This window comes from Ictidomys tridecemlineatus, unplaced genomic scaffold (genome assembly GCF_052094955.1).
Source record: "Ictidomys tridecemlineatus isolate mIctTri1 unplaced genomic scaffold, mIctTri1.hap1 Scaffold_36, whole genome shotgun sequence".
In the NCBI taxonomy this organism is placed as follows: domain Eukaryota; kingdom Metazoa; phylum Chordata; class Mammalia; order Rodentia; family Sciuridae; genus Ictidomys; species Ictidomys tridecemlineatus.
In genome coordinates this window covers 948,288-1,020,376 of record NW_027522439.1, presented here as the reverse complement: position 1 = coordinate 1,020,376, position 72,089 = coordinate 948,288, and the positions used below count along the sequence as shown (strand labels likewise).

At 39.8% G+C, this 72,089-nt stretch overlaps 1 pseudogene; it reads left to right on the top strand.

The window, feature by feature from the left end:
• Nucleotides 1-32,407: 32,407 nt before the first annotated feature.
• LOC144373342 (sorting nexin-5 pseudogene) lies at nt 32,408-33,296 on the top strand (annotated as a pseudogene).
• The last annotated feature ends 38,793 nt before the right edge of the window (nt 33,297-72,089 follow it).

Below are 72,089 nucleotides of genomic sequence, written 5' to 3'. Positions count from 1 at the left end.
AGATGTTCATCAAGGCTGCATTGTCCATCTCCTTTGCAGTTCTTCCACTCTTACCATTGAAACTTGAACTTCAGTGTTTCCTCCAATAGAGGGAGACTACAGTCTTTTTAACATTTCCAAGGAAGCCTTCTAACTCCACAGTATTCACTGAATTGATGACTGACAAATGTAAGATTTTAATTCTATTCCTTTAGCACATTGACAAAGTTTAACAACAGCTAATTCACCCCACAATTACTACTTGCATTTGTAGATCATGATTTCATCTATACAGAAAAGACATTGATATTTTGCATTTATCCCTATGTACAATCAGTAACTACAAATTAAGATGTAAAAAGGCATTACATTAACATTAGTACTGAAAAGAACCAATAAAATATTTAGAAATAAATGTAAGAAAAAGATAACAATAATTATTAATAAAAGGGATCAAAAGAAGAAGACATGAAACATAGTAAGATATAGTATATTCTTAAGAATGAAATAATATAAAAAGTTAAATCTTTCAAAATTCACACATAAATTTAATGTAAAGCCAATATCATACTTGAATGTATTAAAATTAAATTTCAATTTTATTTGGAAGGTTAAAAGACTGACAGTATCCAATAAAAGAATTTTAAAGGAAACAGTAAGCCATTGTCTTATCAAATATTAAATTACAAAGGAAGAGTATTTGTAATATTAGAGTAGAAATAAAGAGATGAATAGGGAATTTTTTCCCAAGATAGATAAATTTGATATATTTTAAAATTGATATAATCATTGAAATTTGAATTATTTGATCATTTGTGCTAGCAAAATTGACCATCTAGCTGGAAGAAAATTAAATGGGAATACTAGTTCCTTCTATATGCAACAATAAATTCCATTTGATTAAAGAGTTAAATGTACAAAAAATGAACAATATAAGTATTTGGAAATGAATCAGGGCATTGAATATACAACTTAAGTTCTGGATTTCTTTTGATCAAGGAGGAAAGAACAATTTATAAAGGAAAAGATAAATCTATTTAAATATATTTTAAATACTTTTAATGATTTCAGGAGGCAAAATTAACACAAAAATCAAAAGACAAATGGTATTTAGGGAATAATATTTGCAGGTAGACAAATCATGTTGAACCATCATGGTCTATAGCATGCAAATAACTTATCAATTAAGAAGAAAATGTAAATATCACAATAGAAAAATAGGCAAGAAATAGAATAGGCAATTCACAAAATTAAAGTACAAGCACAAAAAAACTTAAAAAGATCTGTAGCTCTCAGGGAAGTACAATTTAAGAACAACAATAATGAACAATATGAAAAAAATGGCTAAAGTTTAAAAATGAAAAGAATAATAACATCTACTGTGGACCTGGAGTGGGCAAAGTTAGGAAGATGACTGTTAGTATGCTTGGAAAAAATCTAATTTTAATGGACCTTTAGAAGAACACATAATATCTGCTTTGAAAAAGAATGTAAATACTCTGAGCCCAAAAACCTCCTACCTTCTATTGGAAAGTGTACCTAGAACAAACATATGTAAATACATAGGACATGTGTTGTGATGTGGTTTGTAGGATAGTGAATATATTTTTTAAACACTGTGAAAGCCTCTAAAAAAAGAAAGGGTTAACAAATAAGACATTTGTAGGGATTTGTATGATTGTTTGTGTTTATTTTATTGCACATACAAAGATTCTGAGTCAGAAAACTGGCTTTTATTTGCTCCCTCTCTTTTTCTTTCTGTTGGGGCTCAACCCTGGGCCTTGTACATGCAAGGCAAAGCACTCTACTGCTGAGCTATACCCTCAGTGTCTATATTTCTCTAATTACCTCACCACAAATAAATTTGCCTCCTTTTCCCTAAGTGCTAGATTTCCTCACCCCAGATCTCAGACCAACCCCTAGAGTGGCTCAATGAAAACCAGGTGGAAATTTTTCCTACATGAGCATCAAGGCCCTACATAGGCCAGAAATGAGGGAAGAGTTTTCCCTGCTTATAAAGGGGAAGGAGGCAGCACACTTGAAAGAGTCTCTTCTTTAATCCAACTTTTTGGCAATAAAATCTCTGAAGGTGAAGAGCGCACCTTTGATTTAGAGATGTCTCCAAGTTCCAAAGCTCATTCATCCTTAAAATACAAATACCTGGGAAGATTGCAAACACCTAAGGAGATTGCAACTCCACTCTCCCAGGTACCCTAGGTCTTAACCTAATCTAGGTCATAACCTTTTAGTCCTCTGGGGGAAAGCTAAAGAGAAATTTTATTAACATTTAAATCAGAGCAATTAACTAGACAAATGGCTACAGAACTAATTCTTATGGGTGTAAAGTCTCAGGAGGTCATGGCTTTTTATAGAATTGATAAAAATAAATCCAAAAGTTTTATTTCCCCACATATCCACCTCATTGAACGTTACTCAGTCATAAAAACAAATGAGCCTTAGCTACTTATCAGATGGATTTGCAGGATTCACAGAGGTACAAAATGCATGGTAGTGCAAAGTGTGACCTTAGTTTTACAACATAAACAATAAACGTACTAATACACATTATATAAAAGTGTTTAAGCATGACAAAAGATATGCACATCAGATTTTTAGCTGATTAAAGAGGTGTGGAATATACACTAGTGAGAGGGGAAGAAAACATTCACATATAAAATTTCATTTGGAAAGAACGCCAGTATAAAAATTCTCTGTGAGGTAATACCATTTTCATTAACAATGATATATCCATGTGGAAGCATAAATATGTATAGATATGTCATATTTGAGTTTATGAATGTAGTTGTAGAATATCTATATTTGAGTGTGAGTATGGATATGGAGATGTTCAGTGGGAGGAACCAATATGTTATTGATGGGTTTTTTGGAGTAGTGACATTTCAAAAACTTACCATTTCTTTCTTATATCTTTATATATTCATAATTTTTTAACATGCAATTAGTATTTACTCTAGTGTTAAGTATGCTATTTATACTGTGCATATGTGCTTTTTGTTTTTCTTTTCTTTTTTTTTTTTCAGTTCCTTGGCCAAACCCAGGGTCTATGTTTGTCAGGGAACCACCCTACCATTGAGCTACATTCCCAGCCCATACACCTACTTTTAATTCTTGAAAATATACCTTTAACTTGAGTAACTTGAGATTATGTGCAGATGCTGCCATTTGCAGTTGACCTACCATATCCACAGCCTCCCACAGTTACATGAGCAATCTACCTTGAAATATTTGAATTTATTTCCTGCTATTTTTATCTATGTGGTATCCATATTACCATCATGAATTTCTAACTGGCAAGGCCAGTGTGGTTCCAGTTCATATCTGGAGTTCCAGATCCAGGCTCTCTTTCCCAGCCAGCCTCCTTGCCTTAAGAATCACAAGTTCCCCCACACTTCCAGCATGCATGAAGTTATTCTGACCCAAGTTCTCTTCCCAATGCTTCTAGCCCACTAAGTTATTTTCCCATACATGGCCCAGTAACTACCTGCTCCAACCTAGTGCTAGTATCAGGCACTGGAGATGCACAGCTCCACATCTCAGGAACTTAAGTCCTCACAGGAAAATTTGTTAAGGAAATCAACAATTGGACATCAAATTTCATGGAGGTGGGACTTCGTCTCTCAAAGTTTACAAAGTTTGCTTTCTCCCCTGGGTAATTTAAAATATATACATAAATGTATATTTATGTATAAATATATATGTATATATTTATACATATATTCATATTTTCCACTACAGACCTACCTAAAAATGTAGTCCTATCTGAATTTCACTCAACTGCATTTTTTCCTCTTCTCTCAATAAAGAAGGAGGAAGTCAGAAATGGGCCTCATCAAGGCCACTCCTCAGGGACCACATGTCAGTTCATAGCCTGAGGTATATTCTACCTCTTCATAAGCAGGTAAACAATTCCTTAATTCTCTTGTGATCACACATGGTTGGACTTATTTCCAATGAAATCCCATAAGTCCCTAGGGTAGCTGCCCTGTAAGTCTAGATTTCTCTGAAAGCACTTTCTTTGTGGAGAGAAACCAATAATCCCTGCAGGTGTCCAAGTGGTAAGCTGATACACACCACAGGTGCCCCACTGAAAAGAGGCCAGCAGACAAGTCAGCTGAGCTTTGTGACTCATTCTTTCCCCATGGACCACCCAAGCCTGTAATAGCATTAAGTAAGATCTGCAGAGTACACATTCCCATTACCATTGCCAAACGTTACATCTAGAACCACATCCATGGGACCTAAGGGAAACTATTTCACTGCACAAGAGTTTCTGAGCTGGTCTCCCCATGGTCATTTCTATCCCTTACAAAGGACTCTCCAACAGCAGGCCATGTTCTCTGTCTGGTGGAAATCAGAACCCTGATTTTAGGCAAGGACCTAAAGCTTTCTAAGTGCTCTGTTCGATTTAGAATGAAGGCCAAACTCTTACCCAGTCCCAAAGCATACTTGGGTGCTCCCTTCCTGCCATTCTGGTCTCACCCTCGACCACCAACCCCTCAAGACCACTTAGGCTTGAGCCTCTTGTGGTTCTTAGAGCAGGTCAAGTCCCAGGTTTTAGAACTTGCGGCTCCCTCTGCCTGGAAATCCCCTGCCAAGGCCTAAATTCCACCTTCCATTTGCCTCAGAGAAAGTTTCCATGACTTACTGATGACCAACCACTGGTTCCCATCACTAGCTCTCCTTATTTTTCTTGTAACATAACACTTGCTGAACTCTTGTTAATTGTCACCTATCTCTCACATCAGATGGGAAACTTCTCTCCACAACATTGACACTTAGGTAGTGCCCAGCACACGTGCTCAGTCACTGTTGGATAATGGGTGTGGATGGGTAGATGAACAAAGGAAGACACCCATCTACCTTTGGCTTTCAGCGAGAAGACTCAAGAGTCACCTATTTTTGAACTACATGAATAAATGACTATACCCTATTTCACTCCACAGTACACACATAGTCACTTGCTGTTTTCAAATGTTGACGCCTACATGTGAGTGGCAGTCTGGTCTCCTTTCATCATTTCCCCTCTTGTTCCCTGTCCCTCCCATTGGCTAGTCCAGTTAGAAGTCCTGGGGCATTTGTATATGGACAGCAGAATCAATACAGTGATTGAATGTTTTTTGGTGACTCATAATAAACACATCTTATTGTTTAAGTTCTAGGTGTGTGGGCCTCAATAATTGATGAATATTAGTAATTTCCCTTTCCAGTAAAACAATATACTATTTCTTCCATTTTGCCCTTCTTCCCCAGAGAAACAGAAACTTGGAGTAAACTGAGGTCAAAACATAGTGCTTATAATTTAAAATCTTATTACTTAGAGCAAGAATCTTTTGGATACACTTGATTCAAAATAGTTTAAAATACACACACACACACACACATACACACACATGCATGTGTAATATATATATATATAAACTTTGTAGGCTTTCACTATAATTTAACATAAAAAATATTGAAGTACAGTTTACTTAGACAATTGTATGTTGCTAATATAATTTTCTTTAAAATAAATGCTTCAAAAACTGAAGAATCCAGTAGATCAACTAGATCTAATTTTGTATATTTGAAGTAGGCATCAAGTTTCCCAAATCAGCTTTGCAGTTGAGATATCTCTTTCTACTGTAGATTGAACCATAAAGAAGCTAAAAAGTTTTGAGCTTCAACTGTTTGGATTCAAATCCTGCACTAGTCTCTGACTCCAGATGAGTTATTGATGCTCTCTGGACCTTAGATCTCTTACCTATAAAATAGGAAAATGATAGTACCTGTTGGACAGGACTTTGGTAAAGATTTTAAATTATAATAAAATAAGTAAAGCAGTTAGGAATTGGGCTCAATATCTATTAGCTTTTAATGAGTTTTAGGGAATAATCATTTGGCTTATTTCATTTGGGATCTGCAAATTTCTTGCTTGGTAATTAACATAAACAAAATGAACTTGTAGAGCCCCACAAATCAAATTTAAAATTTTAAATGCAGTTTAAACTGCATGTATAACAACAACAAAAACATATAAAACAACACTAGGAAAGATGTAACTATACCTTAATAAAATAGCAACAACAGTTTAGCAAATGTGTAAGATTACCATGCAGTGTGTCTCTAAGGGTATTTTATAGTAAGAGATTTATATAAGACACCCAGGTAATTAAGTTAAATAAGAAAAATCAGATAAAATGCCTAGTTTGAAATTTTCAATAAGTGGGAAAATGAAATAAAGAAAGACATTAAGTGTTTCACTGCATCTTTAGCCATTGGCTTTCATTCTTCCAAGTATATCATGCACATCACAAACCAGGGATAGCAAACAGGTTTTATCTTCTACCCAATTCTTATCAATTGGAATGACTCTATGATGGATGGATTCTGTGGACACATCAGGGTTCATTGGGAAAAAGTCCCTAATCATTTATTGATGTACCCTACAAGTGCAGAAGGAAAAATGATGCAGCACATGCCACATAATTAGTACTGCTAATAATCTCAAACTTGTAAATCAAAGTGGTTTGCCAGTACCAGGAAAAATCAGCCTTAGGTCAGAGGAGTTTGGAACCCAGGCCAGGCTGTGCTTTCAGAAGTCTGGTGGAGCTCACAACCAGGGTTTCCATCTGTTCCTTCGTTCACCTCCTCCTTTCATTGTTCAGCACTGCAGTTGTGTAGCCTGATCTCTGGCACACCTTAAGCAGGTCCTATATCTAAGGAAGAAAGGGACAGGATTAATGCAAGAACTGCTCAGCAGGCCCTCCTGTGCTGGTGGCTTGTTGGGGCTTCGGAACTCATGAGCTACCCTGGAGGAAGAGCTTCAAGAGAACAGAGAGGAGAGTCGACAAGCAGAAAGCAAAGGTCTAGGTCTTGAGAACCCCCACCTGGAGTCTGGTGAGTACTGGCTGAACCTCCTCCTAGTGAACGACCAGAATAGCTTTCCTCCGAGAGGAAATACAGAAGAGAAAAATATTTTGTCTATAAAAGAGGAAAAAAAAATTCTACCTCTTATACAACATTTCCCAAGGCCTCTTTCCATTGTTCTGTGGTGGAATTATTAGATTCATAACTAAGTCTTTCTTCAAGGGTTAAGTTAAGTGCTTTCTGAGCAAATCACTGCCAGGCCCTTGCCCTCCCTGTAGAAGAGAGACACGCTGGCCTACCCTCATGGAGGAAGCTGGCCTCCCCATTAAAATGTGTCTGCTTTAAGATTAGGCCAGGATCTCTTCAGTGGAGTTCACACAACAAGGGTATCAGGGTTCTCTAGCCAACTTTCACTGCCTGTTCATACAAATCCTACTGAAAAGAACAGGAGCACAGACAGACAGCAGATTAAGGAGCCCAGGTAAGCAGTGTGCAGAGTATGCTCACCCAGGACCTCCTGGAGATCATTCTACAGAGACTGGTAACCAAGGGCTGATCCTCCTTCCTTTCCTCTAGCTAGAGAGAGGGTTCCTTCCTCTTCACCTACATCCTCAGAAGGAACCTGGACCACAGAGCCACAGACACCTTGATCTGACAGTCTGGCTTCACAGGTCTCACAGAGCTCTTACCCAGTGGTCAGCAGGCAGTGCTAGAGCTAGGAATCCAGTCATCATGCTACTCCAAGGCCACAGGAGGCAGAAGGAGGCTCTTTGGGAACTCTCAAGGTCTCAGATGCACAAGGCTCAGAGGGTGCCTGAAATACCTTTCACACCAGTGACAGATTAACATGGAACTAAAAGCCCCTAGAGGCACTTAGGCATGGACCTGGTTGATGGAGACAGTATCTTTGTCACCTCACAGTATCAACTCCGTGGAATATCCTGAGACCTCCTAGCACTCTCTAGGCTCCCCTGAAATGGGAACCTCAAAGCTGAGACCCATCCCTCAGGTAAATTTGTGAGGTGTATGAAGGGCCCAGGCCCCAGGGACCTCCTGGAGATTATTCCACCAAGGCCACTCACAGTGTTGACTTCTGTGCCCATCACCCTGCCTTGGAGCACAGCAAAAGTCCACAAGGACACAGTGAGCATATGGAATGTGGACCAAGTACATCCCTGATCCAGTGGGGCACATCCACATCCCCAGGCAGTGACCTAGACCAGGCTGCTGCAGAAAGCACTCTTGTTCCCTAAGAGAGTACTGTCTCACTCAGGCCTCCACGTCTCAGGTGTGACAGAGGCTGGGTCCAGGGGGCCTGAAACTCCCAGGCAGCCCAGGGTGAAACCCTCTCCTTCCCAGTGCAAAAGAGCTTTCCATGTGCCAATTTCATCTTCCCACAGGGAAGTCTGCAGACCAGAGCTGCATCTGCAGTCATGATCATGTGTAGCCCTCTGGGGCTGGGCAGGAAGCAAGCTGTAACTCAAGAAGTCAAAGATGCCTTCCCATCTGATGGGTGGAAAGCTCCAAGTCACTTAACAATGACAGAAACCAGGTGCCCACTCTGCACTGGCATCAGACCAGCCCCAGAAGGACCACGTTACACAGATAGGGTTCCTGGAATTGAAAAGCAGAAACTAGTTTATTTATAAATTTCTGTGGCCAAGTTTACTAAGTATCACTGTTTTCCTATGTTATTGAAATTATGTTTACTAAACTTAATGTGTTTAGATGCACATTTAAGAATTTATATTTTAGGTACACACAATTTATGTTTTTACTCAGTCTAAGAACTTTGAACCATTTATGGCAAGAAGATAGATCCTTTCTGCCAGTTCACAGATTAAAAGTTTGTTTTTTGTTATTTTTCCCTTAAGCCAAAAATAACAGATTAAGGAACTTCCAGGTCTGATTTTAAAAACAGGCATATATACACAATGGACTATTATTCTGCACTAAAAGAAAATAAAATCATGGCATTTGCAGGTAAATGTATGGAGTTGGAGAATATCATGCTAAGTGAAGTAAGCCAATCCCCCCCAAAACAAATGCTAAATGTTTTCTCTGATATAAGGAGGCTGATTCATCATAAGGTGGGAGGGGGCATGGGATGATTAGAGGAACTCTAGACAGGGCAAAGGGGTGGGAGAGGAAGGGAGGGGACACGGGGGTAGGAAAGATGGTGGAATGAGATGGATATCATTACTCTAATACATGTATGAAGACATGAATGGTGTGACTGTGCTTTGTGTATAACCAGAGATATGAAAAACTGTGCTCTATGTGTGCAATATGAATTGTAATGCATTCTGCTGTCATACAAAACAAATTAGAATAAATAAAAAATAGTGATTATATATATATCTTACAAGATATTCTTTCATAATAAAATTTCATATATATGAAATTTTATATATATATATATATATATATGGCAAGACGAGACTGTTTGAAAAACCCTCCAAAGACAAACACTAAGAAATTTTAAATACATACAAAAAACATTCTTTGAGATGTGGAGTTGAGTGTACAGGGATAAAAGGAAACTCCCATGTGCCCAGAAAAAAAGACTCCAACATCCAGGCACAGCATAGCTGGGGTGGCTGCCCCACTGGATGGGGCTGGTGTTTAATGCTCAGAAGATGAGGAGCTTGTGATGAGCAGAGTGTGACGAACAGTCTAATACAAATGTGAATTCCAGAAAGGGCTCTAGAGAAAACTGCCCGCCCCCCCCACCATAGGAGAAAAGTAAAAATGCTCAACTGTGTCATTCTGTGCTCAGAATATGTGAGCCTGAGTCTGTGCAACAGATTCAAATCATTAAGCTCACTAGCTAGACCCAGCAACCCCCAAGACAATCAATTAACACAGAAACAAATCAGAAATTAGAAGGATCCCTGAGCCACCTGGTCTAGTAGAGACAAGCCCTGAGCCAGGCCATACAGCATTCTGACATGTGGCCTCACAGAAAATGAACTCGCCATCCAAAATCAAGCCCACTCAAAAGTAGAAAGGAAAACCGCATATTGAGGCTTTCTAAACCTTCAGGCAATTGGAGCACAGATAGATAGCCATCAATGTTTTAAAATGTACATTAGACATAACCAAAAAAAAAAAAAACAAGTGCATGTAAGAGTAGATACAGCTATGGATTTTTTTTTTTTAGTAGAAACTGAACTTGGGGGCACTGACCTACTGAATCACAGAACCACAACCCCAGTTCTATTTTGTATTTTATTCAGAGACAGGCTCTCACTCAGTTACTTAGTGCCCTGTTGCTGAGGCTGGCTTTGAACTTGTGATCCTCCTGCCTCAGCCTCCTGAGCCACTGGGATTACAGGCACACACCTGTGCAGGCACACACATGCCTGGCTCAGAAATCTTTTTAAAAAGCTAGGTAAAATACTTTTCTAAAAATACATATTCTTTAAAGCATTGCTGAGCTGGCAAAACTGTAAAGGAAACCCAGAGAAATGACAAGGAAGTAAAAGTTCCTAGGGAATAGGAGGGTTCTCATTCAGACAGCCAGAGGGACTGGGGGCCAGGAACCAAACCCCAAGAGCCCAGAACATGCAGAGCTTGCTAAGGGACCAAATCCAGTGAAAAACCTAACTTGGGAAAAGGGTGGCACACAATCCCCCACTGTGTTGGTGTTGACTTTGTAAAGAGGGAGGAACATTCTACTGAAAAATTTGAAACTATAAGCTGCCTCTCCCGTGCATAGGTAGCTCACATCACACAGTACTCTGACAGTAAATGGGACTTTGTTTTTCCTCATATCTTTTCCTTTAGATTGGCAGGGAGAGTATGAAGAATACTTGGGAACCTTCTCCCAGATTCGCTTCTAGATATTTCTTCATGTTCTCCACTTCTGTTCTCCCTTCCCTTCTCATATTTATGTGCATCTGTGTGTATTTGTACAAGTAAGCAAACATGAATGCACACTATTTTACTGAACCATCTAAAGGGATGTTGGGGGCACTGTGGCACTGCAGCTCTGTATACTTGAGCTGATACCTCTGAGGGTCAGGCTATTTTTCTCTCTCATCCTAACACTAAACATACAGTTTATGTCCTATTTCCCCCAATACATTCTAAAACTTTTTTTTCCCATTTTAGATTCCAGTTAAGTTTTTTGAATTGCATTTATGTAGCTCACTTTATTTTTTTCTAACTTATAACTGTCTCCTCTGCCCAAGCCCTTTTGTCTTCTTTTATTGTATGTTGCTACATGATATTGATTCTTTTGAAGAAGCAAATCAGGGTTACTTCCCCTAGCAAATAGAGGTTATATGCTTACCTGGCTTATTACTCTTCAGTCAAAATTTGAAGACTCACTGCATAATCTGTGATTGTAGAAATCCAAGGGGATTTCTGTCATTCACTCTGTCATGGTGGAGTCTGTTGATAGTCATTGTCTAATGAGGAACCCCAAGAGGAGTGTAAGTAACTTCCCCAAGCTCTACAGCTACTCAGATCAAACGTAGTCTATTCACCCTCTTCCAGCATGCTTCAAAGCCAGTCAACCGATATTCTGATTCCATTCTGGCTTCTTTGTGTTAAAACCTGACCAGAGCCCTTTGCCATGGGCTCTTCATATCTCTGCTGGTCATTGGGGCCGCAGACAGGTAGGCTCTGAAGTGCCAACCCAAGGGAGACAATTTCCCAGATCTGTTTTCCTTCCCCATGTTCATCTCCATTGGAGATGCATTTGCATCTTTATCATTATTACACCCTGAAATAAAGCTTTTCAAAATGCTCCAGGCTTCCATGGTTTTGACTTTTCCTACATAAATAAATATTAAAAGCAATAATAATCTCCTATCACACACCTCTCCTGACTCTCTCCAAAGAAAAAAATTAAGGAGTGACTGTTCTAAGTATTGGAAATGACAAAAGTATACCTTTCTTTTAAGCACTGTCGAGTCCACATACTAAAATGTCCCTGGAGGAAATCAAAGATCTCCACCTGGAGGAAAAATACCTACAACCAGAAACCACAGAAATCAATGGGATTCTCATGACCAAGCTGATAAGTGATAACTGGGACAAAATCTGGAATTTCCAAGCCAAATCTGATGATCTCCTCATTGCAACCTACTCGAAGGCAGGTGGGTGTGCAGAAATAGCAGCAGGTGGCATCAGCCTTAGCAAAGCAGTGATATTGAAAGTGGGACTCCTGATTTTAAAGAATACAGTGTTTCTCCAGGACTGGTTCCTGGAAAAAGTGAAACCAAGACTTATTCATGAATGCAAATGCAAGATCCTCCCACTTATTTAGGTCCTTGGTAAAGAAAGAGGTGGCCAGAATTGCAAAGGAATGAAAATAAATTACAAAATAACGTAAGAGCACAGAATCTAAAAAATAGTGTGGAAGTTCTTTCAGTTAATCTTGGCTGTCCAGGAGCTCCTTCTTCTCTGTTAAGCTCTCCTGAAACGAACAATAGCCCCTATTTCTGAGATGTTCCTCCTAGGGAGAAATTGACAAGAAAATGAATGCTTTCAGCCCAGTCGATACTGGGCTAAAATAACTGTGTCTAAAACCTACGTGAGTATGGTGGAATGCATCTGGGAAAGTGGAGATGATGTCTACCAGCCTCTAATAAAATGAAGTGGATTATGTGGGGGGAAAAAAGGCAAAGGATATCTCAGGGTTGTGCAGAGTAGACAAATAGGAAACACGGCCACCAGGAAAGACTGTGATGAAGTGACGGATGATCTCCTGCATTTTCTATATTTCTAATTCCACACAGTGTGACCAAGTGAAGCAAAGAACTATAAGCTGTAACCAGTTTGGAAAAAAGTTTCTCAGGGACCACTTGACTCAATAAGAAAAATATTAGATATTCATAACCAGAAAGATTGCAAGAAAGTGTGCATTCACTGAAGATATTTGGAAGATGCTTCTTTCCTCATAGGTTTTGAAGCACCCCACCTCACCAGATCTTATTTAGTAAACTAGGTTAGGGGCTTTCAGTTTCTCAAGACTCTGCTTTCCTGACTAATTTGCTTTGGACACTTCTCTTGCCTAGTTCTGAACTTCATCCTGTATTGTTCCTCAGGAAGAAATTTTGTTTCAACTCACTTTGGAAATTATGCATTCAACCATATTGTCCTCTATATCATGGTCCTCTATATCAGTCAACCATATTGTCCTGTATATCATGGTCCTGACACTCTTTCTCTCTATTCCCGACTTCTCAATACCTCTCAACCTCCTGTGAGCCTTTCTTACACTTCCCAGCTTGGAGAATATGCCCACCTCTCTCTTAGCTCTTGAAGTTTCCTCTACTGGTTTGCCCTGCCTCCTTAATGGAGATGCACACTCCATTCCTGCTTTGAGTCTTCATTACAGGCCTTGTACCTTTCTCCTCAATTAGACCTACTGACCCCCACTGCAGTAAGTCAGCCTCCCTCCCATAGTTTACCTTTTGCCTACCCATATGTCCATTAATATCCCTCTTCTCTATCATTTAGAATTCAGGTTGACTACAAGTATCAGAAAACTCAAAATAACACAAAAGAAAAGTTGTCCTTATATTGGTAGTCCAATACTGAAACAGTGGCTGCACCCATCATCAGCAAACCTGACTCCTTCTAACTTCCTACTCCACCACCTTAAGATGTGGCTTTTGCTTCTATGGTCCTTTATAAATTGCTGGAGGTCCAATCATCATTCCAAAATACCATCAAAGAGGTCAGAAATAAGGAGTTAGTTTCTGTACCTTCCTTTAAAAACTGCTTCCCAGAATTTAGTGCCCTGGCCACATGTAATTGCAAGAAAGATTGAAAATGCAGCTTTTTACATAAATAGTTATAAGTCCAGCTAATATTTGAGGATCTCTTAATTTGAAAGAAAAAAAATGAATAGTAGCTAGATAATAAGTAGTCTCTGCCATATCTCCTCCAAAAAAAAAAAAAACATAATAAGCTTGTTAAAGGAGGGACATTAGTTAATTCATCTTTACATCTCATTACATTTGATTCAATATTTATACAACCAATCTAGGTCTATTACCTGCCAATTTCTATGCTAAATACTAAGGATACAGAGAACAGGTGTTGCAACGAAGCACATCTATGAGCAGGTCGTGACCATGAGAATGGAGGGGCACCAGTGCTCAGTGGAGGACCCCACCCACTTTGGTTGGCACAGAGAGAAGATGACACATGAGATGATCCTGTTCCATGTTCAGAAAAAGCAAATTTAACTGAATAATCAAGGAAAAATGGATCAAACTGTGCCATGGTGAATGGAATTGAGAATAATCGATGCTTTTAGGTACAACCTGGACACAGGAGATTGTAGACATGATCCAAAATGATGGAGATGTGCAAAAGTGCCAGAGGGCCAACACCTTTGACCGGCACCCTTTCCTAGAGTGGTCTTTACCTCCACCTCTCAAGTCAGGTAAGTGTGCCCAGCTGGGACCTGAGAGGTGGTCACCAACAGACAGGGTCAGTCTTCACCTAAGGAAAGCATTTTCCCATAGGCCTCTTGGAAAGTATTTCCACATGAAACTGAGAAGGAATCTGAAGATAATGTAAGTCAGACAACTAGGGAAAAAGACTTTCAAATGGCAGCATCAGGTCCACATTCCTTCCTTAGGCTGGAGCGTCTTAGTGTAGAGGAGGCAGATGGATCTTAGATAGTTTGGATCCTAAATGTCTCCCCAGTTCCACACAGTGAAGGCTTAACCCCCATGTGGAGCTGACAGAGGTACAGTCCCTTGGGTAGGCAGGACATGAGCGGGAGGGGTCTAGAGCACTGGGTGTGCCCTGGAAAGAGAGGGGCCTGGGCCCTTGCTCTCTGTCTTGCCCTTCCTGTCCATGAGGTGAGTTGTTTTGTTGTACCCAACACTGTCACCATGAGGTGCTGCCCCACCATAGGCCCAAAGCAAAAGGGCCAAATGGTCCTGGACTGGAACCTCTAGAACTGTGAATGGAAACAGATCTTTCCTCTTTATAAGTTGATTATCTGAAGTCTCTGTTTTTGTGATGGAAAGCTAACGTAGCAGGATTGAGGAGCCATAGCACCCTTAGAGCCGTATTTTTTTGGTATATAGATTCTGAAATATTATTCAGCCATAAAGGAGTGAAATTCTGTCATTTGTCCCAGTGTGAATGTGACTAAAGAACATTATGTTCAGAGAGATAAGCCAGACACAGAAAGAAAAATACTGCATGTTCTTGCTCATCTGTGGGACTTAACAGTTAATTTTATAGAAATTGTAGACTACAAGTCACTAGAGGTTAGGAAGGGGGACCAGACAGAAATTGAATGAGCATCAAAATACAGTTAAAAGGGAGGAAAGAGTTCCAGCCTTCCATACAGCACAGTAGGTCATCTATAGTTCACAATAATTTCATTATGTATCTCATAATGAACTAGAAGAGTCCAAAGTTTCCTAGCACAAAGAAATGATAAACGTTCAAAAAGATGAAGATGCTAATTACTTTGACTTGATGATTACACGTTGTATACATGTTACATTGTCACAGTGCCCCGTAAGAATATATAATTTTGTGTTGATCATGTGTCAGTTGTTTTTAACATGTTTGAAAACCCATGTTCCTGTGTCATTCTGCTGCCAGCTCATGAAGGGAATGTCTTCAAATGTATTTTATCTAAAACCTGTCTACCAAAGAATTAAGTCAAATTTATATAGTAACAATATCAAAAAAGATCATGCATCAGACCAAATATAGTAAGAAATGTAAGACACAACACTCTTGAAGAGTCTGTAATCAAGTTGAGAATAAAGAACATGTTTTTATAAAGTATATAGTAATAAATGGGAGCTTTGGCAACAGAAGATAACCCAATAGTGAGAAGGCATAGACTTGGGAATCCAACAATTCTGCTAGAAATAATGGTTGGGATTCTTGAACATGAACAAGTTATTTGGCATCTCAAAGTCTAATGTTTTTTATTTGTAAAATAATAATACCTATAATAAATACATATTATTATTTATATATTATTACTTATATAAATATAAATAATAATACCTAATAATACCAGATATTTGTTATAACATTTTCTTAATTTAATAGGTTCTTTAGCACTATAAAGCTCCTCCTTCTTCATTTCATATGAGAATTGAATCCTGCTTTATCTAATAGCATCACAATCCCTTTTTATTTTTAATTTGCATGTTTTATCTCTTTTCATTCCTTTATTTTGGCCTTTATTAGTGTGTTTGTAAAAGGTCTATTCTGCATATAGTTAGATTTCCTTTTATGAGTCAATTTGAAAAACCTCAAAACTTCTAAATTTAAGAGCACTGACTGTTATTGATATGACTAATAGGTTTGGTTCTAATTGTGTCAGATTCAAAAATTTCAAAATTTTGGTTCTAATTCAAAAATTCAAAATTCAAAAATTTTGGTTCTAATTATGTCAGATTTAAAAATTTCATTTGAAATTACTGTGTATAATAATGTTTACTATGTTTATATGATTTTTTTCTTTTCTTTTATTAAAGTGTATGTAGGACTTTTTGTTTGGGTTTTTATTGTTTTGTTTGTTGTAGTATTTTTTTATGATTAGAAAAATTTCTACCTTTTCGCCAGTGTTTATCTATCTATAAACTACTACCTCTAAAAATGTTGATTTTTTTTTTCTCTTACCTAATCTTTTACGATCTGATATGCTGGTTTCAAAAGAATCTTCTGACTCCCTCATTACTTATACAAGAGCTGGTAAATTACTCAAATTTTGAGTTGCATTATTTCTACTTCATTGTATTCTGTGAGATTTACACATTATTTTACCCAGGACTTCACTTGCATTATTTTAGATCTAGTACTACATAATGTGAAATATTGCTCTTAAGTACTTTTAACAAAGTGTTCTGGGTCGTTTCTTGGTTCAATGAAACTTATTCTCGTAGATAGTGAAGGAAGGGCTCCTGTGTGCTGCATTTAGTGACTTCTTGCAAACTTAATCATTCATTCTACAACTCTTTGGTATTTAAAGTGCAGCTGCACTGTAACCAGTTAATAAAAGATGCTGGTTACAGTTCTTTCCTAAAGCCTCTTTAAAATGCTACTCCACCTTTTCCTTGTTTGTTTGTTTTTTTATGCTATTTCTAAGAAGTCCAACGCTAGTTGTATTTTCTCAACTTCATGAATCATTTCATCTGTTTTCTAGAGGTCCTTATCTTCAGATGTGATAACTTCAGTATGTTTCAGAATTGATCATTATAAATCCACTTCCCATGGCTCAGATGTGAATTGAAGGCCTTGTTCCAGAAAGTTTGTTAAACTTATGGACTTAAAAATTAGTTCCATCCCACTATTTTTTTTTCTTACTTCTCAGGAACTTCGATGCATGCCAGGTTTGGAACTTCCTCACCTGTCTTCTGCTTTGGACACTTTCTTTTCACTTCTTTCATTTTGTCACTGTAATTTTCTTGCTTTCCTTCACTGTCTCCTATTAAATTTGCATTTGAAGCTTTTCTCCATTGTCTACATCATAATTTAATCTGTTTCTTGTATTCTTTTGGTTTTTTCATATATCTTTCTTGTCTTTCTTGATTTCTACAGATCTTTTTGTACTTGTCTATCTTTTTTTTTATTTCTACTCTTATTTTTTGTAGTTCTGATTATATATATAATATATATAATTCCCAAATTTCTGTTTCAGAATATTGAATTTAGTCTGACAGGTTGTGGCACCATGTTTTCAGGTTTGTAGTTAATTTGGGAAAGTGTTTGGTTTTCTTTTTCTGACTTTTACAGTAATTTGGTATTAATACACTCGGTCCTTTTCCACTCATGTTCATTTTATAGACAGGCCTTAGTTTGAAAGCACCCTCTTGCATCTGTAGTGCCTCTTCTGTGTGCTTTTCTTTGTGGATAGTGGCGGAGATGGGAAGAGGAAGAAGAAGAGTCAAGTTTTGCTTTTCTTTTAATTTTCACGAGGTCTTTACTTTTTCTTCCTTCCCTCCCTTCTTTCCTTTCTCCACCATATTTCCATCTAATACCTCCCTTTCTCCATAGATCTGCTTTTTTGTCAGAAGGTTTGTTCTCCAGGGCTGGCACTTTTGCTTTACTTGCAAGCCTTCTCCTGAAGTTTACGTCGTGTTTCACCAATCCCAGCTGCACTCAGTGTCTTAGCACTTAGCATTGGACTTTCTCTTTCTAGGAATGATTTCGTCCAGGTCTTACTCAGTCTTGCTGGCCTTGCTCATCTCCTGTTTCTCACAGAGCTCCACCTCTGTGCCCTCGACACCACCGACTGATGACTTCCCATCATGGCTCCCACATTTAACGATATGGAAAAATGACTTGATCACTAGAAAGCTCCACATTTCAGTTAAAAATATCTTGCTGCACAGTGCTCAGTGCTGGCCCATGACAGGAACTTGCTTATAGAAGTAAAAGCTGAAAGAAAGGCTGAAACTCTAGACAGAGCTTCTAAGGCCATCGAGGTACCCCAGTAACCTCCCTCCCCTCAGAGGAATCGGCAGCTTTTTCCATGCAATAACAGAGACGCACAAAGAACCAAATACCCTGAGTCTTATTCTCCCTAAACTTAAACCTCCAAAGCCTCTTTGTCTGCCCACCCAGGCGCACATCAGTGCTCAACAGGAGAGGGAAGCGCTGTTGCCTCCGTGTTTTGCTGTGCCTCATTAGTGTTGTGCTCTACCAGAATGGACAGGTAGACTGTGTGGTCAAGGGCAGCAACACGGTCTACGACATCATTCTCTAAGGCACAGAGCCAGTCATGGGGTCAATATGGTTCCCAACATTTGACAAAACACTATTGGATCCATGTAGCTGATGAGAAATGTCAACTTATTTCCCAGGTCTGGACCTGGCCAATAAGATGCCTTCTCCTAGAACCCTGAAGACTCATCTACCTGTTCAGATGCTACCACCGTCCTTCTGGAGAGAGAATTCAAAAGTAAGGTTTGCTACTCTAAGTAGAAACAAGCAAAGACAGCCAAAGGAAACTGATCAGAGAACTACCTAAAACATGGTGGCTGTAGACCATGATACCATACCCTCCACTCTGGATCCACCTGTCTTTTGTAATACTATTTCTAGAAATATACTGGAAAATTGTTCTGATTGACAACTAAGCCACCTTCCAAGGCAGTGGTCAATGAAACAAAGTAGGTGTTTCCTGAGGAAGGTTGGTATCTTAGTTTGGGTCCTCCAACAAGCACAGGGTACAGGGGGAGCTAGATATGCAAATATCTATTTGGGGGAAAACCTGCGGGGAGAAAGTGGAGACAAAGGAGCATGCAGAGCCATCAGATCGCGATGCAGGCCTGATCCGGTGGGGCAAGTAAGGAGATCTGGGGACATTCGCAATGAAGCCCTGAGCAAAATGCAGCCACAGCAATGCAGATTCCCCAACCAAAGCCAACCATCAGAGAGCCCTGATTGCCTAGATAGCCCTGTCATGCTCTCTCTTTAGCTAAGAGCAGCCTTTTAGAAATGTGGCCTTTCAAGGAATATGGTGGCAAATTCAGAGTGATGCAGCTGAGTCTGTCAATTATATTCTCCACTGTCAAAATCTGAAGTCCATACTCATGTTCATTATCTGGCGGTTCCAATTAGATAATGTCCACTTTGGTGTTCAAAAACTATTTCTCTTCCTTTCAGGATGAGAAATCTGATTTTGTTAGCATCTAAAAACTTGGCCCACACTTAAAAAGAACATATCTCATGAAGCAAGCTTCCAGATGGTATTATGCCTCTATGTCTTCCTTTACAAATATTTTTGACACTTCCTAATTCAAATTCTACAAATGCAGTGTACATTGACTACATTAGTGTTTTCTTTTGATATGTGCTCCACCAGTGAAACTTGAAATCAATGTAATATGGAATATAAAACAAATATCAAATTAAAATTTCCAATAGAAAGTACAATCACGTGGCAGAATCAGATGCTCATATTAACTGGACTAGAATATCTCCTTATGGGCAAGATCCTAGGGAAACCCAATTACCTAAGAGTTGCAAACAAAGTGAGTTGATGTTAGGTTTCTCACTGCCAAGATAACCACAAGCTTTTGCACTTTCTATATGAACTCAATTAGAAACCCTAAGAGTTATGTCTGTTTAGCTATAGCACTGTCCTTGGTGCCGTGTCCATATACAACATGCAATTTTGTTTTCTGGGTTTCTAGGACTCACCAATTTTTTATCTTGACCATCTCCTCTCTCCCTAAAGTACAATACTACTGAACAGCTGTTCATATTCAGAAATGCTCTCCCATTCCTGTGAGGGGGAAAGGGGGGGGCAAGACAAAATAGTATAGACAGCCATAAGACTATGCTCAGGAATTCTATCCCATTCCTGAGATTACACCCAAGATACTTTGACTTGTGAAAATTTTTTGTTTTGTTGCCACAGATACTTCCATTCATGACATGCTAATTTTGCTGCTCAAAAACCAGAATAATTACCAGATATTGTAGGCTTAGTGTCAGAAGATACACTAGTCCTTGGTTAGTCACCATACTAATACCTTCTTTTTGTAAACTCAGGGCTTATAAATAATATAGAAATATCAATGGCATTATCTCTTTTTTATCCACTAAGATTTGTGGATTAGTTGAGTAGGAAATGACTTTAGAGAACTTAGTACAAGGTTTTCATTTTAGGATGATATAATAGGGTGAAGACTGATTGCACAAAGATATCTGCATCTATTAAACAGTACCTGGGAATGTTATTATTGCAAAATGGACCTTGTAGGTGTGATAAAATTAAGGATCTTAAGACGGTATAATTATCCTGGATTATCTAGGCTCTAGATATCACCATGAAGAACTTTATAATACAGGAGAAAGCTGATCAAAGGAGGAAATAGGAAATGTGACAAATAAAGAAGTTAAGAGTGACCCAGGAGGGCTTCAGGAGGCAAAAAATGCAGTCACACTCCAGAAGTCAAACATAAGGAAATGAATTTTTCCCTAGAGCTAACAAAAGGAACCAGCTTTGCTTACACCTTGACTTTATCCCAGTGAAATCTTACCTCCATATCTATAAAAGAATAAATCTGCATTGTTTTAAGGCACTGAATTTGTGGTGAGTTGTTTCAGCAGCAATTCAAAACTAATACAGGTCAACAAACTCTTGGAAATTGATTTAACATTGGACTACACATCCGTATCTAGCCCAAGACTCATACTGTTAGTTACTCAGGCCTTGAAAGCAAGAGCCAACATAAAAATTAAGAAATAGCTAAGAAAATATATTGATACATGGCTTTGTAGTTACCTCAATTTTTTTGGTTTCTTAATTATGTTCATAAATATTGGATGGAAATCCAACAGCAAAAAATGGGCCAGAAAAATATTTATGACAGGACTAAGAGAATAATACATGAAATGCCGTTGGGAATGTAAGAGAGAGAGAGAGAGAGAGAGAGAGAGAGAGAGAGAGAGAGAGAAATTCACCAAGAGGAAACTATAACTGAGTATTAGTTGTGTTGGACACAAATTCTGTTGATAAAGTGATATGCTGGGCAAAAGTGCTTAAGAAAATACTGAGCTTGTATCAGTTAGCTTTGAAGTACTGTAATGAAATACCTGACACAGTTACTTGTGAAGTAAAAGGAGGACTATTTTGGCTTGAAGGTCAAATACAAGACCAGGCAGCCCACTTAGTTAGACCTCCAGTGAGGGCAATTTATGGCAAAAGTGCATATCAGAGTGAGTTTTCACATCGAGAGAGAGAGAGAGAGAGAGAGAGAGAGAGAAGACACAGGGTCCTGGTCCTACAATCCCCTGTGAGAATACACCTCCAATGACCTAAGACCTTCCTCTCACAAGGCTCAGTCTCTTGAAAGTCCATAGCACTTCCAGTAATTCTGCCCTAAATCCTGACTCTTTACATATGGACCTTTGTGGGGACACTGCCCAACCTCACAGTGCTCTTCCTCCCCAACCCCACTGACAGCAGCAGAGGCTGGAACAGGAGCCAAGGTGGCTAGGGCAGGAGGGGGACAGCAAGACAAGAAGCCAAGAGGTCACTTTTTCCTTTCCAGGACATACCATTGCCTTTTCTTTGAGAATCAGCATCACAGACATCACTAAAGGAAGAGTTGGCACTGTCCTTAGAGGGCCTCAATCTTATCCAGGAATAAAAACGTAGCAATGATAATTTATCTATAAGCCTGGGATTCGTCTTGTAGGAATGGGATGATAAGCTCATTGCTTTAGCTCCTTCCACTTTATAATTTAGATTTCTTGTTTATCAAGATCCAAGGAGAACCTCTCCTTCACATGTTATGACCCTCAAGTTCAAATACTGAAATTCTAACCCTCAAAGTAATGGTTTTAAGAATGGGGGTGCTTTCGTAGATGATTAGGTCCTTAGGTCCTAAGATTAGGACTCTTATAAAACATGGTCATCTGTGAGGAAGCAAGACCTGACCAGGCAATCTAACCTCTAGAATTGTGAGAAATAACTTTCTAGTTGTTATATGACACCCAGTCTGTGGTATTTCGTTAGAGCATCCTGAATGGATGAATCCAAGTTAAGTTTGGATGAGTGCAGTATTTATGTGCAAACCAGGATAATTCTAGAACTTTTTTTTTTTAAAAAAGAGGTACTCAGTAGTAATATAAAGACTACCAGCCACAAATCAGAACGATTTCGAGGCAGACTGGAAGAGATGATCACTTTGTAGAAAACATATGTACGTTCTATTTCTCCAATAGGATAATCCAAGATTCTCAAAACAGCTTTCTAAAAACAACAACCTCAGCACTAAATGGTGATGATTTTCTATCTTGCTTACTCTCTGCCTCTCTCTCCCTTTTCTGGATGATTCCAGATTATCTATGTAGCCAGAAATGCCAAGGACTGTCTGGTGTCCTACTATCATTTCTCAAGAATGAATTCAATGGTGCCTGACCCTGGTACATGGGAGGAATACATCGAAACATTCAAAGATGGGAAAGGTAAGTGGAAGGAAACTGTGGGATCCTATTTTCTCACTCACTCAGCTTTTGACATCAGAAAAGAAGAGTCTTCGCTGAATTGATTCTGTCAAGGTCCTGCAAGGAAGTAGATGTCAAGAATGAGGTCTCCCAGGAGATGTCAGCAAATAGACTATTCACAGTGCTGTGGGCAGAGTTGGGGAAATCAGCAAGAACCAGTGAAGAATTCCTGAAGCAGCCACAGTTCCCTGCAGATAGGAGAGGTGCCCTTCCCAGGAGCTGAGGCCTTCAGTGGAGGGAGCAATCAACAAAGTGAGTAAACTAGGAGGCATCCGTGAAATAAATGTATTGTTCTTTCTTTTCTCCTGCTTGCCAAAGCCTCCCAACGCTTCTTGAGGTAAAGTCCACCTGTAATTCTGGTGACAGCTTGGGCAGGCCAACTTGCAAAGTGCTTGGCAATGTAGACAAAGACGCAAGGTAAAGGAGGGTTCACCCAGCAATCTTCTCTCCCTCCCATTCACCATCACTGAACACAAAGATGCCCAAAGAGCAGGTCATTAGAGACGCTTTAAAATAAAAGCCTTTTTTTTTTTTCAAAATCAGCATGCTGGAAACGATATTTATTGATCTAGACAACTGGTGGTGATGCAAGGAAAGGATTTTTATTCCCCGGCCATAGACAATGTTTTATGGAAAACTAAGTTCAACTAAGTTTCCCGGGAAATATAACCTGGGGAATTCAGAATATTTTTCACAATCTTCCAAAATACTTTCAAAGGACAAGTTTTCTGTTTTGTGCAATAAGAATCCTTCTGCTCAGTATTGTTGTATTTTGGTTGTATTTAGTAACTGTCCTCTTTTATTTGATAAGTCAGGCTCATTTGGTGAGTTTCATATTGACATTCTCTCTCCTCCTCAGTGCTGTGGGGCTCCTGGTATGACCACGTCAAGTGATGGTGGGATGTGAAGGACCAGCACCGCATCCTCTACCTCTTCTATGAGGACATGAAGGAGGTGAGGGGCATATGATCCCATCATGTCCTCCCAGTTCCTGGGATGTGGGGGCACTGGAATGTGGACTTACCAACAGAAGAACCTCTCCATGGCACTCTTTCAAGCTAGGTTTTCTCCTAAGCTCTAAACATATTTTTTGTCTTCAGAATTACCTTGACTTTTGTTCACACTTCCCAGAAGATCCTTCTTCCTCTGGAAATAGCCTGTGCCTTCTCGCCAGATCACCTTGTTGAGTCCTGATCATAGGAGCCATGTTTCTTTACCTACAAAATCATACCATCTCTATCTCATGAGATCATTGTGAAGATTTGTGCAATCTTAATGATCAAGTGTGCATAGTTCTGTTCAAGATATCGACTTCCTTCTCTCTCCTACGCCCTCATCACTACTTGAGGCCTAGTCTGTAGGATTAGTGTCACACATGAGGACAGTGAACTGATAACTGTGGATGAGTGGATAGCAGATTCAACCCTTGTGAGTCTGGATTAATGTCCTTGAATTACAAAACTACCACCTATGACCATGCTAAGATGTTCTCTAAAATTGAATCTAAAGCTATAACTCCTTTTTTGCAACTTTTTTAATCAGAAAAAAGCAAGGTATAAACATGTTCATTTCTTGGTAAATTGGATATTCCTTCTACTCATCCTTTTATTAATCTTCTATTAAACTCATAGACAATTTGCTGCCAATTCTTATATCCCAGAGACTAGAGTTGATTATCATACTGACCAACACTATCTGTTGCTCACTATACCTTCCCTGATCTCCTCCAGAAGATGACATTTCTCCTTCTCTTGAGGTCTCCTGGTGCTCTCTCTGGGTGCAAGAAGCACATTCCTTCTTCACCAGAACCTCAATTGGTCATTTTATACCCAATTTCCTTCTTGCAGGGTAATTTCCTTGATGATAGAAATAGTCCCAATCTTCTGTTGCTGCACATCTGGGGTAGTACAGTGCCTTTCACTAGTAACACTGGAGAATATTTGTTGAATATGTTTGAATGAATCCCTTAACACATCTCTTTAGAAATGCAGTTAATCTAAACAGAATATCATCCCTATGGAAGACCCCAAAATATTTGTTTTGTGTAATTGTTCTACATACAGTACCCAAAGAGAGAAACTGAGAAGATACTGAAGTTCCTAGAGAAAGATGTAACGGAGGAAGTTCTGAATAAAATCATCTATCATACCTCATTTGATGTCATGAAGCAAAACCCAATGGCCAACTATACTACTCCACCCAGCAGCATCAGGGACCACTCCATCTCCCCTTTTATGAGGAAAGGTAGTTGAGACATATGTCCTAAGATGCCAAGTGAAACCCTGTAATTCTCATGTCTACTTGATTTTTCCATTAGTGTTTGCTGCTGCATTGCTTATTCTTGCCAGCAGCACCACTGTACAACTTGGGTGGACACTCAATTCTCCCTGGACTCCTGCAGCAGTCACTGAGATTTTGCCTTGTTTCAGGGATGCCTGGTGACTGGAAGAACTATTTCACTGTGGCCCAAAATGAAGAATTTGACAAGGACTACCAGAAGAAGATGGCAGGGAGCACTCTGACTTTTCGCACAGAGATCTGAGAGCTGCTGGTGGGGGAGGTGGGGTGCTTCCCCAGACGTTATTAATAGATTGTACCCATTTAAGCCCCATGATACTTAAAAGCATTCTTCCTCCCATCCTAAGTCATTCCACGCTATCTGTAGATCCTGTACTACTATAATCATACTTCATTAAAACACAGTCAAATCCTGGGTAGAAAGTTTTAAATTAGTTACATGGTCATTGGTGCGGACTCCTGCCTCATGAAAATATACTCTGTACTAAGGCAAAATAAATACAACTTCACTCCATCACTTGTCTACAGCTATCTGGTTTCTCAAAGACAAAACAAAAGAGATAAACAAATAAGAACAGAATTTCCGCTCAAGAGGAATTTAAAAATAAAGCAAAGGGAATGAGAAGTACCAGGGAGAATGTGAAGAACTATTTTTAAATTCTAAACATTTGTCTTGGTCCACTTTGTGATGCCATAACTGACATGGATGATTTATAAAGAACAGAGATTTGTTTCTGAAAATTGTGAAGCGTAGGGATTTCAAAGTTGAAAGGTTCACATCTGGCAAGGACTTTCTTGATGCATCATTCCATGGTGGAAAGTGTGATGGTAAGAAAAGATCAGGGGTGGGGGCTTATCCTTTCATTAGGAACTCACTCCCCCCCCCAATTCACTCCTCTGGTGATGCCCTTAATGACCTCATCACCTCTTATGAGGATCTTCCTCTCGACAGTGTTGCGATGGAGACTGAGTATCTAACACAAGGTTGAGGGACATATTAAAAACAGTGATGGTCAAAAATAAGAAAAATGATGACACAACTCTAATATTAGACCATGAGATACAGAGGATAACATGAAGAGTGAAATCCAGTGAGGTGATGTTGAAACGGTCTAAAAACCAAAGAGAAAGGCCACTGCTTGGCATTGGAGCAAATGCTGAAAAACTGAGGATAATCAAGAACCTGAGCCAACCTCTGTGACCAAAGTAAGACTGGAAAGCAGAAAGAGATTTGATATTTCAGATGAACTTCTTAGAAAAAAAAGAACTATAAATTCACCTAGGAAAAATAAAATGAAATATCCAGTCCCTTGTACATCTTCAGAAAGATTTGAATCTTATATCTCTGGGGGAAAATATCACTTTTCATACTTCTTGAATAGAAGGCTTCTAGCAAAATTGTCCTTACAGTCAAGTTAATCATAAAATCATGTTCATTTTTCTCCTTTTCATTAAAACCTATGTCTGCCATCATTTGCACAAGGTATTCAAACATCTGCATTATTTTTATAGAATGTTAGCAAAATGCATTTTGTGTGAGTGGTGATTTCCTATACCACTAAACAAATGATAAAGAAAATTTTCTCCATCCAAGAACAAATGAAGCCTTATCTGTGTTCTTTCCTCTTTCCACTTTCTAAGGAAAGCAGATCATTAACCACATGACAAAAAATCCAGTGCTGTGGTCCTTATGCAGTGTGGACCAGCGTGAACGCCTTTAGTTCACATACCAGGAACTTCCTGAAACTTCCCACAGAAAGCACATAATCCTTCCCTTCTCAATGTCATGTGGGCTGGTCATATAAGAGGTATTAAAATATAAGCAATATGTCTGAAGTTTTCAAAACTAGGCAAAACCTACCTTACTTTTTTGAAAATTGTAAAAATTTTTTACTTTTATTTTTGTAAAAATGAATTCCACTCTCCTAGTTCTCAAAAATTTCAATTAAAGTATTTCTGAACTTCTTTCTTTAAAGCTCTGTTATGCCCTTCTTATAATAGTCTAGGTACTACAGAGAATATTATCTGGCTTCCATGTTGCACTCCTGTAATCCCAGTGATTCGGGAGCCTGAGGCATGAGGATTGAGAGTTCAAGGTCAGCTTCAGTATCTTAATGAGATTCTCAGCAATTTAGTAAAACCCTGTATAAAAATACAAAAAAAGGGACTGGGTATGTAACTAAGTGGCCAAGCGTATCTTGGTTAATCTCTAGTACCAACAGAAAAGAATAATTAGTAGTTTAATTTAATTTTTAAATATCTGTGGTCCCAACCCTATAGAATAACGATGATAGAGGCAAAGAACATCCACATAGCCTTGCTAACCTAACATGCTCAACGTTCATGGGTACTTTCAAAAACACCTTTATTCTAATGAGACACACACACACACACACACACACACACACACCTAAATGAATCAGTCATGGAAGATCAAATTGTAAATAGTTATGGAAAAATTACTTTGTAACTATTCACTTACAATAAGTTTGATCAAAAAATTAGAAATAGAATTAGGAGAGCCAGAAATATTTCACTATTCAACAATCTCACTTTTTGGATGAGAAAACAAAGAGAGAGAGAGAGAGAGAGAGACACTATGTTGGATGCAGTGGAATAAGGATTCCCCCAGTCTCTAGCTAGTGTTCCATTCCCTCCTCACTATAAAACCATAGATTTGGGCTGGGGATGTGGCTTAAGCAGTAATGTGCTTGCCTGGCATGCGCCGGTTGCTGGGTTTGATCCTCAGCACCACATAAAAATAAAATAAAGATGTTGTGTTCACTGAAAACTAAAAAATAAATATTAAAAAATTTTCTCTCTCTCTCTCTCTCTCTCTCTCTCAAAAAAAAAAAAAAAAAAACCACACACACCATAGATTAAAAATGCCTTAAGCTTAGAAGGCTGAAGCAGAAAGATTGCAAGTTCAAAGACAGCGTCATCAACTTAGCAAGGCCCGGAACAACTTATTAAGACCCTGTCTCAAAATAAAAATAAAATAAAAATGGTTGGAGATTTTTCTCAGTGGTTAAGTACCCCTGGATTTAATCCCTAGTACCAAAAAAAAGTACCTTCTCTTCAGACAACATTTTTTAGTTCTTTGATTCTACTTAGCACTTAGAAGAGCACTACCACAATTTAACTGCTCTTTGGATCCTTTCTTATCATGTAACAAATCCTGAAACCTAGCAAGCTGGCTTTATTCCATGATTAATCCTTGAATTTAGCTGACTCCCAAACCCACCTTGGCTTCCATTTAATTAACTATAAAGTCTCTTCATTAAAATCATCAACCATTTCATATTTCATCTTCATCATAACCAAAGCAAAAAGAAGGGTCCTTGTTTTTTCTGAGTATCTTGGTATCCCTCTTGGAAACCTCTTCTTCCTGGGAAATCTACCTGTGCACTGGGCTGCATCTGGCCTTGTACCGGCATTGCCTCATGTTAGCCAACATTCTTGTTTTTTTCTTTATTTAAACAGCCATTTTATAAATTAATATGTATATAATGTAATTTCGTATGTATACATTACAATGCATGTTTTTAACAGGTATATACTCTATTTTTTTGTTGTTGTTAGATATACATGATAGTAGAGCATATTTTGACATATTATACATACATGGAGTACAACTCATTCCAACTAGGATCTCATTCTTGTGGTTATACATATTGTGACATGACAGTGGTAGTGTATTTGTTGAACTCATGGAAGTGTGTCTATACCAACCACCCACACACCCTGAAAAGCAGAAGGCTTGGATTGCATAAATGTCCATCTGCCTGGAGTGAACATCACTGATTTGCCTCATCTGAGCCTTACATAAAGAGACAAAATGATAAAAATATATTCAGAACATGGTTCCTTCTCCTCTGCCACAGAGAGGCAGTGTGGCTCAAGCTGCATTTCTGGTGCCATCTAACTGGGACTTCTCCTGAGAGGTGAACAGACGTTCTCCAGATCCATATTTATGAAGGTAGAAGTCCTGGTTTAGGATCACCTGGAAGTCCCCAAATCTAGATGCTCTAAGAACTTTTCAATCTCTTTCCCAAAGAGCACTGAGGAGACCTCCTTCAAATAGGAGACTTTCACCAGAGAGGGGGTTGCATCTGTGTGAGGCTGATGAGGGGGAAACACCCAACTGTCCAGGAAAGATGAGGGTTACCGGATCTCCTGAGCTCCTGAGGCGGGAGCTCCTCATCCACTCAGCTCCCCAGGGGACAACCCCTTGGGAAATGGTCTACATTACATAGGAGTAGGGAGGTGGACACAGAAGGGACCCATGGTCAATGTGGGTCATGCTGGCAAGAACTCTAGAGTAAAGACAAGGTGATGTTTTCAAGTCATTAGCAGGAACATGGCCTCCATCCAGAAGAGGAAGGGAATCAAGAAGAGTTTGGAGTACTTAGCTCTCCATGCATCAGGTCATCCCCAGTGAACCACTGAATTGTGAAATGTCGTGGGGAACAAGTTTCCAAGGAGAAGTCACGGATGGCACCCCCCAGAGTGATCAGGCCCATATCCAGAGTTTCAGAGAAAAAACTGAACTGACTAACTAGCGCTTGGCCTGCCAAGGCTGAAAATTCCAGAGTCCATCATGTCTTTAACCAGGGGCCACTGTCTGCCTCACTCAACTCTGAGGTGATGAAGAACATCCCCAACCACCAGGTGTGAGCAACAAGAAATAATGAATAGAGCAGGTGAGGGGACAGCAGGCCAGTTCACCTCCCTCCAGAGGGTTTGTGAACAGTGGGCTGTCCCTGCAGGAAGCCACCATGAGATGCATGAGGACCTTCAGAGCATACAAGCCATCAAGGGGGACCAACTGGGGACTTACAGTGGCAATCCTTGCTATCAAGATCGTCCTTTGCAAGTGGACTCCCCCTCCATCTGCCAAAAGGTCCCCAAGCATCACCAGAGATGGCATGACCCTTTAGGAACTGAGCAACCTGCCTGCCCCTACCTTTATCCTGTTTTGGTGAAGAATTTTCTATCAAAAATCTCTGATATTTTCTGATATAAATAAATCAAGCGTGGGCTCCCTTCTTTGTTAGAAGATAAACCCGTGTGGTCAGCTTGGCCCATGGCTGCCCTCACTCTGAAACTACTTTTCTGTGACTGGTGGTCATCTCATAGGAGTACTACTTAGCTTTGATTCCTCAGCCAGCCCATGCTTCTGGAGGGAACTATTCCCTATTCCTGCGCCCTGGCAGGATGTGGGCGAAACGTTCTGATGCCCTTCCCAGCAGCCCACACATTTATGAGCCCAGGACTCCTCTCCAGGCCTCAGGGAGGAGGAAGGTGGAATTGTTGGGACATCAGGTCACAGTCTGCTTGTAATCCTGGAGGAAACTGCAATCGGCCACAGGCTCTTTATGAGGCGCTTTCTCACAGCTTCAGAAAGCCACGGCAAACTCTGGAGCTGGGCTCCCAGAAGCAGACCTGGCAGTGAGAGTTGGGTGCAAGTTCTTCCAGGAGAGAATCATCAGGGAGTAGGGAGACCAAATGGAAGCCAAGCAGGATGTGGGCTCCATATGTGAGACTGACCTGCCAGCCCAGAGTCGTGAATTCCTCCCTGCCTTTTGCCATCCAAGCTGGGAGAACCAGAGGTGATTTCCACTTGCTATTCAGGATAGCAGTTTCCTTGAGTGCTCTTGTTGTGGAGGTCCAATATTTTAAATACTATGGCATAAAGTTTAAAATTATTAAATACTATGGCACAAAGGCAAAGTGTCTCATGTTAATAAATGGGAAGGAAGAGTATGAACACAATATATATAGAGTGGAGAGTACACAAACATACACAATGACAGTCCTCAATTGTGTTAACTGATCATGTATCTCAGGGGAATTGGATCTAGGATTCCTCCATGAATACCTGAGTCCATGGATGTTCAATTATCTTACATCAAATGCTGCAGTATTTGCCTATAAACTACATACTCCTGTATGCTTTAAGTCAACTCTAGTGACAGTGCACTGTAAATGATTGGCAAACTGTATGGTCTATGGAATAATGACAAAAAATAGTCAGTACATATTCAGTATAGACACAATTTTCAGTCTACATTTGTTTAATCTGAAGATGCAGAAACTGTGGACATGGAGGGCCAACTGTATCTACTTTCACTACCCATTTCATATTCTTTTTTTGTCTCCATCAAAAGCTCAGCAGATCTTTACCTGTTGTGTGGAAAGGGACCTAAACATTCATCCCAAAGAGTCTTAAGTCTGAATTGAAGTGTTATAATTCCCATTGGTGTCCACAGGTCATGCGAGAATTCCATTCTAATTCATGTTTGCAGAGTATAATGATACTAAGAGAAAATCTAGGAGATCTCCTGTGTCCTAGACTTGCTCTTCCTTGCCTCCATCGTAGTCTGTGGGGCCATGGGCATTTAGGGCAATACATCATGTACGGTACTTGCAGCATCAGGGCCTGCCCAATCCAATCTCATATGTACCTCTTCCACTCAATGTCGGTGCTGCACTCCACATGCCACCTAATAACTTGGGGGGCCAGATTATAGCAGGTTGTGAGGGCAGCTGAGGTCACATGGTAACCTGGTGGCCCATAGTTAAATGTTCAGTCTCTATGAAAGTCTGGTAGCAGGCTAAGACGTATCTCTAAAATGGAGATAGTTTTCTGAGGGTGATTACAGTGATTTGCTCAAAAATCCTGAAGGCCTGAGTGATGATTCACCTAGAGCCCTGCCTGAGGCTCTTCACAGCATCAATATCACAAGCACCATCAAAGCACCATGGTATCTGGTGGATCGTGTGGCAAGGCAGACTACACATACCGTTCTGGGCCTCACTCAACACAGAAGCTTTGTGGTCAACAATATAGGGACTGTGCTCTGTCAACGTGCACCTCACTGTAAGAGCATCAGTGCTGCTCTCCATGTCGCAGTCCTCTGGTCAATGGTCCCTGTGGTGCTAAGTAAGGCCAGGCATCATCTGCTCTAGAGCTGCATTGCCAAGACCATGGTTCCCGAGTGGCTGCAACAGCAGGAGGTCCGTGCAACCTGAGATCTGTGTCTGTGCACCTGAGTGTTGATCCCTCACTTCAGATTGACACACCTGATGCACTCAGTGACAGAGATAAGGTTGAGTAGGCAGTCACACCAAGACTCCACAGCCCACATTTCAGAGCCCAGAGTTTTCTCCCACCAGGTGATATCGAAACTTTGAGTGGCTACATGTTACTCTATTGAAGCCACAGACAAGGCTTATTATTCCTCCTGCTCCTATAAAACCAAATTTTAATTGTCCTCAAAAAAAGATGCAGAAACCGGCCGAGGGTGAAGGGCCTATGACCAAAGAGGAATTTGCAAAGATGAAGCAATAACTGGAAGCTGAGTATCTTGCTTTCTTTAAGAAGACTATGTCCTCTCATGAAGTATTTCTTCAGTAGCTTTCTTCTCATTCTGTTCTCAGTAAATCACAACTTTCATGTTTTCCTAGAATATGATCAGGATCTAAGTGTTCGGTGAAAAAAAAGAGATGTTTGGTGGCTTTTTAAAAAGTGTAGTGAAAAGTGCTGATGAAGTTCTTTTTCCTGCAGTTAAGGAGGTGGATGACTTCTTGGAGCAAGAGAACTTTCTTATTTACTATTCCCACAGGATCAAGGATTCCTGTACTAAAGCAGACAGAATGACCAGATCTCATACAAATATTGCTGATGAGTATATTCACACTGCAGCCAGCTTGCATAGCCTGGCTTTAGGTAAACCCACGATCGTCAAAAAATACCTATTGAAGTTGCTGAACAATTTGAAAACCTTAGGAAAGTGGAGGATAGAGTCTTATCAGATGAAGATTTAAAGTTGACAGAGCTTCTCCAATATTAAATGCTCATAGAGGCTGCAAAGGGTCTCTTATACAGAGGCACCAAAGGCTTCATCAACTAGAGAACTCAAACAAAGCTCTGGATAAGGCCCAATTAAAAAGCAAAGATGTCAAGTTGGCTGAGGAACACCAGCAGAAATGCTATGAGAAATTAGAACAGCTTTCTAAATCTGCAAAAGAAGAGCTTATAAATTTCAAACAGAAGACAGTGGCAGAATTTAGAAAGAACTTAATTGAGGTGTCTGAACTGAAAATAAAGCATGCTGGAAACTCTGTCTCCTCTTGCAAAACTGCATTGAGTTGAGTTGTTCAAAAACAACTAATCTACCTTTTCTCTGAAGGAAACAAATGTGAAAACTGCATCACTTAAATCATTACTGTAAAGTATGATTAGCTATGACTTTAAAATTATGTGAATAAATATTCTGATTTCTAAAAATCTTAACACTTAACCATGTTGGTTTAAAAATATATATATTTTTTAATTTTTTAAAATGTTTATTCTTAAGTTTTGGGTGGACACATTATCTTTATTTTACATTTATGTGGTGCTGAGAATCGAACCCTGTGCCCTGTTCATGCTAGGCAAGCACTCTACCACTGAGCCACAACCCCAGCCTTTAATTTTTTTTATATTTATTTTTGATTTGCAGTTGGACACAATATCTTTATTTTATTTATTTATTCTTATGTGGTGCTGAGGAGAGATCCCAGGGCTGGGCGAGCACATGCTGGGCGAGCCCTCTACCACTGAGCCACAATCCCAGCCCCTAAAGACATTTTTTTGCATGTTACTTGGACATAAGTAATCTTTTCCTTATGCATTCAATACCTCAAAATGGGCAGAATCTAAATACTAGATTCTCATGTAGTTTGTCTTCGGTCACTTAAGAAAAGGTGTAGAAGACACGTGCCTTCTGGCAATGAGTAGGCACAAGCACCAGGCCCATGTCCGTTTCCCTAGTTCATGTGCCCATGTCCCCACACACTGATTATGTCAGAGGTTCCCGTTCAACAAATAAGAACAGGTACTTGTTACAGTTAGAAGATATTCCATTCCTTCATTAGATGTTTCTTTTTTATTTTCTCCTTGTTACTCTCATGGTTCTTGAGTCACCTCAAGTTTTGTATAATAACAAAGGCTAGAAATATACAATAAAATAATACAGCATACTTCAAAAAAATATATGGACTGGTATAACTCACCAAAATAAATAATATGATGCCTTGAAAATCTCAAGAGCTCTACTCAGCATTTTTCCTCTATTGTTTTGCCTGTAAGAGAGCAGCAAATGACCCTTTACCTTAGAAGGGATACCTCAACAGGCCTCATATCACCAGACACTTAGCACTGTCCTGAATTTTTTAGCAGGAAGATCTGGATTTTGATCAGAATTTTTTCCTACCTTCTCACATGGAACTATCTTAAAATGTATGAAGTAGTATCTTTTCACTAGGTCCAACCAACAAAATGGACCAGCATAACATCATGTGGAAGGGAAAGGGGATCAAGATTTCTGCAGACTAGTGAAAACTAAGGACTAGAGAGTTGATATACCCTTGTGGAAGGACAAAGAATGTGAATTAATGGCCTTGCCAGAAAACAGCAAACTCTTTCTGATGGACCTAATTGACAGGAAATGGATAAAAATAAAATTCTCAAATCAATAACTGCATACCATGTGCCAAGGATGTGTTAAGCAATGAAACCAAATCTGGTATAGTAGCTGCAATTGAAGATAATACCTAGTTAAACTTAGAATAATTCATTGTAATTTTCTAAGATGCATCTGTTTTTTCCTATTTATTTATTTATTTATATATATCAGCAAAATTCATTACAATTCTTATTACACTTATAGAGCACAATTTTTCATATCTCTGGCTGTATATAAAGGATCCATCTGCTTTGTGCACAGGGTAAACAGGAAAGTTGAATGAGGATGTGGAAATAGCCATCCTTACATTTCCCAAGTCCTTGATGGTGGCACTACTCTCCAGTCCCTTCAGAAATGTGGTACTGTTTTTGGCTTGTGACTTTTTTCTAGGAAGGGACAGTTATACTGTATGACACTTACCATTTTGCATCATAATAGCCCTAAATCCATAGGAAAGGAAATCACTGTTGATGATTATGACTGTGCCAGTTATACATGCCTGATCCAGGAAAACAGCCACAGAATGAGTTTGTGAAAACCACTAGGAGAGAGAACCGAGGTAAAACTCCACTGATCACTCGACCTCCGCATGCCTAACAGGTAGACCTCACTGATGTTTAGTCTCCTAGGATTAATTTTAGTTCAGAGTCCATGTGTTCAGTAGTCTCCAAAATTTCTGATTATTTCCTTTTTCTCATTGCATTTAACCTGATAAAAGACCATAGGTTCCTTTGAGGAAGACTGGGAGAAACACTAACAATATTGATGTTGGCAGTGTACAGGGCCCTTTCCCTTCCATTAAAAATATTGTGAATCTGTGAACAAACTCAAGCCTAGGAAGTGATTGGGGGACAACAGATTTATAATCCTATGATTCAGGTTAGACATTTGCTCACTTGACCTAGAACTTTCCTGCTTACACAGAACATGAATTTAGCAGTCCTGTCTATTTAATTTCTGGGAACACCTTGATCAAGTAACCAACACCATAGTCCTGCATGAGGCAGACTCTTCTGATTGTTGCTTTGACTCATTACCTTACAGTCAGTGTCTGCCACTTGGCTCCTGCAATCCTGGTATCCAGTCACTCTCACTGAATTCAGAATTCCCGATTCAGTGGCCACAGTTCCCACTATACTGACTCGTGTACAGAGAAGAGCAACCACCAAGTCCTCAAGAAGGCCAGGGCTCTCCTCATTTATTTGTTTCTCACAGTTGTCAGGAAAAGTATGTCTCCAAAATGGGTGACAAGATCTTAAGTGACAGATCCACTCTGACATTGAAATCTCCTAAGTCTTACAATCCGTATGTCTACACTAAATCAAGACTGGTCTGACACTTCTAGCTCATTCACTGTGAGCCATTTCTCAAGCCATGTTTCAGCCAACCATATAAACTTTGAAAGCCTTTTCTAAGTCCCCAGGCTCTAATATTAACTGCACTTAGTAAACTCATATCAATAAACTCAGCCAGATCCAACTGTGTGTTCCCCTCCTTGTTATCCCATCTCTTTAATATTTGCTTCACATGTAAACTCCAATTATCTTGTATAAACTGGAAAACTCAAATTGTTCTTATGGGGTATGGTTCACCTCTTCATGGGTCACATGCTGCACTTAACCTGGGGCCTTCTGGTTTCAGACTCTAATTATAGGATTAGAACCATGAGGAATGATAGGGTAGGTCCTGAGTAGAGGATCACTCCTTTGCCATACAACTGGCTGGTGTGGGGATGGAGCTATTATTTTTCCTTAGGTAATGCAAGGTTAACTCCTCAGATGATTTTGAAGAAGTTGCTTCTACTGGAAAAGACTATCATTGGAATTTAGGGATTCATTTTCTCTAAGTTCTTCAGTCTTTACTTATCTTCCCAATTCAACTGATTTCTTCCAAATGAATGTCCTTACATTAAGAGTAGACATCCTGTGAAGATGGTGATTCAGTGTGAGTTGTATTTTTTTTAAAGACAGAGTGAGAGAGATAGAGGGAGAGAGAGAGAGAGAAATTTTTTTATATTTATTTTTTAGTTATCGGCAGACACAACATCTTTGTATGTGGTGCTGAGGATCAAACCCGGGTTGCACGCATGCCAGGCAAGCGTGCTACAGCTTGAGCCACATCCCCAGCCCATGAGTTGTAATTAAATCACCTAAAGGATAAGATTCTGGGTTTCATTTTTAATGAAAATAAACTCTGCAGCTATGGGAGATAAAAATCTCTCTCAGGACAGAAAAGCTTTCAGATAGATTTGTGTGGCCCTCAGCCCTTGGCCCAACATTTTCTTTCCCCACTTTGTTCTGCAACATTAGGAGCAATGTTATTATATGTATTAATTTAGACCAGAATATTTGCAAGTACCATCTATGTAATCACCCAGATTCTTGCTTTTTGTGTTTGATTAGGAATTTAGAAAGGGGATTTTTTTATACCTCTTTAGTCAGATTATGTCATGGCCTATCATGCTCTATTTACTACTGAAAAGAGAATCGTTAACGTTTTTAAATCAATATATTAGAGAGTTGATTTTCAAAAACATAAGAGCAATTCAGAAAATTCACTCAAGATTTGTTCTTCCAGAACTACTCTCTAGAGAAACAGAAACCATGGTACAAACATATGAATGTGAATGTAATATATATTTATTATAACCAAGTGACTCATACAATCATGAAAGCCGCAAGTCCAAAATATACAGAGCTAACATCTCAGTATGTCCAAAGACCACAGGACTGCTGCAAGAGTCCCATTTCCAAGGCCATCAGGGAGTGCTGTAGTGCAGTTCAGTGGCAGAGAACTTGCTTAGCATGCACAAGACCTACTGTCGACGCCCAACTTTGTAAAAAGAAAAAAAAAATGGTGGTGGGGGGAGTGAAATAGAAGAATACTCTTCTAATCAGATAAGGTTTAGCCTTTTGTTGTATTTAGGCCATTAACTAATTAGATAAAGTCCAATACAAACCATTTTACTCAGTCTAAATGTTAATCACATCCAAAAATGTCCTAATGAAAATATATAAAATCATGTTTGACCAAATATTTGGGGATCCCATGACCCAGCCAAGTTGATATAAAAAATAGACCATCATAAGGAGCTGGAATCCAAGTTGTGCATTCTTAACATCTCACTCTCTAGCAAGCTCCATGTTCATCACATCCAGTAATGGCCACCTGTCCATAATGTTTTGCCTGCTGTTTTTCTCTTTCCCATTATCATTTCTGCTTCAGTAGCATGTATCCCTTGCCTGGGATCCTATAGCTGCCTTGTAATTTCCCTCCTATTCTCCACAGTGGTTTCCCCAGCCCATTTGGTGCTCTTCCAGCATACTTTCCTTTAAAGGAAGCTCCAAATATGCCATTTTGCTACACAAAACACTTTGCAAGTTATTGGCTATCAGACTACTCATATGCTCCTTGAAACAGGATTAGAAAAGTTACCACAGTATTATGGCCATTATATTATTTAGGAGTCCAAATAGATTTTGTTCATCAATATATTTTATGTCAGAAATCCCATGAGACCTTTTTTTAAGACACAGGAACACATACTACTTATTCCATCATTTCATTGATCATCAAAATAATGGCATCATCACATATAATATAGCTCTGAAGAACCCAGGGCACATTCCTTAAAGAGTGAGTGCGTAAAAGAAAAATGCCAACTTATTATTATGAACATTACTTTGACCTTGTGGGACTCCTGATAGGGTTTCAATTATCACCAGTATTTTTTTTAAAGAGAGAGTGAGAGAGGAGAGGGAGAGATAGAGAGAATTTTTTTAATATTTATTTTTTAGTTCTCGGTGGACACAACATCTTTGTTGGTATGTGGTGCTGAGGATCGAACCCGGGCCGCACGCATGCCAGGCGAGTGCGCTACCGCTTGAGCCACATCCCCTGCCCAATTATCACCACTATTTCAAAAGCATACTTGGGAAAGTGCTGCTCTACATTGAAATCAAACAGGAATGGTCTCCATTAATCAAATAGATCTCCACCTTCCCAACCCCTTAACTTTATTCCTCTGTCTTGATCCTTTCTGACAATCTATATGCTATCTTGGAAGATATATTCTCTGAATTAAGTCATGTAAGTTGCAGATAAGTGGATGAAACTTGAGATCATATATTAAGTAAATTTAGCCTAATTCAGAATGTCAAGTTTTATGTTTTCTCTTATATATGAAAGTTAGAAAAAATGCAAAAGAGGGGAAAAAGTAGTGAGGGAATTGTTAGTCAATGATTTCTAATTGTGACCAAAATAACTGAAAAGAACAATGTAGAGGAGAGAAAGTTATTTGGGCTCAAGTTTTATAGGTTTATTCCATGTCTAAATTGCTTTGGGCCCCAAATGAGGTAGGTATCATGGAGAAAAGGTGTGGTAGAAGACCACAGCTACCTTCATTGCATTCAGAAGGCAAAGAGAGGAAAAGCTGAAAGGGTCAGGGCATGCCCTAGTGACCCACCAACCATGATACACCTGCCTACAGTTACCACCAAATCAGTCCATTCAGAATAGGATGAACCAATTAGGTTACAGCCCTCATGATACAATCATTTTATCTTGAATATTCTTGCATTAGCACAGGAGCTTTTGAGGGACAATTCATGTCCAAATCATAACATTGTATCCCTGGTCCCCCAAAGCTCACATCTCTCTCAAAACACACACACAAAAATGAGTTTACTCACTCTCCAAGAGGTTCATAGTCTTTACAGTTTACCATTGTTCCAAAAGTCCATGTCCAAAGTCTTCTCTGAGACTCAAGGAAAACTCTTGACTGTGAGTCATTGTAAAGATCAAAAAAATTTTTTGTTAATTCATGATAAGTGGGGACTAGGAAGAAAATACAGGTACTTTCGATTAGGCAGAGGGGAGTGAAGAGGGGTGAGGGTATGGGGGTAGGAAGGATAGTAGAATCAATCAGATATTATTGCCATATGTGCATATATGATTATACAATCAGTGTGATTCTACAACATGTTCCATGAGGAAGTTACACTCCATTTATATATAATGTGTCCAAAATGCATCCTACTGTCATGTATAACTAATTAGAACAAATTTAAAATTACATAACCTTAACAAGATAAATAAATAAATAGTAAAATGGTTAAATATATCCAATGTACAGAAGCAAAGAGTAAATCTTCCATTCCAAAATGGACAAATACAGACAGAGACAAAAGAGATGGGACTAAAACATGACCAAAACTCAGCCAAACAAATAAGCCTTATACCTCCACCTCTGGCATCTGGGAAACTTGGTGGTAAGATGTGATTTCCTAAGGATCTGGACAGCCCCGCCTCTTTAGTCTTCCTAGTTGCAGTGCACACATGTTCTCAATAGTCTGAGTCTCTGCACAGGCAGAAGATCTTTCCAGTGGTAAGTTCATATTACAGGCATCTCTTGGTTCCTGGGATCTTCATTTCAGCTTTGTTGTTATGATCACAACTTTATGCATCACCCCTTCATGGTCAAGCAACAGGGACTTGGATCCTGCTACACTTTGCCTGGCCTCCAAGTCATTCCATTGAAATCTTGGTGGAAGCTTCCATGGTCCTTACCTTGAGCATTCTGTATTTCAGCAGAAGTGACACCCTGTAGATGATGTCAATGTCTGCTACCAGTTGGGGCAGTACCAAGGGCCCCTGTAATCACAACAGCAGTATCTTAGGTCCTGCGTGGCTGAGCAGTGTGAAACAATTTCCTAGGCCCCCTGGTGAAAGCAGGCTGCCACCAAGATCTTTTCTCAAAGGATTTTTTTCCTCCACATTATCCAGTAGGCAATGTGTGCTGTCTTGCAAATCCTGAGGTGCCCTCAGCCATCTTTCCTATTGTGCCTATACAAAGTGCTTAACATCTCTGTAGTGGTCATAATCTCCTTAACAATCACATTTTTCTTGAGCACAGATTTACATGCACTTGTCTAGTCAAGCTTAAGTTTCTAAAATCCTTCAGATATGATTTCCCCACGTTTTCACAGCAAACCTGGCTAAAAGCTGGGGACAATATCCACACCACTGATTGAATTCTTTGCTGCCTTGAAATTTTCTCAAAAAGATGTCTATGTCTTTATATAGAGTCTCACATGAAGTCTCAGAACATGGGCAGGATGTAACAACTTCTTTGACACAATGTAACATGAATGGACTCTAGTCAAATGTCCAAGGGAATCCTTATTTCCCTCTGAAACCTCATGAGCAGTTTTTATCTCTGCATTCTAGTATTCAGAGCTCCCACCAGAATTTCCCATTAAGCTCTATTTACAACATTCTAAAGCTTTTCTAGCTTGCAGCTCCAGATATTTTAAAATTCTCCCCCAAACAAGCTCCAAAGGATTCTGAATCATATGGTCAGGTTAGCCACTGCTTCTTAGTTCCAATTTTCATGTTAACAAATTTTGCATTTTTCTGTCAAAAAGACCTTAGAAGTGGGAAAGTTTACTTTTGTTCACAGTTCCATATATTTAATCCATGTTCAGCTGAGTCCATTGCTCTGGGCCCAAAGTGAGGCAGAACATTATGGCAGGAGAATTTCATGGAGAACACTGCTACATTCATGGCAGCTAGGAATGAGAGATAGGAAAGGGGAAAAGAGTCACAGGGAAGATCAATCTATATTTCCAGGGCACATCCCTACTGACTCACCTTCTCCAGCCATGTCCCACCTGCCTACAGTTACCACCCTGTCCCTTCAAACTTGGGTGAACTGGTCAAGTTACTACTCCTGCAATCCAATTCTTTTACTTCTGAATATTCCTGAATGAAGATAATCTTGGGGTTAGGACTCATTTTTTAATTTATTTGTCTCTTTTTCCATATTTTTATGTCTATATTAAATTCTACCTAATAATGGGATTTGTATGACATGGTTATACATGCATGCAATGTAACAATTTGATTTGGTCAGTGTCATTTTTCAGTACTTCCCCTTTCACTCCTTTCAAAACTCCCTGTGGACCATTCCTGTACTCTACTGGTCTCCCTTCTATTTTCATGACATTTTCCCCTGTTATGAGTTACATATGAGGTAGATCCAAGCCCCTCACTGCTTTTAGAAGTCCTCTGTAATATCAAAGTGGCATAATAAACATTCATAATTCACCCATCTGTTTTTCTAGTGATAGGGAAGTTATCATTGCCTTCAATTTTCATCTTTATGAATAATGTTACAATGAAAATTTTTGGGCATAGTCGTTATTTCCTGATACTTTTCTGTCACACAATTTTTCAGAAGAGACATTGGTGGAACAAAGAACATTTTCTAATATGAAATTATTTTAATCACTGCTTAGTGAAAAATAGTATCTCCTTCTAACTATTTTCAAATTCTTTTATGTTGATATATAATCTAAATACAAAAAATTCTCAGATCTTAAGCATACAGTTTAACATACTTTTTAAATATATGTAGCCATACAACCAGCACCCCAATCAAGATATCATTTTCATAACTCCAGAAGGGACCCTCTCATATCCTGTTTTTATCAATATGTACCTGCAGAGACAAGTGCTATTCTAATCTCTATCCTGTAGATTGGTTTTACTTATTCTTGATGTCATACATATGGAATCACACAGTACACATTTTTATGTCTGGGGCCTTTGGTCAATATAACATCTAGAGATTTCTCCATGTGGTGTATTTCCATAGTGCATTTGTTTTTATGACTCTGTAGTGCCACTGTGTGACTCTACCGTAGGTGGGCTGGGTCATTCTGGGTCACCAGCTCCTGGCACCAGTCATGATTAGATTTAGAAGCCCATCCTCCTGCACTGAGCCTCAGAGGGCTGCTTCCCATAGCAGGTAGCTGCAGAGGGAACAGGGTTCATTGAGGGGTAACTGGGTGAGTCGGGCTACTGACAGCCAAGCCTAATGTGGGTACTCCACTCATTAACTTGGGTCCACTCAGCCTGTCCATAAGAGAATGACAACTCCTATCTGGTTTCCATCTTCTAGGAACTGTGGGGGATTGGAAAAACCACTTCACTGTGGCCCAGAATGAAAAGTTTGATGAAATATATAGGGAGAAGATGAAAGGAGTCACTATAAACTTCTGCATGGAACTCTGAGGAGGTAGTAAATAAAAAGTTGGAAGACAAGGACACAAACGCTGTCTTCAATCCTCAGCCACAGCCAGATGCATCTCTGAAAGCACATTGGAAATGTTTATGATTGTGGTACAAACCATCGCTGTAATTATGAACCATATGTCACAGCTTTGCAAAAAGGATCATGTCTAATGCCTATTTTCTCCTCTATTTTTTCCAAACTAAGAATAAGACATCTTAATAAACTAGGTAAAAATATAACACTTAAATACTACAAGGATTTTTATAATCCCCATTCTTTTGGGAAGTGTATCCATTTTCTAGGGTGCAATATAACAATATCTTGAGAACAAATACACAAATATTAGATAAAATATATACTAACAACATGAAATTCTGATGTCTGCTCTGACCACTTGTTGAACACTGGTCTGGGCTCAATCCGGAGGTTCTTCCTGGTCACAATGGGAAGAGAAATAATGGGAAGGGATACAACCCTGGTGCTGCCAGAACTGAGAAAATATATTCTGAGCACCCTGATTGTAAGCAGAGAATGAAAGGAAAGGCCAGAGAGTGAATGTCAGAAGTCTAAAACATGATGAAGAGGGACAAGGTGCTAGGCCATATAGGAAAGAGCAGGAGAGTGGTGTTCGGGAGCCCAAGTGAGATCCTGGTAAAGGCAGAAAGTAGGGGAAGTGACTGATGTCAGCAGTGTCAGCCCAGGTGTGGTGCTCAACATGGAGACAACTGAGCCTCAGCTTCACTGCCATACACTCTGGGGAATAGTTCCTGACCAAGTTAGGTGTCCTTTGCACTCAATTCCCATATTTTCCCCTATTGCTTATCTGTACGTCCCACTACATTGTAAATCCCTTGGGGTTTGGTTCCATATCTTAGTCACCATTTTACTCCCAGTGCCTAATGCATACAGCACAGGCCAATACAAACTTGTTGTATGAGTGAATGAAAGCATAGAATACAGGAAGGAAGGCACATTTCAAATTACTAATTCCAAACGTTGACCCTTTTCTTTTAGACCCAAATCAGAGGGTGTGCTAAGCCAAATAAAATACTGATTTCTTTTCATCACTGCTCAATTTAGGACCTGAACTTTCCCCCAAAGTCCCATGTGTTAAAGACTTGGATTCCAGTGTGTCCCTACTGTGTGGTGATGAACCCTCAGAGGAAAAGCTTATTGGGACTTTTCCAGGTCATTGGAAATATGCCCTCAAGGAGGATAGTGAAACCCAGGCTCTTCTTCCTGTCTTACTTCTTAGCCATGAGATGAGCAATTTATCTCTGCCCTGCATTCGCACCATGCTGCCTCCATACCAGAAGCCTAAAAGTAATATGTTTAACCAATCATGGACTAAAACTTCAAAAGTTTGAATCAAAGTAAGTGATTGTATCAGGAATTGTTTCAGTAATGGAAAGCTGACTAACACAATCACCATGTTCTGCCAATTCTAAATGATATCAATGGTAAAATACCCCTCTCTGGAAAAAAAAAGAATCTTCCATTGGCCCAACTTTTAAACAATTGTTTATGTTGATTTCATACAGTTAAAAACACTTAGCTTTAAACATATGTAAGTTTCAAATTAACATGTTTGTTACGTTAAAAAATCGTCTGTATCTTCACTGGATTATATTTTTCTGTTATTTGGTTCTATGTCTTATTCACCTCTGTATGCAAACTGATTCATAGATTCACCTGGTAAAACCTTCCATAATAAACAGATGCTATAAGAATTCATAACAAGAAAGAAAGCCTGAACTACAAAGCATATACAATGAAATATTTCATGAAGCAAAAATTAAAAATAAAAACCAGCATAGAGATGCATTACACTAGAAGAAAAATCAAATGACAACCAAGTCTGAATTACACTTCAGAAATAAATCAGAATGGCAGGAAATAGAAACCATCTCCCTGTAAGGATAAAAGTCAGTGAAGGAAGTAGAGAAGAGAGGCAGTTCAACACCGACACACATTTATTCAGTGAAAACCTGCAGATGGGGGCCCAGTGGAGACTGAGACCGACCTTCCACTGCAGCCTGGGGCAGACATAAGGGCGGGAGGGAGTGTGGGAATTTTTGTGGTTGGGCCATGGCTAGGAGGGTTGTCAGGGAAGGGTCCTTTGGGGTCACCTGTATTCTTTGAGGTGATCACTGTTTCATGTTGAACCAGGTGTTTTCAGAATTCCAATCTCAGAAATTTCCTTTTTCTGTATGATGGTAAATTATTGTTTGAGATTTCTTTGTACGATGATAGAGTATTTCTGGGGTTTAATGTCAGGCTAAGTCAGAATAACAGTGAGGTGACTCTTATTCTATGATGGGGGATGTATTTCAAATGGTGTTGCCTGTGTCAAGTTCTATCTAACATTCCTGCCTTTTTAAAAAATTTATGGAAAAGAAGTGAAGGGAGGGGTGAAGGAGAAGGGGCAGTGACGTCTCTTATAGTCCTTCCTGCTGAGGGAGGGCATTGATGGAGGACTCCTGTAGGCATTGACAGTGAGCAGTTCTCTTGTTACTCAGCAGATCACGTGATTAGCAGTGGCATTAATGGTCCTGTGTGAAAAGGAGATGAAGAGCTGAAACAGGAAGGGCCCCATAGCAAGGTCAATCATGATACAGGGAATTGGGAAGAAGACAAAAGGGGCATCCAAGAGAACATAGCCAGGGGAGAAAGCACCTCATATCTCATGAGGAGGAGTACTGATCAACTTGGTGCCTGTTCTCTTAATTTTAATGCCATTCCTCACTAGACGTGTTAGTGTCAAAGCAGCAGGTTTCTTGTAGGAAGGAACAGATGCCTCCTTTGTCTGTAGTTAATAAATCTAGATCTCCTCTGTTTTGGAGGACAGTTGGAGCCAACAAATCTCTTTGGTCTTCAAGTATAAATAGTTGGGTTGAGATTTCTCTGAGGCTAGCTACCGTTTCTTTAGATAGTACTGCAAAACTGATGGGTGGAGACTCCTCCTCCTGCCACTCCTGTGCCCACTGCTGCAGTTATGCCCACGCGTATCAGGAGAGGAGCAGAAGGGAGAGCTCATTTCCCTCTGGGTAGGGTGTGTACTGGATTGGGATGGGTCCCTTCTCAGTGAAACGTAGGAGGACTGGTGTGAGAAAGGCTGGGGTGCGAGTTTCCCTACAGTCAGTGGGTAAACAGGTGTGTTTTTCACAGAGGAGGAAGGTTCCCTGATGAGCGTTAAGGCAACAGAAACTTGTGTTAGTTGGAGGCTATTAAGGTTCCATGTCCACCCCCGGTAAAAGGCAAAGGTGGTGGCCATGTGTGCAGCCCCAAGAGGCTGGGGATCAATCTTGGTGTTCAAAAGATGGGACTTTTCAATTAAAATCTGGTGTTTGGAGGTTTGAGAATACTTGTCCAGGTAGAGGAAGGAGCATTCAGTGTTCTACATGGTAGGGCTTAGGGTTTATGTTTATTAGAGGCACATGGTTAGTGGACCTCTACCTTGGCAGAATAAAAACTGGTTTTGGTTATAGGTAAACTCCAAAGAGCACAGGGAATGAACGCTCTTTTCAGTTTGCTTGTGGGCCCCTTTTAGGTACTGTGTTCACAGTGGGATTGGGGAAAGGAAAGGTATGATTACACAAAGAAAGAAAAGGGAAGGCTGCTGGGATTTTCTCTTCTGTGCATAGGATACAGAGGAGAGTCTGAGAAACAGGGGTTCAGTAAGGGTGCCCATCTGACCTGTCATGGGGATAGTAATGTGTGAGGCAAGGTATTTGGCAGTCCTATATCAAAAGGAACATGTCGTATGGCTGATTCCCTGAATTCTGTTCTGTCTTCTCCGTACATGTGAGGAAATCCTTGGTGTTTGCCCCTGTGGTCAGAGGGGCTGGCTGGGCTACAGAGTTGGGGCTCGTGGGGGTAAACAAATCCAGCAGGGGAAACTGGATGTGTTCGTGGAATTTACCAGAAGGTCAACAGAGGTTTTAATAAGTGCAGGCATGTAATGAGGTATTAAGGCTATACAAAAAGGAGGCAGAAAGAGAAGAAGGAAAGCTGAAGATGTGAGAAGTCCCAATAAGCTCCTTTAAGCCATGGTTGATGCATGGATTTGAAAATTTAAGCTGGAGTATTCAGGGGTTCTGGGAATAGATACCAAGCAATGTACTGGGTAGTGAGGATAATAAATTGGCAAAAGTTGGGACAGAAAAAGATGAGAAATAAAGAGACATAAGTTTATAAGGCATAAACTTGGACCTATGGTCTCTGAGTATCTGGGGGAAGTGTATAGGAGTGGGGCTTGTGAAAAAGCAAGAGTACTTTATACAACCAGGAGGGCTGTGGGGGATGTGCGTTGTTCGGGGGGATGAGTGAGCTGCTACCTTTTTCAGCTTGGAATTGGGTATCCAGTGTGGGAATGATTTCAGCTTGGCTGCTCCAGGTGGTGTCGGGACTACCTGATATGAACCTGCCCATTTTGGGTTAAGAGAGTCTGCTCTCCACATCAGGTCTCCTGGCCGTAGTTTTAATGGAGTCTCAGAATAGTCAGTAGGTTTAGGAAGGAATTGTTCTGCATGCTAGCTATCTGCTTAGGAGTTGCCTCAGGTGTAAGGCTGGCCAAGTATCAGGAATAGGAGGGGCTGAAGGAAGAGGAAAACCCTGGAGCACAAAGGGACAGCCATGAAGGAGCTTGAAAGGGCTTAGACTGCGGGGTTTTCAGGAAGGACTCCTAAATGGAGGAGCCAAGGGAGGAGCTTGGTCCAGGTAAGCTCAGTTCTAAGCATTAGTTTGCTCAGGTGCAGTTTTAGGAGGGCATTTGTGTGTTCTACCTTTCTTGGGGATTGGGAGCAGTGTGAGATAGAGAGACAGTTGTGTACAATCCAAAATGTGAGTACTCAAGGCGGATTAGGTTTCCCATAGAAAGGCTGACAGGAGAGGAACTGACCCCTTCTCCAGAACTGGTTCCCTACCATAACATTTTATAATTTCATTTTATAACCAGGTCCAGTTTTGCCGCCATAAGTAGGTAAAAGGGGGGCAAATATCCTGAATGTACTTAGGAATTGAAAGCCAAAAATATAGATTCTGTTGGGGACTGAAGGAGAACAGTTTTTTGGTGATCTGTTAAAAACCAGCCATTTTTAAGGGGAGTCCCAGGTTAGAAACACTTTATATTCAGAGGCAGAATAAGATGGAGTAGGGAAGAGAAAATAGGGAGTAGGGAGGGGTGTGATGGGGACTTCTTTAGGCTTCGTGTAAGAACAGAGGTGACCAGTGGGGAAGGGTCTTGTCAGCAGCCGGCTTTGCTGCTGCATCAGCGAATGCACTGCCTTTGGCTCTGGGGTGGTTCATGCTTGGTGTCCTTTGCAACGAATGACTGCTTCAGCCATCCATTTTGCAGCCTTAAGTAGGTATGGGAGTCAAGAATGTGAAAGGTGCACTTGGAGTTGGTATATATGTTTACTCTCTGTCCCTGAGCAAAAGTGCGTTCATTGGTTAAAGCTATTAACTCAGCCTGTTGGAAGACGGTATGGGGAGGTAAGGCCCCTGACTGTGTAATCTAGTCTTTGGATATTGTGGCATATTCTGTAATAAGATGAGAATTTATGAAGGAACTTCCATCAGTAAACCATGAAGGGACATTGAGTAATATCTAAATTATGGGAAAAGGGGGAGAACATGGTATCTAGAAGTCAAGGCATGAGTGAGAGGGAAGGGGGTCTGAGTTGTTATCTGAGAGAAGTGGTAGGAGGGAGCCTGGGTTATGGGTTGACAGTGTTGGAAAGATCAGTGGATTGTCTACAGAGGAAGCATGTATTTTTGGAGTCTGAATTGGTGGGAGGGGGTGGGACAGAGAGATGGCTGTTTAGTTCCTTTAGGTTATGAGAGGAGGAGATAGTAGTGTGTTCATATAGAGTTAATATGTTGGCCTCTGAGTCTAAAAGGACTGCAGATCCAAGCACCTTGGAAAAGGGGACCATCCTTGAATCACTGCATCTAACTGTTTCGAGAGATCATCCACTGACTTGGGGGAATTTCCAAAGATCTGACAGGAGCCCCAGGGCTACAATCTGGGCTGTGAAGACACAGAGAAAAAAATGGTTGTTCTGAGTCTGGAAGTCCAAAGTGGGGGACTTCAAGAGGGCCTGCTTTAGCTTTTGGAAGGGAGTGTTAATGGGAAGAGAAGGGTCGAGTGGTTCAGAAAGGTCACTGTGAGAAGCAGATAGAAGGGCTTAGCAATGAGGCCAAAGGTAGGAACCCAGATGGGGAATAACCGGCTGGCTCCAGGAAAGAGAGAAAACCACATTTGCCAGTAGAGAGCAGGAGGTGCTGAATGAGTTGTTTACAGGCAGTGGGTGCTGCAGTCTGGCTGGGCACAAATAACCGGGAGGTCCAGCCACTTGTAGAGTCAAGCAAGAATGGACTTTATTTTCCAACTCATGCCAACGCCACCCATGCGACCCTCAACCAACCCACGTGAACTCTCCAGGAACTCCGTGAGAGCTCAACCAGAACTCAACGGGAACTCTGCGAGAACTCAAAAATAGCGGGCAGCAGGAACCGCCCCTTGTGTCAAAATGCCAGGCACCATCTTGATCTGGCCGTGGCTCTCAACAAGTGGGAATGGTGCAAAACTGAGGAGTGAGTCCTAAATAGGTAACTTGGGTTTGAGTCACTCGGAATTTGTGAGGGGAGGTGTAGTAACATAATTTATTTAGTAAATTTAAAAGAAAGGTAATGTGTTTAGCAGAAAGAACATGGAAAGGACTACAGAAAAGTAGTCATCTATATACTGCAGAAGGAGACTAGGAGAGAGTTTGAGGTTAAGATTAATGAGGTCATGAGATTAGGCTTGGCTGCCTCTAAAGCCCTGAGGAAGGTCATCCAGGTCAGCTGGGTAGAGAAGTGAGGATCAGGGTCCATCCACATTAAAACAAATAGATCCTGAGAGGAGTGATCCAAAGGGAGAGTGAAACACGCATCTGAAGATCAAGGTCTGAGAAGTGAGTTGTGGTTGAGGAAATATGAGAGAGTGGAGCACAAGGTTAGGGATTACAGGATGACTTGGGACAACTGCCTGATTAATCAGATCCTGGGCTAGTTAGAAAGTACCCTGGGGTCTTAGACAGCCAGGATTGGGGTGTTCTGAGGAGAGCTGGTGGTCAAAGACTGTTAGCTTTGGGAAGACAAGAAATGATGGGTTTAAAGCCTCAAAGGCCTGGGGTCTGAGAAGATGTGGGATCATCAAAAGGAGGAGATGGTTCCTTATAGAGAACTCTGAACAGTGAGTTTGGAGGAGCATTGACAGAGATGTTAGAGAGGAAGGAAGAGCATCTAGTCAGCATCAGAGGGTAAATTAAAATGAATGGGAGCGTTGAATTTGGTTAGGATGTCCCTACCAATGTTAGGTGCTAAGAATTGGGGTATAATTAAGAAGAAGTGAGAGAATGAAGTGTCAAATAGGCTACAGAGTAAAGCACTGTTTATCTAAGGGTGCTGTGTTGTCTGCCAATGCTAACAATAGAGGTGAATGAATCTTAGAGGGGACCAGAAAATTCTGGTAGCGCTGAAAGATTTTCCCCATGTCCAATAAGAAAGAGATGTGTTCACCAGATACTGACAGCATTACCCAGATCATGGATTGAGTGATAGTGGTCGGGGTAATAAGTCCAGCGGCCATCACTCCTCTGTTGATCAGCTGTCCACTATCAGGTAGAGGATTCTTGCCAACCTGGGGTTTGTGTCTGTGGACCTGTGGGAATTGGAAGTGATCATAGGAGAGAGAAGAGTCTCACTGAGTGCATTCCAATTTCCAGTGTCCCCTTTGGTGACAGAGAAGGCATGGCCCAGGCAGAGGTTTAGAGTGAGGGCATGCATTTGCCCAGGGTTCCTGTTGGTCATATTTGAATCATGGCGCACAGGACCTTTGTTTATAAGGTCTTTGGGGACCTTGTGTGAGTGCATCTGCCAGCATTTGGTATGTGGCTTAATTCTGGTTGAGTTTTTGTGTTTTTAATTCCTCTTCTCTATTGTTGTAGACCTTAAAGTCCAGCTTTACAAGTTCACCTTGAAGGATCTGTGGTCCATTCTCCAGTTTTGTAGCTTTTTTATGATAACCTGTGGCAGACTGGAGATAAAATGTAAATGAAGACAGAGTCTTCCATCTTCAGAGTCAGGTTCTTTCTGAATTGGGAGAGAAAGAGGGCAAGGTGTCCATCATCGCCTTGAGTTATTTCATTAATCTTTTCCTAGGTGACCGCCTTAGGATAGCCTTTCCATGCTGCCTGGATGTAGGTAACTGGATGACCTAACTTCAGGCTTTCAGCAGAATTGATCTGATAGCTAGGATTTGTGCTGAGAGCTTATGTGGTACCAATGGGTCATTGACAGGATTTGGGCAGTGTAGGGTGTCTGCATGGGCCCCAGCTGCTGACGAGATGTTATCCTTATCCTCAGAGGAAAGACAGGAGGAAAGGATGACATAGATGTTATGCCACGTGACAGAGGTCATAGGACTGGGTAATGTGTAGGAATTCCTTTCAAAATGCGATGGGATCTGAAACAAAACAGCCTAACATTCTTCTATCTATTGTTCATCTAAGAGGACATGGACACATAATGCCTTGTACTCCTACTATCTCATTAAGGGGAGGACCTTGAAGGGAGCAGTGGTTTCCATTGGGAGAAGCCCATGGTAGTGATTGTGTGGCATGGAAGGAAGCAGTGGGTGAGAATGGGAATGAGAGAGAGCTGACTCTGAGGCTGAGAGGGGGGCGGTCCATCTGCAGGGTCAAAATCAGTGCTGAGGGAGAGGCAGAGGGAGGGGAAGAAGGGGAAGAAGGGGAGTTACGGATAATGGAGGGGGTTTCATCTAGAAGAAGAAAGTGAAAGGCGGAGTAGTTTGGGCAGAGAGAAGGTCTGGAGAAATCCCAGAAGACCTGAACATTGGGAACCTTGGACCATTTGCCATTGTGGTGAAGCAAGTTTTCAAGATCTCTTAGAATTCGGAAGCCAAATTCAAAGCCATTTTCAAGCTGGTGACTATTATTGGCCATCTTGTACTGGGGACAGGCAGAATTGCAGAAGAATATGAGTCTTTTAGGTTTCACTGTGTCTTTGAGACCTAGGGTCTGGAGATGTGTGAGAAGGCACCCCAATGAGTTATTTCATGGAGGTTTTGATGTGATCTGTCCCCTGATGAACAAGATGGATTGAAGAGGGCCCAAAAGGACTCCAGGAGAGAGAGAAGCCAAAACCACGAGGTATCCACAAAATAATCTGGTTTCTCCAAGGTTGTTCCAGGAATGACCTATGGAACCACTGGCAATCAATGGGCATTCCCAAGGAAAGCAAGCCATTGGCACCAGTGGTGGCAGGGTTTTTCTCCCACCCATAACTGTGGTTTGTCATAGGAACAGTCAGAGGAACAGTGTCTGCAGAGAGAAAACCACAGCAGGGCTTCCAGGAGTCTAGAGAAATGGAGGTGGAGTGGTATCACTCACCCAATAGGCGATGATGGCGGGTGGCGGATGTAAAGTCCAGCCATGTGAGCGGTTCCTACTGGAGCCCCTGGAGGGAGAGAAGGGAGAATGAGAGGGAAAATAGAGAGGCCAGGTGGAGGTAAAGTGGAGCCAGCTGTGGTGTAAACTTGAACACCCTCCAGGTTTGGCACCAAACTGAAAGAAGAAGTGGATGAAGAGAATAGAGAGAGGAGAGGAGGCTCAGCAGTAACAGGGTTATCTGGGACACACCTGTGGAGACCGAGACCCAGCTTTCCTTTACAGCCTCAGCTAGATACAGGGGCATGAGAGAATGGGGACATTTTTGGTTAGGCCATTTAAAGTGTAAGAGAAGGGTCCTTTTGTTTGCCACCTTTATTCTATGAGGTGGTCACTATTGTCACTATTTCATGTTGAACCAAGATTTCTGTTCCAGATAGCAATTACTCTTCTTTTCTAAAAAAAAAAAATATTTGTTCTCTTTAGATATACATGAGAAGAGCATATATTTTTACGTATTGATATAAACATGGAGTATATCTTATTCTATTTATGATACCAGACTTGTGGTTGTCATTGATGTGGAGATTCATTGTGGTGTATTCATATATGTACATAACAAAGTTGTGTCAGATTCATTCCACTATATTTCCTATTCCTATCATCCCTCCCTTCCTTTCCTTTCAACAGATGAATGGATAAAGAAAAGTGGTGTATCTGCACAATGGAATATTACACAGCCATAAAAAATGACTTCATGATTGCTGCTGGTTCAATGGAATGATCTGGAGACTTACATGCTGATTCAAGAAAGCCAATGTCAAAACACCAAAGTTCAAATATTCTGTTTGATATGTGGATGCTAACACACAACAAGGAAGATGGGAAAAATAGAAGTTCAATGGATTAGACAAAGGGAATTTCCTTTCTTTGTATAATGATGAGGTATTATTTTGGGTTTCTTTGCATGATGACAGAGTATTTTCTGGGGTTTAAGGTCAGGTTAATTAAAAGTGACCATGAGGTGACTCTTATTCTAAGATGGGGAATACATTTCAAAATGGTATTGCCTCTGTCAGGTTCTACCTAACATTCCCTATAATAACATTGAATGTAAATAGTCTAAACTCTTCAATGAAAAGACATAGATTAGCAGATTGGTTTTAAGAACAAGCCCCAAAATATGTTGTTTGCAGGGGACTCATCTTCCAGGAAAAGATACCCACAGACTGAAGATAAAAGTATGGGAAAAGATATATTATGCAAACTGTATCTGCAAACAAGCAGGGGTAGCCATTCTCATTCAGACAAATAAATTTCAGGACAAAATTAATCATAAGAGACAAAGAAGCCATAAAAGAAGAATGAAATTATGGCATTTTCCAGTAAATGAATGGAAATGAAGAATATCATGCTAAGTGAAATAAGCCAGTCCCAACAACCCAAAGGCTGAATGATTTCTCAGACACACGGATGCTAACCCACAACAAAGGAGGGTAGGGAGGGAAAGAAGAGAAGTCCATTACATTAGATAAAGGGGAATAAAAAAAAGGGAGGGGTATGGGAATAGAAAAGACAGTAGAATGAACTGGACATATTGTTCCTTTGCTCATATATATACACAGCAGTGTAAGGACATATTATGTACAATCACAAGGATGGGATCCTAATTGGAATGAATTTTACTCCATGTATGTATGATATGTCAAAATACACTCTACAGTCTGCATGTTTAAAAATAATAAATAAAAAAATTAGCTAGGATTTTAAAAAAGACAACAAATGTCACTTTATACTGGTGAAGGGAATTATACAACACCAGGACATGATGATTGTAAATATGTATGTCCTGAAAAATGGTGCATCTATATAGAGAAAACACTCTCTTCTCAACATTAAAAATCAAATAAACCAAAATACAATAATACTGGGTGACTTCAACACCCCTCTCTCACCACCAGATAGATCATCCAGACATAAACTAAGATGCTTCAGATCTAAAAGTACTGTTAACCAAATGGACCAAACAGACATCTATAGAATATTTCACCCATCAATGATTGAATTCATATTCTTCTCTGCAGTGCATGGAACATTTTCCAAAATAGATTGTATTTCAAATCACACAAAAAAATCTTAGTAAATATAAAAAGATAGAGAATGGAGCAAAATTAGAAATCAATGACAAGATAAAAAACAGAAATCATTATAATGCCTGGAAATTAAATAATATACTTGCAAATGGTGAATGGATAGCAGAAGTAATCAGGGGAGAAATAGAAAAAAATTGCAAACAAATGATATAACATATCAAAATCTCTGGAAAAGTATAAAGATAGTTCTAAGAGAAAAAATTTATAACACTAAGTTTATACATCAAAAAGAAAGAAATATATAATACTGAAAAAATAATCTAAAATTATGTATCAAGGTCCTAGAGAAAAGAGAATAAATCATCAGCAAATTAAGTAGAAAACAGAAAATAATTAAAATCAGAGCCAAAATCAGTAAAATAGAGAATAAAAAATACAAAGGATTAATGAAATGAAGAATTGGTTTTTTGGAAGAATAAACAAGATTGATAAACCCTAAGCCAAATTAACCAAAAGAAAGCAGACTCAAATAAACAGAATTAGAGATGAAAAAGAAAATATCATCATAGATACCAATAAAATCCAGTGGATCATCAGAAACTATTTTGAAAATTTATGATTATTGGAGAAAATATTCTAGAAATTCTTGAAGATATTGACTGCTGAGGGCCATTACCAAGTAGGAATGACGCATCGAAATTTCCTTGCCAAGCGTACCCCATGCTGCTTAGAGAACATTCGATGGGACATTGCATGCATGCTTTAATAAGATGACCTTGCTCAAGGACCAAGGCGGATCCAGGTTTAGAGCTGATCAGGTTTGAGGAAGTAACCGGCTCCTTGAGTTTAAGGCGTTGCCAGTTTAAGATAATGGGTTTTAGGGAAGTTGGAAGTTGAAGATTATTGCTGGGATTAGGGTGTTCCTGTTGCTTGTTCCCAGTTGAGTTCTCGTGAGATTAAAATGGGATTTGGAGAGAGCCTCGTGGAGTAGGTGGATGGTGCGGGAGACAGCAGAACACGATTGCCCCTGGACCTGTGTGGAGGTGGTGTGAGAGCTGGAATAAAGAATTTCTGTTTGAACCTACAAAGGTGTGTGGTGGCTCGTGATTCTGGTGCCAAGCTGAGACATTGGCCTTGGCATTATGGTGGTCCATACGTGGGATGTCTGAAGCTTGGGGGTAAGTGAATTTGCTCGCTCCTGAAGGAGAGCAAAAAAAATGGGTGACCATTTCAAAAAACAACGTGTTCTTGTTTTGATTTATTTTGTTTTTATTTCAAGTTGCCTGTTCCTAGAACTTTCTCAGGCAAACTGGGGAAAATGGTTGACTCAAGGTTTGAATTTGTTCGCCTCTGAGGAAGAGAAATTGTTAGAGGAAGGAGGCACCCCAGTAAGACCAAGAACAGCTAGGGCATATGTTGATACAATACAAAAATGTAGCCCATGGCTTTTTAATGACGGGTTATTAAGTATATCAATGGGACCATCATGGTATCCTGTAGAAGGATTTTTCTTCAACAAGAAAGAGATGGCTAGTTCTGTTTACTACAATTGTCTAAGATCTTGGTTTTTACAGACATCTGATTAATTTACAAAGCTAAAGTGTTAAAATATCAACCACTAAATATGAAATCAAGTACTCTATACTTATTAAGTTCCATAAGGTAATATATTTAGACATTATGTGTGTTTTTATAAATTGGTGAATTAAAAAAAGGTTTAATATTGCTTTGGTCTGTGTCTTTGAAACAAGGTTACTAAGAGTTAAGATTCTATCATGTGTTATTTATATACAAAGAGTATAAGAAGTTTCAGTTGGGTTTCAATTACAGTATAATAGTACCTTAAAAAACATAAAAGTATTTCATCTTATTAAAGTGGAGTAATTTTATAAGGGTTGTTTCAGAATGTGAATTTATAAAAAGCATTAATGGTTAAAAAAGGAATATAAAAGGTTCAAGATGTGGAAATATATTTTAATATAAAAGGTTAAAGGAAAAAGAAATGTTTCTAGATGAGATAATCTCTGTGTAGTAAAGTAAAAAGTTGTAAAATGACATTTAAAAAGATTTTGAGGAAACTAAACTTACTTTAAAATCTTGAGAAAGGAAGAAAGAAGAAAAAAGGTCTTTGTACATGGCAGATTGAGACAAAGCTTCTTAATGGAGTTAAAAAAAAAAAGCCTTTGGTTGAAGGGCAGCCATGTAAACTAATATTAAGCGATTTAAACAGAATCTAAGCCTCGTTTAAAAGAGTGAAGCTGTAGGTGGTGAAAAAGTACATTTAAAAGTACAGTATAAATGATAATTGAACGGCTTTAAAAGGTTAAATTGAAGGTGGTTGAGATACCTTCATGGAGGGGAAAAAAGATTGCTTTACTCATCAAACTATTAAAATGTACTTATTAAACCAAAAAGACGGAGATGAGATAATCTTTGTGTGGTAAAGTAAAAAGTTGTAAAATGTCTAAATAAGTTGCAAAAGGCTTTAAAAGGTTAAATTGAAGGTGGTTAAGATGCCTTCATGACGGAGAAAAAAAAATAACCCATGAAAATAGGAAGATAATAAGATAAAAGATTTAGATAAAGAAGATTAAAAATTTGAAGTGGAAAACTTCAAAAACAGAAGTACAGAAAGGTAAAAAAGAGAGAAGACGTAGAAAGATAAAAAATATATAGGAAGATAAAAAAGATGTAGAAAGACAAGAATTTTATACCCACAAAATAGGAAACAAAAGAAAACTAGGAGAGAAGAAAGCAACTAAGGGTAAATATAAAAACCTTAGAAGAAAACTAGAAGATAGAAATAAGATAGAAAATGGTTGAAAATGTCAAGTAAAGGTATTTCAGATAGAAAATGCAATAGGCAAAGACAACTATGGTTTAAAACCACATCTAAAAATTAAAAGGACTAAAGTAATTCTAAAAACTAAGGCAAAATGCTTTTGAAAGACTTAAATTTAAAAGGATCTTAAAGGGGTATTTATCCCCCAAAGATAAACTTAAAATAACCCTTTTTACTCTAAACTTTCTAAATTTGCATTCATCAGGACTTAATGCTGCGGAAAGACATGTATCCAAAAAATGTACATAAGCCTAAGGTACTTTGGAAAGATATTCTAACAGGACAATGGAAAGCTTCTGACCCAGTGTTTGTCTGGAGTCGGGGTTCTGTTTTTGTGTTTCTACAGGGAGAACAGCAGCCGATTTGGATTCCAGAGAGGTTAACCAAAGCAATTTCTACAGAAAAGGAAGATAATTTGACTCAAATCCATAACAGCTGATATCCAGAGCTCCAGCTTGGCTATTCTTACATCTGTGACAGTGATTAACCAAGGATAATGTCTCTTTAACATCATTGCCAGAATTCCCATCTCCATCCCAGTGCCGGTGAAGACTAAGAAAACCAAACTACAGCTTCTATGATAGCTACCACAGTAAACTGTATAAACTGATGCATCAATGAATATAACTCAACAAGTAATGCTCAATCAAGGACTTGATTTACTTTGGGAGGAAATGGACATATTGATAGACTCTTCCACTTTGAACTGCCTGCAGAACTTGCCTGGACTATAAATCAGTTGCATGCATTGTGAACTATCATCTGGTGCAGCGAATTGTGGTACTGCTGGCATATTTTTGCTGATGGTGTCACCAGTGATGCAATTTCCTTGCCAGCGCACCCCATGTTAATTGTGGTAATGCTGGCATCTTTGCTGATGGTGTCACCAGTGACGCAATTTTTCCGAAGGAGCTGTCAATTGACTTGGTGTCATGGCATTTCTGTATCTTCCTCCCTTCTACTAGTGATGGTCTAAAATTTGGGGGCCAACAGAGGTGAGGCAAAAACCTCACCCCCCCACTGGCACCGAGGTTAAATTCGGGGGCCAACAGAGGTGAGGCAAGAACCTCACCCCCCCACTGGTGCTTAGGCCTATCCACAAGCATGGCTGAATGCTGGACCGGTAGTCAGTGACGGGTTGATCTGATTGCAGTGGATTCAACCTAAGACAGGAAACTGACGTGTAAAGGTCAGTTCTCCCATGACGGGTAAGAACCACATGTTGAATTGGACAACCTACCAGGCACGGTCCTAAGCCACATTGCTTGTTGTTTAATTAATCAGAAGGGGGGAGATGCTGAGGGCCATTACCAAGTAGGAATGACGCATCGAAATTTCTTTGCCAAGCGTACCCCATGCTGCTTAGAGAACATTCGATGGGACATTGCATGCATGCTTTAATAAGATGACCTTGCTCAATGACCAAGGCGGATCCAGGTTTAGAGCTGATCAGGTTTGAGGAAGTAACCGGCTCCTTGAGTTTAAGGCGTTGCCAGTTTAAGATAATGGGTTTTAGGGAAGTTGGAAGTTGAAGATTATTGCTGGGATTAGGGTGTTCCTGTTGCTTGTTCCCGTTGAGTTCTCATGAGATTAAAATGGGATTTGGAGAGAGCCTCGTGGAGTAGGTGGATGGTGCGGGAGACGGCAGAACACGATTGCCCCTGGACCTGTGTGGAGGCGGTGTGAGAGCTGAAATAAAGAATTTCTGTTTGAACCTACAAAGGTGTGTGGTGCCTCCTGAATCTTGTGCCAAACCCAGACATTGGCAATTGACAAACTCCTAGAGACATATCAAATACAAAATTTGAACCATAAGGATAAAGAAAATCTAAACAGATTAGTACCAAGTAATGAAATTGAAGCAGGTCTCCAAAGCTTTCCAACAAATAAAGCCCAGGACTGGATGCATCCTCAACCAAGTTCTGCCAGACACATAAAAAAGAATTAATACCATTACACCTCAAATTATTTCATGAAATTAAAAATAAGGAAACACTGCAAACATTATCCTACAAATACTGTATCACCCTGATACCAAATCCAAACAAAGACACATCAAGGAAAGAAAATTTCAAGCCAATATCCTTCATGAACATAGATGCAAAAATGTTAGTAAAACATTAACAAACTGCATTACCCTCCCCAAAAATAATTGTAGAAAATTCTGTACAACAATCAAGTGAATTTTCATTCCAGGGTGGTTCAATATATGCAAGTCAACAAGTGTAATTCATCACATAAATAAAATTAAGTAGAAGAATCACATGAGTATCCCAATAGATGCAGAAAAAGCATTGGACAAACACCCATTTGTGTTGAAAACACTAGAAAGACTAGGGATAGAAGAAACTTACGTCATCATTGTAAAGACTATATATGACTAACCCCAGATCACCATCATATGGAGAAAAAATTGAGAGCATTTCCTCTAAAATTGGGAACAAGGCAAGGATGCCCACTTTCACCACTCCTATTCAACTCAGTCCTTGAAACTATGCAAAGCAGTCAGACAAGTCAAGAAAATTAAGGCAATACAAATAAGAAGAGCTCAAGTTATCTCTGTTTGCTGATGAATGATTTGATATTTATAAACTTCAACAGAAGACTTCTAGCTCTGATAAACAAATTTAGTAAAGTGTAGCAGGATCCAAGATCAGCATATATAAATCAATCACTTTCCTATACTCCAATAACAAACCTACTGAAAATATAATTAGGATAACTACTCCACTAACAATAACCTCAAATGAAATAAAATACTTTGGGATTAATCTAACAAACTATGTTAAGGACCTCTATAATGAAAACTATAGAACACTGAAGAAATAATTGAAGAAGAGCTTAGAAGATGCAAAGACCTTCCATGTTCTTTATAGGCAAAATTAATATTATTAAAATGACATAAATCAAAAGCACTATAGAGGTTCAAAAAATTCCCATCAAAATATCTAAGACATTCTTAACAGAACTAGAAAAATATTCTAAAATATATTTAGAAAAATAAGAGGCCCAAAATAGTCAAAGCAATCCTGAACAAAAAAGTGATGTGGGCAGCATCACAATACCAGACCTCCAAATATCCTTCAGAGCTATAGTAACAAAAACAGCATGATACTGGCACCAAAACAGGCATGAAGACCTATGGAACAGAAGACACAGAGATCAACCCACATAACTACAATTATCTGATACTAAACAAATGTGCCAAAACATTTGTTGGAGAAAAGAGACTTCTAAGAAAATGGTAGGGAGAAAACTGGAACTCCATATGTAAAAAAATGAAACAATACAGGTCAAGACCTGTATTGCTCACCCTGTCTTTAAGTCAACTCAATGTGGATCAAAGATCTAGGAATTACACCAGAAACTCTGCAAGTACTAGAACAAAACATAGGCTCAATATTCCAACATGTTGGCACAAGGACCAATTTTCTTAACAAGACTCCAAAAGCACAAGTAATAAAATAAAAGATCAAGAAGTGGAATATCACCAAATTAAAAGCTTCTGCACAGCAAAGGAAATAAGCAATCCACAATTTTTCCTTTCCTTTGCCTAGGATAAAAACTGCCTTCCCGCGTGGATCTGAGCTCGTACTTCCCATGTCCACAATTGCCAGGAGCCCACAGAGCTGTGTGAAGTCCTGGGTGAGGCCAGCAGCTCAAGGGCAGGTCTGCTCCACACTGCTCTCCTTTCTCATGGGTGGGAGAATGGGTCATAACTAGTAACAATTCCTCTACAACCTTTCTAGATGGATTCTTAAGAGATCCCACCACAAGGTCACTCATTCTGGTTTAATCCAACTATCTGCAAGTGGGAAGATGTTGTGTGTATTGAATTTCTTCTCAGGTGACTGGTCAGCTGTGGGATCCACAGAATGGCTGCCATTCCAAGCATTGGCTTCTCTCCACAATTTGGGTCTAAACTGCTTGACCACTTTTCAATGACTCCACTGCTACGGATGCATTTTAATTTGATCTATTTCTTTCCAGCTATTGTTAAGGGGTAAACATTTGTGCTTTTCCTCTCCTTCTCTGTTTCCCCCCCCAATCCCCATCCTGGGCTGGACTGAGGATTAGGGAATTCAAGACTGATGGGAGTTTGAGAAGAGCAGAATTTGAAGTGTGTACTCCGATGTCAGCCCCTTGAATCAGAGCTGCTGTTCAGGATTTAAACACTCTCAAGTCTCTCCTGATTTAATAAAGACTTACTGTTCCTCTTTTAAGTAGCTGATGACAGTTACCTTCTCTTAATCTTCATTATTCATTTTACTGTGGTCCACAGAAGCCCATTGCAAGTGTTATTTCCAAAGTCTCTGAGGTCCTAATGGCCACTAAAGCCATTAATGGGTTTAAGTCCATATCTTTCTTGATTTGTCTGCATCCTTTGAAATGGTCTCCTCCCTCAACTTCTCTGATAATAAACATGCCAGATTGTTTCTCCTACCTCTATAGCAGTATTTTCTCATTTACTCTCATCTTCTTCTTCAGGAATTTTTAAATTCTTCTCTTTGCTTTTGTTGTTGCTGCTTCTTTGTTTTATTGTTGTTGTTGTTGTTGTTTTTTCTGTTCACTCTTTGAGACATCCATTAAATGACTCCAACTCTTTTTATACACTTAGATATGTATCTTCAGGCTAAATCCTATTCTTGAGCATATTAAACTACTATTTGGATTCCTGTTAGCATCTCAAATTCAACTCATCTAAAACAGAACTCATCACTTTGGACTATAAAATGTATTTTGCTTGGTTTCCTATTTTATCAAATACACCATCAGTTTCCAAGGCAAAACATCCTCCTCTCTTTTCCACAGTACATCACCAATACTTTTACCTCCTTAATATTTTATAAACCCTCCTGCTTCCTTCTATTCAAACTGAGTGGTGCCTAGTTGTTATCATAGCCAGCATTGATTTCCTCTTCATTCTTCCTAATTGAATAGAATTCTAGAGTACACCTTTCTCCACAAACCTTTTGTACCTCAGAGGAAATGGAACTCAACCCCAGTTCCAGGAATTAGCCTGACTGCTTCAGAATAAATTCACTCTTCTGAGCAGTGGTCAGGGTAGGAACAGGCATTGACTATTCTTTAGACAGTAAGGGCTGGGAACAGGCAAGCTGAGAATTCAGACCTGTAGGACATTTCTCACTCTCCTGGGATGACTTCAAGAAATCATCATATCACTTCCTCTGGAAGTCTAAATTGCAATTTTAGATAGGAAGGTGTCACAACAATTGCCAAAACAAGGAATAAGGTGCATTTATTGGGTAAATACCTATTATGTACAAAGCACTGTGGGGGGGGGCTAGTCCACATTGGAAGAAACATCAAAGAGGACAATCATTGCTTTCATGATCCCAAGTGCCACTTACCTTGGGAATTTCTTGATATTATTAGGAATTATCATATTCCTCAAATGAAACGAAGATTTTTTAAATACCTAGACAGGCATGGTGGCACACACCTGTAATCCCAGCAACTCAGGAGGCTGAGGCAGGAGGACAGTCCTGTCCCAAATTAAAATATAAAATGCATTTCAGGTGTAGCTCAGTGGTTAAGTGCCCTTAGGTTTAATCCCTAGGAAAAAATACTAAAAAATATACAGAAATATTACAAGTATGTAGTTTGTTTTATACTAAAATTATATGTGCATTATTAGAACAATAAATTTCTCTATACTACTAAAGGCAAACTGTGATCAAACAGGCCAATAGTATTTTAAAGAAACAAGTCCCATGCTCCTACCATTAGAAGTTCCAAAATATTAAAAGTTGGAGTTCATGTATTTCCTTCATTTTGAGCCAGGACACAGGAATGTACTTGGTCTTAGTTGAAAAATACCCAAAACACTGCATGTGCAATTCTTGCTCTCCTAGGTCACAGAAGACAGTGAGGGCAATCAGAGAACAGGAGTGGCAATACTCAGAGGAAGTGAAAAAGTATTGTCTTGGACCACTTAATTACTCAGTGACTTTGTGTAAGGGACTTTATCTTCTCAGAGACTGTTTGCTCATCTTTAAGATATGAATAAGAATGGTGATCAAGAATATAGGTCCATACAGCCAGATCAATTTTATAGCAGCACAATTCACAATAGCTAAACTGTGGAACCAACCTAGATGTCCTTCAGTAGATGAATGGATTAAAAAATGTGGCATATATACACAATGGAATATTACTCAGCAATAAAAGAAAATAAAATCATGGCATTTGCAGGTAAATGGATGGCATTGGAGAAGATAAAGCTAAGTGAAGTTAGCCAATCCCAAAATAAACAAATGCAAAATGTTTTATCTGATATAAGGAGGCTGATTCATAGTGGGATAGGGAGAGGGGGCATGGGAGGAATAGATGAATTCTAGATAGGACAGAGGGGTGGGAGGGGAAGGGAGGGAGAAGGGACTTAGCAAGGAATGTGGAATGTGATAGACATCATTATACAAAGTACATGTATGAAAACACAAATTGGTTTGAACATACTTTATATACAACCAGAGGTATGAAAAATGTGCTGTGTATGTGTAATAAGAATTGTAATGCATTCTGCTGTCATTTCTTTTTTAAAAATAAATTAAAAATTTTTTGAAAAAGAATATAGGTCCTGACAAATACTGAAGTATCTTAGAATAAAATGATCAGATCTGCTATTTGCACTAAATTATTTCAGGTTAAAAAAATGACATTCACAGTTCAGTGGGAAACAACAGTAAAAATAAGACCAGCCACAAGTTAGTAACTATTGAAGAGGGGTGGTTGAGTACTAGGAATGCAAGATTTGTGTGTATCTGGAAGTCTTAGATAATAAAAAGTTAAAATAATTATACAACACTTAAAATATCAATGCAGTTTCTGGAGTTGGGCTGGATTTTATTTCTAGCTTTTCTGTTTGTAAGCTTCATGATCTTAAGCATGTTCCACAGTCTCTCTAAATTAAAGTGTCCCCTTTTGTAAAAGGAATATATCAATAATATATGCTTATCTTTTATAATAAATAAATGGAATGAAATAATAAGCACAGACTCAAATGCCTAGAAAGCATCAATTACTCAGAAGTTGTCATTCACAGGGCACAGTGGCACATGACTGTAATTCCAGTGACTCAGGAGACTGAGGGGTGCAAGCTCCAGGCCAACCTGGGCAATTTAGTGAGATCCTGTGTCAAAACAAAAAGTAAAAAGGATTGTGATATAACTTCGTGGTAGAGTGCCCCTAGGTTCAATTCTCAGTACATTTTATTGAAATCAAAACACTACAAATACCCATCACCTATTTTCTAGAAGGGGTCTAGATAGCCCCTAAACTTGAGACACATACTCAACTGCTTTCTTGGCCTCTCCATTTGTATTTAAGGGGTACATATGCAATGTCCTATATAATCACTAATTTTCTGAATGGGTTCTACTGCCCTTCTTATTCCTTGGGGGAAGAGAGTAACCCGACAGTTAACTATCCACAAGGCAAAGCCCTCTTCCCTAGTCCTGCTCTTCCTCCAGTTTTTGCTGATCCTATTACATGGGCCAGTGACTGTTCCATGAGTACTGTTTTCAACATGTCCCTGCTGTGCACACATGCATACTGAGCAGGTTCTTGATGCAAGGGGATTTTGGAGAAGCTCTAGGACAAGAAGTAAGAAGTATGGAAACCACCTCCTGGCAACATGCTATGAAGAGAGAGCTGACGTCTGCTTGATACTGGGCACCGCACTAGGGACCAAGGAAAAGTGAGGCAAAAGGGTTTTGAGTGACATGTGTCAAGAATTGAGGCTTAAGATTTTTGTCCTATTTGCAGTTAATCCTGCCATAGTTTAAGGGATGCTGGCAGAAGGCACCAGACTCTGGGGTCAGAGACAAAGAACATTTTACACATAAAAAGAGCAGTAGTAAGTAGAAGAGCATTTTCCTAAAAGTCGATTCCCATGGAAAATGAAAAGACTAATTCTTAGCAGTGTACTGCATTAGAATAAAGGACTATGAGCTTACCAGCCTCTAATTTTTAGTAATGATCAGTAAGTCTGTCTCTTCTTAAGAAAGAGACATTGTCTTCTAAAGCCAGAACAAATCCAGACTTGTGTTCTAAAGTCCAGGACAAATGCAGACTTCTTGTAAGAGGGTAGAACCATAGAGATTCACGGAAAATTGTATCACAGCAGTGTAAAGAAAGTAACCTATAAAATTAGTGAAATTTGATATGTACCCTAGCTCCTATCTTTTACTCTGGGGGAAGAGACTGTGTTTCTTTATTCTCTGAATATCCTAACAATAATTAGTTAAATGTAAAACTTAATCTGTGAATTGTAGCACTCTATGCACACACACACATCTCAAAACAACAACAAAAAACCCTTAATCTCAGACTACACAAAACACAGCTGGCCGATTACCTCTGAAAAGTGAAGGATCATGTCTATTTTATATATCAGAATGTTGAACAGCATCTGGCACCTAGTAGGACCTCAAAATATATTGGCTTATCATATGCGTGAGTGAGGTCTAGTGTGGGAGGCCAAACTAGCATGTGACCCTGTCTGTCTCCCCTGCTGATTGATGCAGCATCATAGATCACTCTGTGATCTGGTTGCCTAGGTACCCAGACAACAGCCCTGATCTTTAGGGTGTGGGTGATTGGGTCTTCCTGCATGGGCGTGCCTTCCTACAGCCCCGTGGGTCAAACTACGCTCACCTATTCGTTTGTGATATTAACCCTTCTCCTGTTTGGGACAGAATATTCCATGGCAACATCCTTTGTGTGTCTCCTTCTCTTACTCTGCCCTTGGGTGTGGCCTTCCTAGAGGTCAGTCAACGTGCTGACAGCAGACATCATGAAGCTAGACTCAGCCCCCCTAAACCTGACCCCTTGCCTCATTTAAATATCTTCTCCTCAATAAAAGGGGACAGCATGTGTGGGCGCTCTCTCTCTCTCTCCCCCTCTGGACCCTTAAGGTCAGAGGAGCCATCACAGTACCCCCAAAGAAAAAGGTATTTCTGTCTCATGTGGTTATTTCTGGGGGAAGAGATTGTGTTTCTTTATTCTCTGAATATCCTAACAATAATTAGTTAAACGTAAAACTTAATCTGTGAATTGTGACACTCTATGCACACACACACACCTCAAAACGACAACAACAAAAAACCCTGGAGTGACCCCTGAATGTTTTAGTCACAAGCAATAGGGCAGTCTAGAACAAGAGAAATTATTGTCTATCCTTCTTAGTGCTCAGATCAAATCTAGAGTACTGTGTTCAGCTGGATGCATCATTCAAAGGGAGATTTTCAATCTATGAAACTATGAAACGTTATAAATGCTGAAAGCCAAGGAAACATGTAACATGAACAGAATTTAAAATACAAATAAATGCGGTATCATGTATGTTAGGCCTACAGTGAGAATCTCCAGAAATGAAAAAAAAATTGACCAAGAGCCCCAGTCTCCTCTGCCTGAGTCCCACTTTCCCAAAAAGACCCCTCATTCTGCTTCCCACTGCCTCAACCACAGTGATCCCATGAACGTGCTCCTTCCCTTCACAACACTGGCTCAGCTACCTACCAAAACTCCTCCTTTGCACCTACTGATCCCAGCTGAGACAAGCTTCAGTGTTTAAAAAGAGTAAAAATGACTAAGAAAAAAGTCTTGTGCAATTACCATTTGTTTCCACACTGCTACTTAATCCTGTGGGTCCCTGGCTCTCACGGTAGCCACACTCCAGACACACGAGTTCCCAGTTCCTGTCGGTACTCACCAGCTGAGCAGTTCCTTTCTATGAAGAGAGCTTTTGATACAGTCACGGCCTCATTTTACAGTACTAAGCACTTTTTACTAAGCTACTTAAGCCTGCTGCTTTTTCTCTCCATGACAGTCTAGTCAACATATTTATTGAATTCTATTTCATGCAAAGCACTCTCCTAGGCACTGAAGATATAACCAAAACCAAAACAGGCAGAACTACTTTATCCTAATGATCTGTTTTGTGTCCTGGAAAACATCAAGGAAACACAACAGTGTTAAGCATTGTTTTGGATTTTTTTGTTTTTCATATTTGTAAGTACATCCGTGTGTGCACATGAGTAATAATGTGAAATTCTATTTCTTGATAAGAACTGAGGCTTAAATTTTTGCGAACCAGTAAAGCACAAAGTGCAGGGAGTAAAGTAGCATTGAAATACTAAATAGAAGGATTTTGATGAAGGATTTTGGTGGGATAGTGAATGGCATTTCACTAAAGTTTGTAGATTGTATACTCCTAGGTCAATGTTGATCTCAGGCTACACAAAGGACAGCTGGCATTGTGAATACGTAAGTTAATGTCTTTTTTGAGGAAATATAGTGAAGTATTAGGGATAAATGAGCATGTCTGCAAATTACTCTTCATACTACAGAAAAGAACATGGCAAACACCAAGAGAGGATGATAAAGCAAATTAGTAAATTGGGCATTTGGATGAAAGGCATATAAAAATTCTTTACTGTTTTTACAAATTTTCTTTTAAGTCTGAAGGACTTAGTAAAATGGTGGATTATGGTGTAGGAAGAAAGATCTTCCATTTGTGAGTTTCAAGTCACAGCAGAGAAAAAAGCTCACTAAAACACCAAATTACCATATTCAGTCATTAGGGTAGACCCTTATCCCATATAGAGGGAGAAAAAAGGGAGAAGTTTGGCCATAGAAATATGCCAAGGGAAAGATCACCTTTTACAGGCCAAGAACAGATCCTTCCCTCACAGCCTCTGAGACAACCCAGTCTGCAAATCCTTTTGGACTTTTGGTCCCTAGAATTGCGAGACAACGCATGTCTTTGGTCTACGCCATCCATTCTGTGGTGTTTTATTACAGAAGCCCTAGAAAACTAATAAACCTATAACTTGACACAGTAAACACAGAGAAGCCCATCACAACTTAAAGAGGAAAACAGAATTGACCACTATGAACATCTGAGAATCATAGACATTTGTGTTCAAAATTGTTATAAAATTTTACTCAATAAACTAAAATATAATGCTGACTGTCTATAGCATGTTCATGTTACTCTAGAGAAAAATACCAGAAAGTTAATTTTTTTTTTTTTGGTCATGGAAATGAAAGGACTGTTTTGAGAGTCAGAAGTCCTTAGTTCTGGTACTGTCTCTGCCACTGGCCATTTCGGACTTTAGCAAGTACCTTAAATTCTGGTTTCAGTTTCTTATGAGGTATAAAGGTCCAGAGGTTGGCACAGATAAACCAAACTCGATTCACTTCTATTCTAAGCATTATGTTTATCAAAACATTTAAAATATATAATGTGGCTAAGCCACATCAATTCATGCACACTGGGCTTTATTCATGCTTACATTAAGAGTTGCAACTAAAGCTATACCTTTATAGAGAGCCAAGGATTCAGTTTTCTATATAAAATTTACTACCATATTCACAACAAAAAAAGATCAGGCATCTTCCTGGACCCTCCCTAAGTAACAGGTGCATTCTAATAAACCTCTGCTGGAGATGATGGACCATACATACCACGCTGATATCTGTACCTATCTAGGGCTTCATAATTTCCTTAATTTACATTTTTTATAATATTATATTTTGGGGGGACTGTTTGTTAACATAGAGCAGTCTCCATCTCTCAAAACAATGTGCCCAGTACCACAGTACATATTATTGCACATTCACTGGCCCTATGTTTTGTTTCCATAACATGTTCAAGGTGATTTTTATTATCTTTTTGAGATTTTTCCTAATAAAATATAGATATTCTTCCATAAATCTGTGTTACTTTTATGATTGTAAGGAAGCATTCATTAAATAAATCTTATATAGATGTGTTAAGCTAACATATTCTAAAACCAGAAGCTAATAGCCAGTTGATAGGATGTGAAATATAAAGAAGACAATATTTCTAAAATCAAAATAAGGTCTTTCAGGTTTGGTGGTGCACACCTGTAATCCCAGTGGCTCAGGAGGCTGAGGCAGAATTGTGAGATCAAAACTAGCCTCAGCAACGTAGTGAGGCCCTAAGCAACTTAGCAAGACCCTGCATCAAAAACCAAAACCAAAAAGGGCTGGGTGGTCTTGGATGCTTAATAAAGAAATCAAGTGTCTCCCAGTCACAAAAAGGAGGAGGAGGAGGAGGAGGAGGAGAGGGAAAAGAAGAAGAGAAAGAAGGAGAAGAACAAAGAAGAAGAATCCAAAATCAGAACCAAAGAGGGAAAAAGAAAACTAAACAAGAGTCAGAGCCAACGTCCACTTCAAACCAGCTGCAAAAGCCACTGTGTCTGCCACCCAGAGAGGTGGGTCTTTGGCCCTTGGCAGAGGAGTTACATTGGGCATCATCAGGGGGACAGAGTAAAAGTGACATCGTAGGAGCCACCGGGCAAGAGGAAGAAGAGACCCAGAGAGGCAAGAGAGACAGCTTCCCCGTGTGGCTTGAGGCTGGGGCGCCAGCAGTGGGACTGGAACCAAGTGCAGCGACCTGCCAAGGAGGAAGCTGCAGACATCAGTGGGCGGCAGGTGAGAGGACAGCTCTGCTCCAGAGCTGGCCCCGTGGCCTCCTGCCCAAGCTCCTTGCCAGCCCTCCTGGCTCTGCAGGGCCTGGGGCACACCCCTGCAGCCTTCCAGGGAGGCTCCAGGTGCCCCTCTAAAGACCCCATCTTCTCCCTCCTTCTCACATCTCTCTGGTCCTCTGGCTTGGAGGCTCCAGTTGGGTTGGGGAGCTGTTCCACCAAGGCTTCTCTCCTTACATTTTTTTTCCTTCGCCCTCTACTGCACTCCTAACTTTTCTCCCAGTCTGTTTCTTGCCTCTGGAGCAAAGTTGGATTGAGGATTTGGGGTGCAGAGTAGGGAGATGCCTGCTCCACCCTGCATTCCACTGCTTGCTTAGTGCCTGTGGCTTCTGGCCTCCAGGGACAGAGTCCAGTGGGCCTTGGGGTGCTGAAGTGTGAGGCATGCCCAAACCTGGGCAGCAGGCTGTCTGTGGGGCAGGCCACTGGAGTTCAGCTTGACCACCAAGGTGGATAAAGCATCTCAGGAAATAGATGAACTATTGTTTCTAAAAGGATCCCCTTCTGGAAATCTAATAAACCTCTCCCTTATTTTAATAAAAACCATAGAAATTAACGCCTTTCTGTATTTTCTTCCCTTAGACAGAGTTGCAAACTTTGTGAGTTGATTAGTGGGATGGAAACTATTACCAGTCAGGCCTCCTTCCATCTTCGGAGGGAAATGACTCTGGATTCATGGGAGAGGCCCCAGAAACCTCAACCAACTGGGAGAGGAGGGGACTGGCAGCTCGGGTGCAGTTGACCTTTAATTCACTGGTGGGGCAGGATTCAAGAGAAGAGGAATCCAGGAAGTATCCTGACCCTGATGTTCTCGCTTTGTCTAAACCTCCTTTAGAGAGACAAATTCATAGTTTGAACATTTAAATGTCTCATGCTTATCCAAACAGTATGATTTTAAGATAAATTGAGGGGAAAATAAAAACACACTCACACAGACATCATAAAGCACCCACAACACAAACTATTTTGGCCGTACTTGTCATTTAAGGGGGAACCCTGGAAAAGGAAGGACAGGTACCTAGAAGGCTCTTCACGGTGCAGTGTTTTGGATTGAGATCAACTGTTTAAGTGGCCTTTTGCCCCTGCCTTCCTGACTGCCTTCTCCCACCCCTCACCTTACCATTTAGACCAAGATTGAATGGGACATCTCAAAAGCCCATCTGCTTTAGGCATTTATTGATCTCATTTTTAATCTGCCATATCAGGACATAATACATTAGCCCTCCCAGCAGATCGAAAGTGACAGGGAGTTCTTGTGGACACTAGGTAAGGGAGAGGGCTCTGGGAAACTTCTGGATAGTGCAGTCTCTGAGGCTGGAGGGTTAGATATTGGATGCTCTTTTTCAGGAGGGTAGAATAGACTTCAGAGATACATACTATTCTTTTCCTGCCATTTTATGTTTCTATTTCTCTTCTGGTCACCTCATTTCTTATTGCTGCACCTGGGAAAGCTTCACACAGAGATCTCCTTTGCATCTTCAGGATATCTAAAGCATCTTGACCTGTGTTGCACTCTCCACCAAAAGTCTTAGGTTCTTGTTTCATGCCTGCTGACTTCCCATTCACTGGAGGCCATCTCTCCAGCTTGCTAATACCTGGATTGGTTTAATTCTCCTCCCAGAGGTTTGGGAATTGTGCTCTCAAGTGAGCAGGTTTTAAAAAAAACAGGCAGTACTTAAGGCCAAGGAAATGATGAACTTCTGCTCATCCCTGCAGTTTAGATTAGGAAAAGGAGCCAAGAACAAAAGTGAGGCCCTGTTCCTGTTTGTGCTGGCTCTGCAATTAGCTGAACAGGTCAACGTCCAGAGTCGAGTTTCCTGTCCATCACACTGTTTGTGCTCCTTTTTCTGTAGCAAGGCCGTAGTTTGGGAAAACTCAGGGACTAATGAAAAGACAAGGCCTTCATTACACAAGTCCCCTTTTGCCTAACAAATTTTAGATGAAGACGAGGCCTGCACACAGTATCATTTTTGTTCGATGCCAAGTCAATTGCAAATGCATTACATTAACACAGAATCTTGCAAGGGGATTTCCTGAAGCAGCATTTTTTCATTGCATATTTAATTACCATCAAATTGAAAAACTTTCAGGAAAAAAAATCACAGCAGTACTAAAAGAAGCTTGGCACACAAATAATTTTATTGCATTGCAAGTTGAGAACACTGTTTTTTAATATTTTTCACTTCTTCCAGATTTTTTTAAAAATTTTCTTATGTTATAAATGCAGAATGTCTTTGACAGCAGTCTGTAATCAGAGAAAGCACAAGTTCTACCTTCATGGATTCTGCTAGAAGAGGGTTTTATAACCACTTTTCAGTAATTTTTAAAAAAATGTTTAAGTTTCACAAGTTCCATTTAAAGTGGGGGATTCTCATGTTCCATTGGGTGAGCTCTGGCAAACAGCTCTTTAGTTATGAAGGGGCTCTTCATTCCATCCACTTAAAAAAATCACCTC